The following is a 72,089-nucleotide window of genomic DNA, read 5'->3' as shown; positions in this document are numbered from 1 at the left end:
TGACCAAGTATCTATTGTTTGTGCATCATTAATGGGATTTTCTGCAAAGAATTCGGCAACGGCGCGCCCTTTTATAACTTTCAGAGGCACGTATTTGAGATCGAACTCTGAGAGCATCAAAGTCCATCTTGCTAGGCGTTCGTTGAGGACGGGTTTCTCGAAGAGGTATTTGACTGGATCCATTTTGGAGTATATTTTGACGGAGTAGCTAAGCATGTAGTGACGTAGCTTCTTCGTTGCCCACACAAGAGCGAGGCATGTCTTTTCGAGTTGTGAGTATTTGCACTCGTACTCCAAGAACTTCTTACTAAGGTAGTAAATAGCCCTTTCTTCCTTTCCTACGGTTTGAGTTAGCATGGCGCCCATGGTTGTTTCGGTTACTGTGAGATATAAACCAAGAGGTTGATCTCGTTAAGGTGGCATGAGCACTGGTGGTTTAGCTAATATCTCCTTGATTCGGTCAAACTCCTTCTGACAGACATCATCCCAGATGGTGTGATCTGTTTTCTTGAGCTTCTTGGAGATAGGTTCACAGATCATGGTGAGTTTCGATATGAATCGACTTATATATTGTACTTTTTCCAGGAATCCTCTGACTTCTTTTTCCGTTTGAGGTTGTGGAATTTCGATCAGAGCCTTGATCTTAGAAGGGTCTATTTCTATACCACGTTGGCTGACGACATATCCCAGGAGTTTGCCAGATGTTACTCCGAATGCGCACTTATGAGGATTGAGCCTCATGTTGTACTTTCGTAGCCTTGAGAAAAATTTGTGAAGGTTCGTAATATGCCCCTCTCTATCCTTGGAATTGACAATCATATCGTCTACATATACCTCAACTTCTTTGTGCATCATGTCGTGTAGGAGTGTGGTTGCGGTGCATTGATATGTAGCTCCGGCGTTGATTAACCCAAACGGGATGACCGTATAGCAATAGGTTCCCCATTGAGTGACAAAGGCGGTCTTATGCATGTCTTCTATGGCCATCTTGATTTGGTTATAACCCGCGTACCCATCCATGAAGGATAGTAACGCGTGGTCTGCAGTATTGTCCACCAATATGTCGATATGTGGTAGAGGAAAGTCATATTTAGGGCTTGCCTTGTTTAAGTCCCTAAAATCAACACAAACACGGATTCTCCCATCCTTTTTGGGTACGGGTACTATGTTGGCTACCCAGTCAGAGTACTCGGAAACTTTGATGAACCCGGCTTTGAATTGTTTATCGACTTCTTCTTTAATCTTGAGAGCCCATTCTGTTCTCATTCGACGAAGCTTCTGTTTCACGGGCTTGAAACCTGGCTTGATTGAGATTCTATGTTCGGCGATATCCCTGGCAAGTCTTTATAGGACCAAGCGAAAACGTCTTTGAACTCGTGTAGGAGGTCTATGAAACTGGCCCTTTCGGTGGGGCTCAGGGTAGTCCATATCCTAAGTTCTTGGGGTTCTAGTTCGGTTCCTACATTGATGGGTTCGGTGTTCTCTATTACTGGTCCCCCTTCCCCCTCTTGTATATTTCCTTGGCTATATAGGGAGGTATCTCAATTGAGTCTGGGTCTGGGTCATCCTCAGTATCATCGTAAACAAATTGCATTCAAGATAACACAAAGAGTAAGCAGAACCTGATTTATTCATATTAAAGTTTGAGAAAGGTTGAAACAAAGAAGCCATATGATCTGTGGTCAGCGGCGGTAAAGGGACAGTTGTTGGGACATTTCCCAAGCTAATGTTACTATTTGAGGCTAAGCTAGGAGAAACAAAGAGAGTGGGGGTGACGACAGGAGGAGACTCCCTAGTGACTTCTCTAGACTCCGACTCTGACTCCGACTCTGACTCTGACTCGAATTCATCGTCTTCTGGTTCTCTTTTGAACATCTCTCCTTCTCCAGTGGTGAGCTTGAAGAGTCTTCCTTGATTGTTGGTCCACTTGATTGATTTTCTCCATCCTTTCTACTGGTTCGCGTTTGTTTCTATATTTAACGCGGTAGGGTTGAAGTGGTTGTCTTAAAGTATCATGGTAATGATCTCATCCTGCGCGGCTCTAACGAATCGATCTTCTCCAAATAGTAGACTAACAGCTTGTTCGTCTAAGCAAGGTGCTTGACGGGCTTTGACGGTAGGAACCGTTTCTGGAGGAATGAAGTAGCAATCGTGAAAGATCTCGACTCCGGCTAGCTTCCTTCCGAGGTAGTGCCAAGGTTCGGGAAATCCGTGAAAGAGTTCTTGACTTCCTTCCCTAACAAAGTATCCGTTTAGGGTAGGGAAATATAGTCGCATTTGGACTCCTATGTGCTTACGGCTTTGAACTTGAGTAAGCATCTCGAGAACTTCCTCTTTAGTGGGTTTGTACCCTAGTCCAAGTGGTATTCTTTTTTAGTTGCCTTCCTTGTAGGGTGCGAAGGTGTTTCTTCGGGCAGGATTCAAAGGCATTCCCGGGAAGTATCCCTGGGATTTGAGTATGTGGTTGACCACCAAGTTGGAGTAGGGATCGTAGTATAAGGGTGTCAACTCACTTTCTATGACATTTATGCTTTGAAAGCCCCCAAGTTCGTATACTGGATCCGCAAGGACTTTATTATTTGACTTCTTTTCGATTATCGCCTTGATGGGCGATGAAGTGATCGTCACCACCTTTCCATTTAGTGGGATCTTGATCTTTTGGTGAAGGGTGGATGTTACCGCTTTGGAAGCGTGAATCCAAGGTCTTCCCAGAAGTATGTTGAAGGAAGCTTCAATGTCCACTATTTGGAAGTTAACCTTTCGCTCAATTGGCCATGTGGCTATGGTTAGGTTAATGAGTCCTACTACCTTTCGTCGCGTACCATTATATGCGCGAACACCTTGATTGGTAGGGGTCCAATCTGAATCTTTCATGCCTAGTTTGTATGCCGTTTTGAGGGGTATGACGTTGACCGCGGAGCCATCATCTACCAAGGTCATTGGCACATTCTTCTTTTAGCAAATGACAGTGATGTAAAGAGCCAAGTTATGACTAGCGCCAAAGGGCGGCAAATCTTCGTCTGAGAAAGTAAAAGGATTACTTAACTTCGGTGATTTTTGGAAGACCAAGTTGACTACATCGTCGGGTGTGGAGTTATGTGCTACATTTAGTTTGGCCAAAGCTTGCATTAAAGCTTGGCGATGTGGGAATGAGCTTGCTACTAGTTGCCAGACTGAAAGATCAGCCTTTGTTTTCTGTAATTGCTTGAGCAAATGATCAGTAGAGTCATCTTCGTTATCATTTGGTGTGATAATGTTAGTTGGACCATTTTGAGTAGTATTTTGATATGGATGCCCCGAACGAGTTAGGTGATCCACATCTTGGTCTTCACCATTTTGGACTATTTCTTTGACTAGGGAGTGTTCAATGAGATACTCGTCTTCATCATCATCGGCCCATACTCCATTGATTGTAGCTAGTTCCCTCATTCTCATGATTTCGTCCTCTAATTGTGTGATTTGGTCGACTAGTTTATCAACCACGGCGACTATTTCTTGCATAGTAGCATTTTGAGAAAAGATTAGTGGCGCATGTTCTTTAGGTGTCGCATTGAGGTCATGTAAAGTCGTCACCATATTTTCCAATTCCCAAACTTGCCTATCCACACTCCTTGCCCATGCGATGAAGTCGGAAAGGGTCGGGGAAATAGTAGAGTAGAACCCTTCAGTCTCGATCGCATGGATCCCATCTTTGACTGGAGAAATGAGGTGTGAACAATATAAGGTAGATTCTTCACTTGTGATCACTAGAATTCCAAGAGGATTCTGAGTGTAGTTAGGCTTACCTCCCGGTAGTATTGGTAGTCGACCATCCTCAATCATGTCTTGAACCACATTTTTCAATTTGTAGCATTTTTCTGTGTCATGCCCCTTACGCCTATGATATTCACAGTACGAGTTCTCGTCCCAGAACTTGGATTTCTTTTCTGGTTCGGGCGTAGGTCATATGGGTTGGAGTTTACCTTGCTTCATTAACCTTTTTAGAGCATTGGAGTAAGTGTCCCCAAGATTTGTAAATTTCCTTGGTGGGGTACTCTTCTTGGATGGCTCGAGGAGGTTAACTTCATCGGTTTTGCTAGTGGAGCCGTAAGAACGACTTGTTGAGCCTTGATATCCTCAACCTACCGTTTTGGACAAGAGCCCTTTACGGATGTCATCTTCGATCCTCGTTACTAGTACGGTTAAGTCCTTGAAAGTTTTAATGTTTTGGTACCTCAAATGATTGGCATAGATGGGCTTTAAGTTGTCCACGAATTTCTCCACAAGGGTAGCCTCATCCGGGCGTTCAACTAGTTGGGTACTAGTCTTCCTTCACCTACTTAGGAAGTCGGTGAAACCTTCTTTGTCATTTTGGGTAAGAACCTCTAGAGTGTGCATGTTAACTTGGATCTCAGCATTATCCGCATATTGCTTAGCAAACTCGATCGCGGCGTCTTCCCAAGTAGCGATCTTCTTGTGTTCTAGAGAATAGAACCATTGCTTTGGGATGGTGTCAAGAGATGAAGGAAAGATCCTTAAGAACATCTCGGGTTTAATGCCTTTGATAGATATATAATCTTTGAAAGCACGGATGTGGTTCAAAGGGTTTTCATGCCCCTTGAATTTAGGGATATCCGTCATGTTGAAGTTGGTTGGCAACTTGGAACTCACGGCCTCATACTTGCGATTATTCTCCCTATAAATGTCATCCCCTTTTAGATACCTCAATTGCTCTTCTAAGTATTGGAGTCGTTTCTCAGCTGCAGTCATGCCCATGGGAGGGTTTTCGTCCCTGAAGTCATTCACGAAGTCATCAACGATTTCAATTTCTCGAGGAGGCAACCTCGTTTCTACGGCATAGATCCGACCCTCGATGGTGTCAAGGCGATCATACACTTGGTCTTGAGTAACTTGGAGTTGAGTTAGCGCGGTTAGGATTCGATCATTACCATCTTGGAGTTGATTGAAGTTCACGTCGCTTGTTTCAGGCATCTTGGAAACTGGATAAGAGATCGACGACGAATCAAAACACGATCGACCATTCTAACACACTTACTAAGAAAGAAATGTTTTGACTCTTGAAGTGGGTGTGTGCCACTTGTGTTGAGTGAGTTTTGAAGAAATGACAAAGATTTGAAAATGTGTGTCCTAGTCAACTATAGTGTAGTTGTAGGAGTGGACTCGAAGTGAGGTTTTGAAATGGGGTTGGGCCCGAAATTTGACTCAACAAATGGATAGAGTTTTGACTCGGTTTTGCGCTAATCATTGGCCTTTTCGAAATTTACATTTTAAAGGGATTTTGATTTTACAAAAATTGTCATGGTTTCGTTTAGAAATGGTGATCACGTATGGTACAAACATTTATACAAGCATTATAACGGGATGCTGAATGCATTTAAAAGGGTTTTGGTTTAAAGGGTGGGTTTCCATACCGAACAATCAAACCCGAGGTCTGTAGAGAGGCTCGTACCAAACAAGAGTAAGGCCGATTCCTAGTCCATTTCCTCAGGTAGTGAAGGTCCTTGATACAAACAAGAGTAAGCATCATGGTATGGATGACGTCAATCTCTATCCATCCTTAGGCCCAAATAAGAATTAGGACCGTTTAGACGGGACGATTGGTCGAATGGGTTGGGTTGGGCCTAGGAAGGCCGAATAAAACGATCTAGGAAGACCGAGTTATGAAAACCGACAATTGTCTTGTACAAACTATTCCCAAACCTTGTTCAAGTTTCACCCTTGGCTACACGTAAGGGTATTTTCCCCAGCGGAGTCGCCAAACTGTGGACGCGGGCCCACGGGGGCGCTTGGGAGGAAGAGAACAAGCGTTTGCATTTGTGGAGTCGCCACCAATTTATTGTGGAAAATTGGAAACCGTTCGAATACTTCGTATCATGTCAAGACACAAAGTAGTGACATGAACACCAAGAACTCGTTACCATTAGCATTCTATGTCTAGAATGACTCTCGTGGATGTCAATGAACACGGATATTCACAGAGATCTGGAGTAAGGGGTGAGGGTACGTATTAGGAAGCTCTTTTGATCGAACACCTAATCCCGCCCGCCTCGATAGCGGCCTCTACTAATGATTATGTAAGTTATTCATACTCGATATATCATCGATTATATGCATGCAATGCAACATCCAACGTTTTAATCCTAGCATGTGAAGAATTAGACTAAGTCGGTTAACACGTAATTTAATCATACAATTGGGTCGAATTGGGATTTAAGTTCAATTACATGTCAAGCATACAAGTGATACAATAAAAGAAATATAATAAAGAAAATTACAATAATGAAAATTACAATAATTACATCGGATTAATTGATTGATGTCGAAAATACTTTTAAAACGGATAATTTGAGAAAGAATGAATAAATAAATTAACGAACAAGAATTAGGCGATAATACGATTAATAGTTAATTAAATACGTAAACTAATTAAACTAGGTCAAGGCAGAACGGAAGTTCAGAGACAGAAATCAACCTGGAACAGGCGCAGCAGGACTGCGCCCTCTGGAAGAAGTGCAGCAGTTGCTGCGTCTGTTCCAAGGGTGAGTTCTGACTGTGAAGCCGGAACTACAAATCGTTAATATTAATTGGTGAATTTAAGGATTGATTATGATATATAACTCCGATGAAAGTGATTTAATACATTAATTACATATGAATAGGTCATAAAAGCGATAAACATGGATGAAACGAATGCAAACGAATTAATTACATGAATGGAAGATCGATTAATGATATGGGTGAACTAAATAGGTTAAGCATAACGAATTAAAGAAGAACTAATGATGAATATGACAATAGACAGATGGAAATATATCAAAGATCGAATTCCAGAAACCCAATACGAAAGAATCGAATCTCTACAACCCGGATTGATTTAAATGACGAAAACCCGCAAATATTGGTTATAAGGGATTTTAGTCGGAATTTATGATGAATTAAATGCTAATGAATGATAAATTATTATGTTGAATTATTAGAATTATCATGCTCAAGTCGTCATATGAACAATGAACAATAAACAAAAGAAAACAACAAAACAAACGAATTGACAGGAGACGAAAGAAGAAGAAAGGAAGCAGGAATTGCGGCAGCCTCGCGAAGAGGCGCAACAGTTGCTGCGTCCTTTCTCGACGTCTGTCCTCTGATAATCCGTAAAAAAGGGTTTTAAACATGGTTTTATAAATCGGTTTTTAGAAGTATTTTCGACATAAATCTTACATTAATGATACAAAAAGTAAATAACAATAAATAAAGAAGGATTTACACCCTCAGACTTACATGTTTGACGAAACGAGATGAACTAAGTTTATGTTTTAGCGATGTTCGACTCGAATGTAACGAAAGTGTCCTCGTAAGAGAAAAACGATTAAGATTAATTAAGTTGATTGATTGTGGAGTTGGTCAAATAGGCCGGTCATGCAAACAAGGCTGGTACTCAGAAGGATCTGAGCTTACGTGGTCGAAAGTTCAAGCACGTAGGCGCCAAAAAGTAGGAACGTGGTCTTAGAATGCAAAGGGAGAAGAGAAGGGCGGACACTCGCGTGAGAAATATGAGGAGCGAAGGCTCCTATTTATACTAATCACGTGAAGGAATAGGGTTTTCGGAGAAACTTTGGAAGTGAATCTCGAAAAGATATGAAAAGATACGCAAAATACGCAGAAAAGGACTTAGGAAGAGGCGCAGCAAGCACTGCGTCTCTTGGAAGAGGCGCAACACCTGCTGCGTCTGTTCCCAGGTGGTTTCCTCCTGCGGAAGAAAGATTTTCGTGTTTAATTTGTGGAATAACGGGATAATCTTATTTTCCTTAATATTTTGTATGAATATTACGGGAAAATCTTTACCAAAGATTAAAAGATTTACAAAAAATTTATAAAATATGGAATAGAAATATCCGGAACATTCCAGAACATTCTGGCTCGGGATTTAGCGGTTATCAGAAAATGAAGACGGTTTTAGGCCCGGACTCCAAATGTACTCTAATTATTGTCAAAACGACCGTATGGGCGCGTAGATGACAACTAAGAGGTAGACATTAGTGTTTGAGCAATCACTTGACGATAAACTTACGAACTGTCACAAATCGTTCCGCGTACCAAACATGCGGCCCAATCATCACCGGGTGGTTTGCGAGAGATGCAGAAATGAGGTATCTACAAAATGTGTGATAATAACTTATTAAAATCACAAATCAATACTTAAATCAAATGTAAGCTCAAGTTAATTATCCTAACACTCTTAGGGCTCAAAAATTAGTCATCACTCAATTTTTGACAATAATTCGACTTGATTTAATTTTATGCTCACATTTGACCTTAAAATCATAACATTTATGAAATAAATCCAAATCAAATTACAATAATTTCAAAATTTAAATTTTAAATTTTTTAACATTATGTAATATATCCATGACACTCATAATGTCAAAAATCATGGTTAAAATTTTCGAATTTATTTTGAGAAAATATAGTTGCGATTTATCGGTTTTATCAAATAAAACATCCAAAGTATACAAAATTAATCCAATCAATTTTAAAACTTTAGATCTGATAAGTGGGATATTAATGCATCCTAAAATAATTTTCTCATGCCATGTAATTCGTTTTAGCCATTTATGCTAAAATAGTCACTATTTATGTCATTTTTACACTAAAAATTCATACATCATGCTAAATGAAACCATTTCATCTCAAAATTTACATACAGTGTGTAAATCATGCATGTGACAATAGATTAAAATCTCATGACCCATTTTGAAATTTAACTATATTTAACCATTTTACCTCCTTTTAATCCATTTTTATCCCATAAAAATCATAAATCAAGCAATATTAATCGAACTAATATAAAATTTTACATACAATAAGTAAAATATTCATGTGAGGTCATATAAAATTTTCAAGGTCAGAGACTAAGTTTAACCATTTTTAGTCATTTAACCTCCATTTATACCATTTTTATCACATAAAAATCATAAATCATGAAATATTAATCACATTAATACGAAATTTTACATACAATACATAAAATGTTCATGTGAGGTCATACTAAAGAATCAAGACCAGTAGTAAAATTTAACTATTTTTAGTGAATAAAAGTTCATTTTACTCATAAAAATGTAATTATTTCACTAAAATTCATTTAAATGAGCAATAAAATACCATAAATCATAAAAATGACCTAAAAATATTTTAGGACCAGAATATATAACATGCATCAATATTTCGTGGCTTTATCTAATAAATCACAAATTTTTAGTTTTATATGTTAACATTTTAACTCGGAAAAACATTAACCGATTATGTATGCAACATCCTATGATGTGATACCAATTGTTAGGTTCATATACCTATTATTAGACTCTTCTAATAGTGAACTGATTAACTTCTTAATATGTGTTCTTTAGATCTAGTGCATACATAACAAAATAAAAGAATAATAAGGAAAAACAATGTTCCTTACATTGCTGAGTGGCTCAAAAATAAGTGCACAAATAAGGTCACCTTTCTTATTTATTCTTGAGCTATAATGTGTTGGATGATCCTCCAAAATCCCAATGTAGAGATCCTCCTTTGATTGCACCCAAGACTAATCCCTTAAAATAGTATATTAATTAACTAGATTAATATAGTAGTACCCTTAAAATAATTCTAATAATATACTTATTACTGCACTAGTAATCTTATATTGTGATTTAGAATTTATGATGAACAATTTCTTATTTTTAAAACAAGTTTAGAGAGATTTTGAGAGAAATGAGAGAAAATGAAGCATGAATGAATAATGCATGCAAGTGAATGATAATTTAGTAAAATAAGAAACAACACTCCTCTTAAAAGAGGAGTGTGGCCGGGTAGCAAGAGGCCAAGGAGGGCATCTTACTTTTCCTTTTACTCTTATCAAAATGTAGGTTGTGTAAGAATAGGTAGAGTAGGTATGATTACATCTATTTTATCTCATAAAATAAATCAACCACAATCCACCACAACTCCCTCCATTTCGGTCCACTTACATAAAATGGACTACCATTTTATTTTGTCATTTGTCACACAATATGTCACATGTAGTATGTTACATGTTATTAATTAATTTAATGCATACTTATCAAAAAAAACATCATTATATACATTAATTAAATTACATATAACAAATTGACTAGTGATACTTGATCACATAAATAAAATGGGTCATATAATTATAATTCACAACATATTGTAATTATAATTAACCATTCATTCTTATCTTAATTGTTTCACAAACAATAATCAATTTTAGTAATAAAGTATTTTAATTACTAAAATAAATCTTATTTAATCCAATTACAATAAGATATAAATATTCTTTCTCACAATTGAATTGTTCAATTTTAAGGAATTGATTAACTTGTATCGTCATACAATTAATCAATTTGTCTATTAAGGGAATTGTCCTCTAGGTGTGACCTTAAGAGATCAACTGATCACCACCGTCAAACGACAGTAACGTCTAACTCTAGTTAGCTGATCATTACTGATTAATGTTGATCAGTTGACTATATAAATGAATCATCCCTTACGTATTCTTAATGTGAGATTTAAACATGTGATCGCACTATTGTTGAGGACACATATTTCAACATCAACACCTTGATAAAACCAAAACCCTAAAAACATAATTATAATACAAAAAAATTGGATCACAAACACTAGTTTCATGTATAATCTCTAATTAACGAATAAAAATGTGTTTTGGATTGGAATTATAACTCATAATTGAACAAATAAGATTAATTTAGGAGGGTGTATGGTTAGAATTTGAGAGGATTTGTGAGAATTGGGGTTTGTAGTAGAAGGGTATGCTAATGGAAACAATTGTGAAAACTGTACTGAGATGAGTAAGATACGTACTGCGAAAATAAATTACGTTTTTTTAATTTTAATTAGTGATATACTATTCATTTACACCAACTTCCTTCCTTATTTTCATACTTTCCGACTCAATTCGAGTCGGTTTTATGCGTCTTGTCTTGCATTTTGTACCCCGATTCCCTAGTCTATGATATTATGTCGGTCTTGCAGGTTTTGAGGCGGAAATGGAGGAATTGGAGCAAGAGAGACGGTTTGATAGGCTAAGTATGAAGATAGGAGGAAGGAATGCTGAGAGGAGCTCCCAGCCGGCAGCCGGTCAGCCGGCTGGGACTCACCCAAAACTTAGAATTGCATATTAGGATGGAAGTTACAGAGAACTCCCAGCCGGTCAGGCCACCGACAGCCGGTCATCGACAGCCGGCCACCCGGCTGGGAGAACAAGAAGAAGGAAGAAATTGAAGAAGTTCTAGAGAACTCCCAGCCGGGCGGGGCATTGGCAGCCGGCCGGCCGGCTGGGAGCGCAAGATGAAGAACAAAGTCAACAAAACAAGAGGGAAAGTCAAATGAGCTCCCAGCTGGTGGACCACCGGCCAAAAGCACCTGATGATTTTTTCCAGCTTGATTGTTACAGGGAACTCCCAGCCGGTCAGACCACCGGCAGCCGGTCGACCGGCTGGGACCCCTCTTCCGCATTTTACCCTCCTTTGTAATTTCCAACCTAATTCGTGTGTAACCTATAAATACCCCCTCCCTTAATCATTTTTACACACAACCCTAGATCTACATCATTCTCATTCCCATGTTTGAACCCTTTGCTAATTACTTTGTTAATCTTTCCCTAATTAGATTCAATCCTTCAATAATTAACACATTATTAGTTCTAGTAATTGGGTTTTAATAAGATTGAAGATTTTCTCCATTCTTATTTCAATTCAAGTTCCTTCCTTTTGCTATTAAGTTGGTACAATTCTCTCCCTAACTTTCATTTGTTTATATTTGCTCTCTTTCAAGTTTTGTTTAATTGTTTGTGCTTGAATTCTTCTCTTTGTTGTTGGATTATAATTTTCTCTCTCTTGTTCATCTTGTTCATGTTCACCATTGTTGTTTCTCCTCCAAAGAATGAATCTTTGGGTATTTGTGTCAAAGTTTGTGTCTTTTTGCTTTAATCTTTTTTCATTTTAGTTTAATTAGTCTTTCCTCTTAGATTTGTTGGTTTATTGCATGATTAATTGTAGAATTCAATTTCACATCATGTTCATAGTTAAAGAATCCATCTTTATTAATGATTTTGTCTTGATAACCATGATTAGTGAGTAGCCCTTTTGCTAGGACTCGATTTAACCCCAACATGAGTAGTTTATTTGATTGATTCCTATAAAATAGTTGTTGGGGAGGATTAGTAAGGGTAGGCTAGAGGATTGATTTGTTGATTTGGTCAATTGTGGGTATTGATTGGTTTGTGACCCTTGTCCACCTACGAGAGTTGGTTTGGTTGGGATCCGAGTACCCAATGGTTAGACCTATTGCTAACCTAGGTTGAGACCGAAAGGGAGAACCTTGGGAGGGCGCCCCTAGTCTAGTGTTTGAATTCGAGCTTTGAGAGAAGGAGTTGGATGACCCGGAAAATGGTGAGGGCATTTGGACTTAGGAGAAACTAGGTTGCCTTAGAGAAGTGCACATTTCTAGGGTAGTCGGGTTTCTACTTTAGGATTCCGACCTCCGAGACCGAAAGGGAGGGGGTTGGGAGGACTAGTGTCCTAATACGAACCCGAGGGGGGGCTATTAGGCGAATTAGAGGCATCTCCCCCTTTGTATCACCCCCAATGGCTAGTCTAATGGAATCATGATAGTAGACCCGAATTGTTGGTGGGAAGATCGGGTCCTAGGCTTTTCTCATCCTTGATTCACAACTCCTTAATCTCACTTGTTCATTTTTCGTCTTTTTAGTTTATTTAATTTTCATTAGTGTAGTTGTTTAGTCTATAACATCAACTCAATTTGTGACGACTTAGCTAAACACAAGACTAAAAATGATTGGTAATCTCCCACGCTCCTTGTAGATTCGACTCTCTTATTCTGCAATGACAACCGTTCGCTTGCGAGGTTAAACTTTGAACCATCAATTAGACAAATACACAATATAATTTAGAGTTTATAAAATATTATACTTACTAGTTGAAAAACCCGTGTGATGTACGGGGCTCCAATTAGTATCATCTATAACAATATATATTTAAATTGATAAAAAAGTCCAACTATTCTGAAGCCGAGATGAAACAAAATTTTGGAGTTGATATAGTTGTAGAGTGATGTTAATTATGAGTACTTCTTAGCATAAAACTTGTCTCTTTCGGTACTAATAATCTTATGTTAAATAACATCAAGTAACATAGCTGCAATATGGTCGTATTCATTATTATATACACCACCGGTTTTAAATTATTGTAAAACACTATTCTCATAAATTTGGTGTAGTTCCTCAAAATGAATCCTTAATAACTGAAACATAACCTTATGAGATTCTGAAATTAGATTAACCTACACCAATTACTAATATATCCTAATCTCGTTCTAATCATACGACGGTGGAAAAGCTTAATAATGGCACTACGTAAAATACTTCATTTATGAAATTGAGGGTCCATTTCTTCGATCTCAACGATCAAGATTTCATCGATTAAACGGTTCAAATTTTGAACCGAAAAATAAAGGAAAATGCATTGGAAAGAGAAGTATATTATTATATTATCTTGTGAGAGGAAATGGACCCTTCATTTCTTTCAGGAAATGGGGAGGATCCAAACTCCTTATTTATATATTTAACGGGTCTGTAAAAAATGTTAGACCTCTAAACAAACCATTTTTCTTTGATCTACAATTAAGATTAAATGTCACTATAAACCTCATGCAAACAATATTTCTCGTGCGATCCTGGTACATTTATTCTCTACCATCAATGTAGAACTTTAATTCATCAAGTGATGTTTTTTCTTGACGCGAGTACGTAAAGCTGACCGTGACTAAAAACTGGCTTCGATAGATAAATTCCAACATGATTAAGTGATTGTCCCTAACTCTTATTTATGGCAATTGCTTTTTCGGCCTTAATGGATACTGTCTCCGCGCTTAGGCATAAAAGGATCTTTGTATCTGAGGATGCCATTATTATCATCTGGATTATTATCTTTTGGCCGACTTTGGATTCCTAATTATTTTCCCTTCTGTTGCTCATTATTGTCTCGAGTTTTAGCTCTCTTAGACTTCCGATATATTCCCCATGTATCTTAATCCATGTCGGTCCTTCCTCGTTATCCTCTGCCTTTGCTTAAAAATGGTCTTCGTGCGGGTCTTTTTCCTTCACCGCTCCGCATGCTATTTCTCAATGTATAAATGTTTTATTCATTTTATAGATATAATCTTCTTATTATTAATGCTTTCAACAATGTCTTGTCGTGATCCTTTAGAGATTACCGGAAGGAATTAGCGGAAATCGCTCCCAAGCAGTACAACTTTCCCTCCAATGACTCTGCTTGTGTATCCATGAATGTCATTATATCCTTCATCGTTCAATCTAACGGTTCAAAAGCAAATCTATTATCCATAAGAGCTCAGTCCTATATAATTAATGATGTTACATATGTGTATGTCGTATGAGTTCTCAAGTTGCTTTTTTTTTTTTTTTTTTTTTTGAAATGTTATATGTTGAGTTCTCAAATAAGTCAATAGGTATCTCAAACCTACTTTGAGCAATCCTTCTTCAAATAAAAGCAGCTTTGCAAATCTGCAATACCTGAGATTTCAGAGTTCCAAACAATATGGTATGTATTTAATTATCGTATGTTGAATAAATTACGTGAACCAAAATAACTTATAGATTAAAGTCTCTCTCTCTCTCTCTCTCTCTCTCTCTCTCTCTCTCTCTCTCTCTCTCTCTCTCTCTCTCTCTCTCTCTCTCTCTCTCTCTCTCTCTCTCTCTCTCTCTCTCTCTCTCTCTCTCTCTCTCTCTCATTATAATTGTAGGATACCTACACTTACTCAACAATGAACCTCAATCTATCTATAATCCAATTAGTACATTTTGTCATAATTAATCACTTATTTTTTTTGGGAAATATATTTCTGTGTAGTTCTTCACAATGAACTAATATAACCCAAACATGTAGAAAAAGTCAAGACACTCTACCAAAACCTTAAATTAAGTACACATAGAATACCACTTTTGCTACTTGTTTCTAATTTATGTACCGCCTTATAAAGAAGGAAGACTTGAATTGTTCATTTGACGTTGCATGACCATGATCTGGATCTAAGAATGTGAAGGTCATCACAACTTTCTACCTCATATGTTAATTAACTGTTTTACGCAGTTAGTTTTGTGGCCTTAACGTTTACATTTGGAACGATATTATTTCAAATAACAAATTATCACTTTCGCACATTGTAAAATTATATAAGGAAAGACCTTAATACCTTATTATGAAAAGTGTTGTTTGGTAGAAGTTATTTTAATGAGGGTTTTTAGGTAAATAATTAATTTGTTTTACAAAAAAGCTTATGTAAAACGTTTTTATATAAAAATTATTGAAACAAATAAACACAGTAACCAACTACATGGGAAAAAAATTAGTACAAAGAGAAAGGTCTTTAGGATTATTATATTCGTAATTTACTACAATACGATTATACTCCTTCAATTTTGTTTTATCATCCTATTTTTTTTATTTTGGAAAGTATTTAAGAAATAAGATCTGTGTAAATTACAATTCTACCACACAATTAAGAAGAATGAGGCTAATGTCATTTTGATAGAGTGAGTGATAGTTAAAAGATTACGAGTAACAGTGCTAATCTTGGTGGTACACTGGTACTCCATCCATTTACCATATTATAATTAGAAGTAGGACTATTAATTTGAATTTTTTTTAAAAAAATAAAAGGAGAATAAAAGTGGGATGGAGGGGTAACAAACAAAATTGTGTTTGGCCCGTCCCCGTTCCGGTCAATTGTTTCCAAATCCATTTTTGTATCTCGCAGTCATTTGTTTACCTTTTCATGTTTGGATTGTTTCCATTGGGTAATTTGATCTTCCTAGCTTATTATTGTCCACTTGTCATCCAATAACAACCACCATAAATGATTCCCTCCTTTCTTTTGGTATTTGTGTCAAAATGAAAGATAAACAAATGATAGGAATAGAGAAAACTAGGTTGAACGTCCGTGCGTTGCAACGGGATAATTAATTTAGGTTGGTAATCATTATTGTAGGAATAATAATACAAACTCTTACTTCTAATTATAAGCATCAGATCACCCCCACCTTATGGTAATCCGATGTGGGTCGATTATACTATTTATAGGTAGTATACACCACACCTACATTAATTTTCAATGTGGGACAAATAACATATTCTAAGAAAAGTAATAGTACAAATAAATTTTTTACCAACCATTTATAGATTATTAGGCGATGAGAACAAACTTTTACAAACTTTTAAGAGCTCTGTATAAGACAATACTTAAGAGACTTAAAAGATTTTGGGTTGATACCTAAGTTTCAAGGATGACTCCTATTTATATATAGTATATTCACCGCAGCAAAATTTTGAGAGTTCATCTTCAAATTGGTTATACTCAAATCATTGTTGAAGTTAGAAATATATATGAGTATATGATATTGTGTTTGTATCTTTTAATCCTTTTGGAATTCTATTGAATCTGGATTATTTTTTGGTTGAGATCTCTTTGTTCCTCCTCTAGAATTGTTTGTGATTACAATTCTAGAAGACAATTTCTAAGTTTATTTGTTTAGGTTTATTCTTCAATTCTTTTGTGGGTGCTCTTTTGTGTCTTTCTTTTCTATGAGAGTTTCCGGTTTGATGCCTTTTTTTCTTAATTCTTGGTAATTTGAAAATCTTTGATTTTCTTTTACCATTTTCATCCTTACGGATGGTATAGGTTGATTTTCAATCAACCTAGTTTACTTACCTTACTAAAAAAAAATAGTATATTCACCGCACTTACATTACTTTTCAATGTGGGACATATAACATACTAAGAAGTACATATCTTTTATATCAAAAAATTTTAGGTTAATACCTAAGTTTCAAGGATGTCTCCTATTTATATTTATAGAATCACCCTACTATTCTTTCGATGTGAGATATATAATTTAATTATTTAGACGTAGTATGTTAACCATGCCTACATTATTTTTCAATGTGAAAGATATAACATACCAAGAACTAAATGTCTCTTCTTTAAAAAATCACTATTGTATACATATTATTTTTCTTTGAAGGTAAAACCACTTAGTCTCGATCATTAGATAGGGATCTCTTCATCGTGCATATAACGACTAAGTAACGCTCTATTAGAGCACAGGAGACAACTATTAGTAAAATCTTTAGTTTTGTACTGTGTTAGGAGACTACCATTAGTAAAACCCTTTGTTTTGTACTGTGCTTTAACTTTGTATATGTTGTAATGTTGTTCATTATAGGTTGCCTATGTGACACCAATATTAAGTGATTTTTGCTTCTCTTGTTCATGTTCTTAACTCTTTCCCGGGTAGTTACATCAATCTCCAATTTATTTTTTATATCATAACTTAGAGATAATGATAGAAAATCTTAAGAGAGCTCTTTAAAATAATATTTATGAGACTCAAAAAAATTTGGGTTGATACATAAGTTCCAAATATGTCTCCTATTTATAATCATAGGATCACACTACTTTATACTAATCTTTCGATGTGGGACAATTTTACAATTTATATGTAATATATTCACCACACCTACTTATTTTCCAATGTGGGACAAAACATACTAAAAAGTACACAATTTTACATATTAAAAAGTACATCATCTTTAATATGTGCAAATAATATGAAATCTATACTCTAGTGATAGCATTTTTTTACCACAAAGCTAATTATATTATTTTTACAATTTTTTTAACGATATTTTTTTGCCAAATAAAATGTAAAAGTTTGATATAAAAATTGGAAATATCACTTGAATATAATTTAAGAAATATACATATTATAATAATTAAAAGATTCTCCACTTTATTTTTTACATCAAAAATTATACTTTCCTAAATTGATTTTTTGATGATGTGGACGCTCTCAGATCGCTCGAAAAAACTCTCTTTTATATATATATATATAAAAAAACTCTGGATACATACCTCTTTTATATATATAAGAAATATACATATTATAACAATTTATATACCACAAAGCATACCAATTTATAGGAGAAAATGTCTTTAACCATTTGCTTGTTTAGTTCAGTAATGTCTGTTTTACTAGCATTCTGATTATGCCTCTAAGTTCGTAGATACATACCTCTAGTTAGCTATACATTTCTTTAGGTTGCTAGATACATACCTCTAGATAGCTAGATACATGCCTCTAAATTGCTAGATACTTACCGTTAACTAGCTAGATGCATCCTTTAAGTTTGTAGATACATTTCTCCAGCTAACTAGATACACTCTTTTAACTTGCTAGACACATACATCTAGCTAGCTAGATACACTTCGTTATGTTGCTAGATACTTACCTTTAACTAGCTAGATACATTCTTTTAAGTTGCTAGATACATACCTCTAACTAACTAGATAAATACACTCTTTTAAATGTCATACAAGGGTAATGTTGTTATACAAGAAATAAGGATAAGACGTTTGTGCAGGAGAGTAAATAACATGCCGTTTCAATTGTGTCATAAAATTGTGCCAAGAAGAGGGTACTTGGTCAGCTAATAGATGATGCGACTACATAAACAAGTCGAATTTTACTGGAGGGGAGGTAGGCCTAGCAGTTTTCCGTTAATAAGGGAGTAATGATCCGATCCAACAGTTTCCTACTGATAGGATACCCCACTAAAAATGCATAATCACATGCTATAAACAAGTAACAACCACAACCAAGAAGAGCACTACGGAGTTAATTTAATGACCCTTCTGGCACTTCCCTTGAAGCACCAAAAAGGGAGGCATATACGACAAAAGTTAAGGATGACATTCTGTTGGAGAAATTTAGTGTTATAATTAATGATTTTAAGACTCATTTCTGAAGCATTTGTCTATTTTGCTTTAAAACCCATATATTTTCAAATTTGAGGTATATTTGATTTAAACATGTCACTACATCCCCATCTTTATTTGAGGACAAGGTTTTCGATAATATATGCCAAGTCTGACTTGGATGCATAATAATCTCTAACACCCCTACCTGAGTCCAAATAACACAGGTTCACAAAGTACAACTTGCATCAGCTAGAAACCACTGTGGGTAGAGAAAAGGAGCAAAGATGGTTTAACAACGAACCTGATGTACTTCCTTTAATGTAGCAGTTAAACGTTTCTGCCTTTTACCGAGGTCAACATTTCCTCTTTCCATCATTGCAACAAACTCATTATATAATCTATACGCCCGTCCTGCAATTTTTGAGATGAACAATCAGAATGCTAGTAAAACAGACATTACTGAACTAAACAAGCAAATGGTTAAAGACATTTTCTCCTATGAAGATTTTAACATATTGGAAAGTGACAAAATGTGGTGTATTTGTATACTAAACTGAGAATTCTTACATTAGGATAGATACACTTCTTTAAGTTACTAGATACATATCATTAGTTAGCTATATACACTCCTTTAAGTTATTAGATACATACCTTTAGATTGCTAGATACACTTCTTTAAGTTGCTAGATACATACCTTTAGCTAAATAGATACATTCCTTTAAATTGTTAGATACATACCTCTAACTAGCTAGATACACTTATTGGCTGGTTCTTATTTCAAAAATCTACACATCCGTTAAATTTGTTAGGTACATAACTCTAGCTAGTTAGATACACTTCTTTAAGTTTCTAGATACATACCTTTGTTTAACTAGATACACTCCTTTAAGTTTCTAGATACATATATCTACCTAGTTAGTTGCACTCCTTTTTCACGATTACTCATTGCCATCCCTAATCTTTGTGTTTTTATAGAAACATTTTCTCACAATATCAGTATCAGATGTCAGGTGTATATTATGCCTACTCTTTCATGATGACCAATACTAACTATCATATTCGGGTATAGGCTTACAATCCCAAACTTGCTGGCTATCTAAACTTTCTCTCTTGGCAGATACTTCAATGCCTACATTACAGGAGTTGTCACTGCTGTGTCCGACACTTGCAGCTGAGTCGGAGTAACATAGCATGATAGTAGATGTTAGAGTACAACCTTGCCAACAATAACTTCATTTGTATAATTCACAATATCAGTATCAGATGGCAGATCAAATTGAGGAATACAGTGAGGTATGTAACTCAATGTAAGTGATGGCACTCGGGCTACTTATACAAATATGGGCAGAGGGAACGGTTGAGCAAGGGAGGCACATAGTAGCAAAAAAAAGTTGTTAATTTATGTTAACATGAAACAAGTAATCATATAAATTGTTAACATTGAAACAAGTAATCATATAAATTTATGTCCATTAAAACCTTGACAAAGAAATCATAGAAATGGAGCCTAAGCAAAGAAGCAGCTATCCTCGGTTCTTTAGCAACCGCATTAGCGACTACAGACCAAACAATCTCTTCAAGTCTAGGACATGAATGGTCATAGAAAGACGGATAAAGGGGACCGCCATTGTTCTCCATGGAGAAGCATGGAGGAGCTAATGTGAGAAGAGAAAGAAAAACACCATTAAAATACCAAAAATTCAAAGTAATACCAGAATACATAGCATAAGACATTATCTTGAAGATACATTCCATTACATATAACTTGCTTTTGTGAAGCAACAACTCAAACACATAGTATTTACTTTTAAGTTGCAAATTCATTTACAAAAATCAATTATGCACCTAACGAAGATGAAAAAATTCAGATTTTACAAATCCTAATTTTTTCGATTATAACCTAATTTTTCGCTTACAACAGAATGATTTATCAAAAAATTAAACAGATCTAAAAATCGTAATTGAATCTTAACTTTCTAATTGCTTGAAGATTAAGATATGTTTGAAGAGTAAGAATCGAAACTAACCTTTTTTCTATAATAGACTGAAATTCGTTCTTGGGAAGGTGGTAGAAGCGGCGGTAGAAGTGACAGCCGATGGTGGAAGTGGCGCCGGCGGTGGAAGTGTGAGAGACGATGGAAGTTGAGTGTTTGTGGTGGGAGGGTGTCGTATGGTTTCAGTTAGGAAGAGAAATAAGAAGGCGAGCTTGAATATGACTTTAATTGGTTAGTTCGTACGATTCGTACATCGTAACTCGATTCGTACACAACCCGCCCTATATATATATATATATATATATATATATATATATATATATATATATATATATATATATATATATATATATATATATATATATAGAGGTGGGATCCGGTGAGAACGACTATTCGGTGAGAACGGTGAGAACGCACTAGATACATTAGAATATATATAAAAGGTGCACTTTTTTTTTTTTTTACCAAATCTCATATACACTTTTAACTAAAGTAGGTACACTTTTTTACCAAAATTCTATATACGCATTTTAAGAATGTAGATACACTTTTTTTTTTTTTTAACCAAATCTCATATACACTTTTAACTAAAGTAGGTACACTTTTTTTACCAAAATTCTATATACGCATTTTAAGAATGTAGATACACTTTTTTTTTTTTTTTTTTTTTTTACAAAATCTCATATACACTTTTAACTAAAGTAGGTACACTTTTTACCAAAATTGTATATACACATTTTAAGAATGTAGATACACTTTTTATTCTAGGTACAATTTTTAAGTGAATTCTATACACTTATTTTTTTATCCTAGGTGCACTTTCGAATTTCATTCTATGTACATTTTTTAAAGAATGTAGATGCACTTTTTGCTAGCACAGGTACAATTTTTTGATAGATTTTTTTTAACCAAATGTCATATACGCTTTTTTTTTTCAAAATGAAATAGATACATTTTTTCACATAAATTTTAGATACACTTTACAATAATGTAGTTACACTTTTTTCCGATCCTAGGTACACTTTCCCCAATCTTCACCGTGGTAACCGCCAGTGATCGGAGACGTAAACTACAACGCTAATATTTATCACCTTTTATTTCACTCCACTACCCACAATTTGAATTAAAAACACTAATATTAGTACTAGTCACTTTCCTTGCCTATTAATTATGATTTACAAGTCAAAATTCAACTAACAAACAAAACAATTTTTACATAAAATGTGCCTAGAATTTATGGGTATGGTACAGTTAGCGGTTTCCTACAATCAGTCACCGTTGTATAATCTTGTCCTGTACGCCTTTAGTGCAGCCGGTATCAAACATGGAGCTCATGTCAATCCTCTTGTGAACCAAATTACAAATGGATCAAATTTGTGAATTGTCCATGCCACAAATTCAAGACAACACACTAGAGCAGCACCTTTTCCTATACAGATCCAAGATGTTTCAGCCTCGCACCTCTTCCTATATCAATCCAGGATATCTGGTTTAAAGCCATGTTTGTAAGATTTGCTTTGCCCGAATTGCAGTATCTTTCAAAATAACCCACAATAATAAACATGTAGAAAATTTTGGACCTGATTGTCGAAATTGCAGTACCTTAACCAACTGTAGTTACACTTATTACTATTGTAGATACATCTTTTATAAAATTAGTATCCAAAATAAACACACCCTTAATGACACAGTTAATGCTCTCTAACCACCAACACCTGTAACTGCAACCACCCCAAACACTGACTAACACCACGCCACCACGACCCCGTCGCTAACATCACCACTACCACCCAACCCATAAACCATATTAAGCACCCTCCTTCCAACCTACCAGCAAAACCATCCTACTCCCACCACACAATAATTATCTCGGTGAGACAACCAAACGTAACCTCATCTCCATCACTGGCAGCAGCCACCCAGACCCACGCCGCAAGCATCACCTGCCACCACAAACAACGCCATGGAAATCACCGGTCATCCAGAATAGCGCATATCCGTCGCCGTCTTTGTCTGCACCACGCGTCATCAATAACAAACGCAAATCTACCAGCGGCGCCTTCTCCACCACTGCAGACAATTATCCCATTGCACCTCCGATACATTTTTTCAACATAAATTCTACATATGATTATAGATACTTTTTTTTAACAAAAATTCTATATAAACTTTATAACAAAGGAAGAGTAACTTTTATATACCTAAAATGGAAACGTAAAAGAATGATTGGAACAGCCAAAAAAGGGAAAAACTAAAGAATTGACCAAGACAAAGAGAGTAACTATCAACTTTGAGTTGCTACCTAGAGACAAAGATTATGTTTGAGCTTTCCAACATGATGAATTTAAGTGCACCGGAATTACTGGATAACATACTTGGGAAGAAATATAGATGCTCGAATGGCCTAATACTTCGTGTATCAAACCTTCTAAGGTCGTTCAAGTCACTTCCTTTCTCAAATTGGCATTGGACCGACAATTTGCAATCTGTTCTACAAAGGTCAAACGAGTGACTTGAAGAGATTCAGATCAATTAAATCACTTGGTGTAGAATGAAAATGAAGATTATCCGCAATTGATCGATACAAAAATTAAGCAAACAGTGTCATCGATCATAATAATTCTAGAACAGCCATATTGGAACTATGATTTAAGAAAGCGCAAACTGAAACTCATTTAATATTTGTTTGAATCATAATTTGGGGTATCCAAAGACTTTATACAAAAAGCGAATGTGCGGTGATCGCAACAGAGCTGCATAGACCTATGAGTAATGGCAGTAATTGATTAAACAAGAACCAATTTATACACTTAGTGAAAAGATCTCGTTTAGTAATAAAATAAATAAAGGAACCTGGAGTGACACAATGGGTGAGTAGCCAAGTCGATCTATTGCTTTTGAGCAACAGAAAGTCCTATCGCACGAAAGAAGTCTTATTCTTGAAGGTGTCAGCTGTGAAACTACGGCGAACCTCTGCGAAATTTCTGTCCCTCCTCACATCCTAAACCTCGCTCGATCATCTTCCCCATCACCACGCCACACCATTGAGCATCATCAACCCCGACTTTCCAGTTTTGTGAACCTCAGATTCTCGATTCTCCTTCCTCCAATTTAAGTACCACATCCTTAACCACCCTATATTCACCATCTTCCTGATTTCGGCACAACTCCATGAACTCCATTCAACAATGGAACCTACAACATTCGAACTCCAGATCTCGATTATTTTCATCAAATCATGTATCTGGTTTCTATTATGATGTACCTCAAACCAATTATAATGTACCTAGTAAGTAATTTTATGTATCTATGTTTAGATACATTAAAATAGATCTGAGATACATTAATATGTAAAACACATACACAAATTTCGTTTTGCTTCAACAATGATGAATTTGATGATGGTGACGGATAAAGCAAAGGTGATGACGAGGAGATTTTATGTGATGTGACATAGACTGAGCCGCTGAAGGTCGTCACATCGGTTGACGATGGAGAGAACGGTGAGTTTAGCTCCAACAACTGATAAAGTTGAGCAGTTTCATCGATTAATTGTTCGACAAATTGACAAATCGAATTTCGATTGAAATTAGGCTAACAATTCCAATGTTGATGTTAATAAAAAAAATTTATTCGGCACCTAATTTCGCAAACCCAGCAACCAACTCGGAGACTCGCGCATCGGATTCAGAGTTGTGTTTTTCCAACTCGAAGGTTTTGGTGTGGAGTGAGCGATGTCGATGTCGGTGAGTTCAAAGAATTCGGATGGTGTTTCGCCATTGCGGGTTGTTATTGTCGGCCATTAATGGTGATTTGCGGGTTGTTGTAGTTAGATTTGGGAATTTTTTTCTTTTTACGGAAATGGTATGAGGGAAGTACTGTAGAGAGTAATGTGTGCAGCGTCTTTTTTTGGTGTTCATAAAGTTGAGTGGGAAGTGTGTTCTCACCGTTCTCACCGAATGATCATTCTCACCGGATCCTAAATCTATATATATATATATATATATATATATATATATATATATATATATATAGAGGAAGGATCAAGTGAGTCCACCTTAAGTCATTAAGTCCATAAGTCCCATTTATAGCCCTTAGATTGTGAGGATGAATGGCTAAGATTACACCAAAAAGCAACTTATAACATTAAAATAATATGTAGACTAATTACCTCTCTCCTTAGGCTATTAGACTTACTTCATTCTGCATGTATGTTTCCCCTCGATCACTTGCACGTTATTCAACTTTCCTCCACTTGATCATACAACCTCCTCATAATTTCAAAAAACCGTCCTTCCTTATTCCTGTCTTTCATTTCACATTTCTTCATTTCTTTTCTATTCCTTACTGTTCCATTCTCTTGCTTACCAAATACAACAAATCCATTTCTTTTCTGTATTCTATCGCATTCAAACCTTTGTAGTTCCTATCTTTGTTTCTTTATCTCAGTTTGAAGGTAATTTATTGATCATCCTTTATTCTTTTCTTTGTTTAAATTTTTTATTTTGCAATTTATGCTTGATCGTAATTGTTTTATTGCGTGTTTCAATTTTATTGTGTGTTTCAATTTCTGTGATTTTATTGTGTGTTTGAATATTTAATTAAATTCACAAAGTGTAAATCAATTGATGGGTAGTGACAATGTATTTGTTAGGGTTTTAATCGAGCCTGTTTTTGGGGATTGTAAATGTGATGTAATTGGGACTGTGAATGTGAGGACAGCCGAAGTGTAAATGTGAGGATAGGAGAAGTGTAAATGTGAACAATCAGAAAGTGTAAATGTGAGGATAGGAGAAGTGTAAATGTTATCAAATAAAGCGTAAATCTGACTCAATTGGAAGTGTAAATGTGAAGATATTCAAAGTGTAAATGTGATGATAGAGTAAGTGTAAACGTGAACACTAAAACTGTAAATCTGACTAAATTGGAAGTGTAAATGTGAAGATACTGGAAGTGTAAATGTGAGGATAGAGTAAGTGTAAATGTGAATAAATAAAGGGTAAATCTGACTAAATTGGAAGTGTAAATGTGAAGATACTGGAAGTGTAAATGTGAGGATAGAGTAAGTGTAAATGTGAATAAATAAAGGGTAAATCTGACTAAATTGGAAGTGTAAATGTGAAGATACTGGAAGTGTAAATGTGAGGATAGAGTAAGTGTAAATGTGAACAAATAAAGGGTAAATCTGACTAAAGTGGAAGTGTAAATGTGAAGATAATGGAAGTGTAAATGTGAGGATAGAGTAAGTGTAAATGTGAATAAATAAAGGGTAAATCTGACTAAATTGGAAGTGTAAATGTGAAGATACTGGAAGTGTAAATGTGAGGATAGAGTAAGTGTAAATGTGAACAAATAAAGGGTAAATCTGACTAAAGTGGAAGTGTAAATGTGAAGATAATGGAAGTGTAAATGTGAGGATAGAGTAAGTGTAAATGTGAACAAATAAAGGGTAAATCTGACTAAAGTGGAAGTGTAAATGTGAAGATAATGGAAGTGTAAATGTGAGGATAGAGTAAGTGTAAATGTGAACAAATAAAGGGTAAATCTGACTAAAGTGGAAGTGTAAATGTGAAGATAATGAAAGTGTAAATGTGAGTGTAGGAGAAGTGTAAATGTGAATAAATAAAGGGTAAATCTGACTAAAGTGGAAGTGTAAATGTGAAGATACTGGAAGTGTAAATGTGAGGATAGAGTAAGTGTAAATGTGAACAAATAAAGGGTAAATCTGACTAAAGTGGAAGTGTAAATGTGAAGATAATGGAAGTGTAAATGTGAGGATAGAGTAAGTGTAAATGTGAACAAATAAAGGGTAAATCTGACTAAAGTGGAAGTGTAAATGTGAAGATAATGAAAGTGTAAATGTGAGTGTAGGAGAAGTGTAAATGTGAATAAATAAAGGGTAAATCTGACTAAAGTGGAAGTGTAAATGTGAAGATACTGGAAGTGTAAATGTGAGGATAGAGTAAGTGTAAATGTAAATGTGTAGACTGTTATAGGTTGACTGATACTGTGCATTTCTTATGTAGTTTTGTTCTGATTCGGATGGTATCGATGGAGAAGTACCGGAGGTGAACAACAACCGGAAGTTACCCCTCTTTTTTCCGTCAAGTGTCGCCCCAACCGGCTTCACAAGCTTATTGGTAAGCTTAACATTGCCCAACGAGCTGCTGTACAGAGGATTGGATTTGGGGGTCGCTTCATCTTAAACTCAGAAGTTTCCCGCTTTCACATGTTCCTGAATTTCTTGAGGCTTTTAGCGATGGTTCTCATGTTTTCAGGGCGTCGGAGTTGAAGGAGTTTATGGTTACTAAGTACGATGTCTATGATGTTTCATGTTACTGTTGGTGAGAGAGAGATGGAAATAGTACCTCTTTGGACACATGCCTGTGCTAAAGATGAAAAATATGTGCGCATAAAACAAGCGTGGCGCAAAAAGTTCAAAGTGAAATCAAATTCCGATTCTATTCCTTTAGGAGACGTCTTCAATTATATTGAGTCGAGCAATTCAAAGATGGAGGCGATGAATTACGCGCTTTGTTTGTGCTTCTTAGCATTTCATCATTCCTTGCGCCGACATTGAACAACGGCATTGAAATCAAACTTTTGAAAGTGGTTGAAGATGTGAGTGCCATACTAGGAGTATGACCGGGTGCTCGTATGTATTGGAATGTCTAGCTAATGCTGCGGCCTTAGAGGCTCGCAATGTGCGATCACATCCGCTTGGTTGTATCCCTTTCCTTATGATTACTTATTTTCAATTTGGTATGATTACCGTGGCAAGAGTTGCCCGATGGCCTTCCACTTATTCAAATTGGGATCGAAAACTCTATCGAAGAGGTTAAAGGATGAGTTGGACGTGGGTCCACTGGGTCGCCTAACTTTGTCGAAGGTGATGTACCCGCGATGTCAAAACAAGACCCAAGATGAGAAGGACACTGGTAATACGATGTTGGCTATAGCTGGCGTGCCCAAGGCGCCATTGGCAAGCCCCACGCCTCTTCTGATTTCAACGTCGGGTACATCACCCGATAAGAAGTTTATTCAGATTGAACTCCCTCCCGGTGTTGAAGATGACGATGAGTTGAAAGCTAGGGCTGTAGATGTAAGATTTATGTTATGAATGTTTAATTAATCGCATATTTTTATTTAATATATATATATATATTGAGCAGGTATATTTTGTGTATCTAGAGTCTTAAATCTTTTTTTGTTACCAATTGTAGGGTGTACACGAGCTGTACTTGAAGATTCAAAGGAACGTGTGTGGCCTTCTATTCCTGGTATACGGATGCAAAAGCTTGAAATGCTTAAGAAATTAACAACAGGTGCTACTTCTTCAACTGATCTTGTTCCTTCACAAGCGACGCAAGCTTTTTTTGAAGGAGCAAAGGTGAAGGAATATGTTGAAGAAGTTGGAAATTTAGCTTCCCAAATGAAAAAGTATAATGATAACGCTCCCTCATTGTCGGATGTTGGGAAGGTGGCCAAGAAAAAAAAGGCAAGCAAGAAAAAAAAGACGAAGGCTCCTAAGTTCGAGTTTACGCCTACTGTAGAGCCTGTATCACTTGCAGAAGATTCTGATTTACATGATAAAGCAGGTGATGCGGCGATGTCAGAGGTAATGGAGACCGCTGATTTCTACAACACCGCTGAACTTAACGAAGCCTGTCGACGAGAGGAAGAGGAATGCGGGCTAGATTTAACCGACGACTTGACTCAATACACTGATCGGCAGATTCTAGAGAAAATTTATAGCCCGGATGAAGTTGAAGAAGCGTACACAAAGTCCTCATTGAACGAGGAGCAGGAAAGTTTGGGAGGGGAAGTGCCTGACACTAGTGGTGGCCCAGAGAAAACTGAAGATGTTGTCCAGAAGTGTAAGTCAGAAGCAACGAATAAGGGTGATGCGGATGTGGTAGGTCGATCAACAAGATGGTTCATCTTGATTCAACTAAAATTTATTTTGACCACGATATTGATAATGCGCTGCAAGGTTTGGCGAATGTTGGGGATGGTGGCGGTGAAGTGGCGGAGGGTCACGTCGAGATAGGTGAGGATGAGATTGTGCGGGGTATGGATATGGAGTCGCTCAAGAACAGGGGCCTTTTTTGGCGAAGAAGGGGAGCCGTCTTCTTCAAAAGTAGTAAACAAGGTGGGTGTGGATGTGGTAGTCCGTCAATTGAAGATGGATCATCTTCATTTGAGTTGAAATTTATAGCGGCAAATGATATCGATAATGCGTTGAAAAAGTTGTCGAGGGCAATGTGACATTGAAGTGGCACAGGGTGGTGCACTGACAGTCCAGGATGAGGCTGTGCAGGGCATGGACATGGAGCCGTCCCAAGAGCAGGGGCCCTGCCGCGGGCCCGAACCACTCGGGGTTGGACTAGTGCCTGGTGAGGTGGGAAGCTAGCGGTGCACCGGGAGTGGAGTGGAATCGTTGGCCGACACACCAAGTCGGTGGTACGAAAGCACCGGATGGTGAGCCTGGCGTTGTTTCGACCACAGTGCGTGAAGATGCATCGCAAGAAGGTTTAGAGATTGGTAGTGGCATGGTCAACGAGGAAGGTGAGGGCCTCTTGAACAACCTGGTTGCCCTGGTTCATTTGAGAATGATGACAAGCCCATGGATGTTGCGGAGGGTTCGAGATAAGGTTATTGTTGAAGCACCATCCTCCGAGTTTAAGTTGCCGGAATTTCATGTACGTTTATATCTACTGCGAGCTAGCCGAGGCGTTTAAGGGGTTCCGGGTGAGGATTTTGGAAAGACGATGTGGCGAGCCCTTCTCAACCACCGTTCCGCGGATGGTCGGGAAATTTATGTCCCCCGTAGTAATATGGATCACCACCCTTTCCTATTTCATTCACCCGAGCCCTTACAAAGTGCATGGAAGTGGTCCCCGAGAATCGACTTGCACCATGGATTGTGGGAACCCATGCCCGAGGGGCTTTATTCTGTAGACCTGCAAATTTGAATAAGAATTTATTTAGGGGTGTTTTTAAGGAAAGGAAATATGTCCTGGACTACGTATTTAACAAATCAGAAGCTTGGTTGAAAGGGTGAGTCGATTAATTTCTATGTTAAACATATTAATACTTATATGTTGTCGTAACCATGTTTGCCTTATATAAATCAAACTTTTTTTGTAGGGAAGAATTGGCAGTTTTTTCAGACTTTTTCTTCGTGTCACGGGAAGACATGTTAACCCTTGAACCTGGACAAGAAGTTATGAATTCTGTAATCGATTGTTGGTGCCTACTAATCAATAAGATGATGTACGACCAAACCGCACTGATTGCATCCTCTCGTTGTTTCTTCGGGCTTAGTCACACTGTACTTGCCCTATCCTCACTCAATGCAATTTTTATAGTTCCAATTTAATTGATTAGTAAGTGTCTAAATTTAATAGCGCGCTTTTGTTTGAACAGAGCCACACACCGAAATTTGGAAAGCCAAGAAGAAAGGAATTGTTCTTGACAAAAAGGACGAAATCTGGGCTGGGTGGGATGCTTGGATTCAATCCTGTTTGTCTCCATTTCAACTTGGATCTGATATGGTAAGTGTAAATGTGACCTATTGTGAAGTGTAAATGTCATCACACCGAAAGTGTATATGTGATTTTCACAGAAAGTGTAAATGCCTGGATGTGATTAAGAAGAAAGTGTAAATGTCATGGAACATGAAGTGTAAATGTGATACGTAGTGAAGTGTAAATGTTATGATGTATAGTGTAAATGTGATTATATAGAAAGTGTAAATATATTGACATAGCGAGTGTAAAGGTGACTAAATAGAAAGTGTAAATGTCAAGACACATAAAATGTAAATGTGAAAATATGTAAAGTGTAAATGTCATGACATATGAAGTGTAAACGTGAGACACAGTGAACTGTAAATGCCATGATGTATGTATTGTGGAAATGTGAACATATAGAAAGTGTAAATGTGATGACATAGGGAGTGTAAAGGTGACTAAACAGGAAGTGTAAATGTGATCGCATTTAAAGTGTAAATGTGAATATGGAAAGTGTAAATGTCAGCACTTTGGAAGTGTAAATGTGAGATATAGTGAAGTGTAAAAGCTATGAGACGGGTAGTGTAAAGGTGACTAAATACGAAGTGTAAATGTCATGACATATGTAGTGTAAATGTGAATATGGAAAGTGTAAATGTCAGCACTTTGGAAGTGTAAATGTGAGATATAGTGAAGTGTAAAAGCTATGAGACGGGTAGTGTAAAGGTGACTAAATACGAAGTGTAAATGTCATGACATATGTAGTGTAAATGTGAATATATGGAAAGTGTAAATGTCATGACACAGGGACTGTAAATGTGACGAATTATTGAAAAAGTAAATCTGAATTTTTTACTGAGTGTATCTTTTATGTCTTTGTTGTCACACCCGCCAGGTCTTCATCCCGATCTTATCTGGCAATAATGATCATTACAGCTGTGCATGCATAAACTTCGTTTCCGAGCAGATAGAGTATTTGGACAACCGTCGATACGACGATGATTTTGAGAAGCTTCCATATTTTGGAATTTCCCGCATTGCGGTAATAATTATAAATAGCATTCCGTAATTTGTTCTTCAGTGTTGATGTATTCTGGAATTGTAAACACTGTTCTTCAATTGACTTTTTTTTTAATTCCTTTTACAGTGTGATTTAATGGGTGCGTATCCGAGTCTAAAGGGTTTGTCGAGGATCAAAGGTTCTTTGGGTTCAAATTTGTGAATGTCGAATTTAAATGGCAAGGCACGGGTTATTCTGCGTTTGATTGCGGGGTGTACATGATGATACACATGTCGCTTTTCAATGGGAAGCTATTTGATCGCGCCTTAGGTGAGATGGACGTTCTGAACCTCGTCCGGGCTGAAGTGGTGTCGATTCTTATCCTGAGTGACCATAACAAAGTGAGGGAGAGCGTTCGCTCAAGGATAACCCAATTCAGAGATAAGTATGGTCAAGGTCTGAACCCGCTGGAAAACCTGGTCTCCAATGTTACACGAAGCGGAGTCCGGACGATGAGGAAGAGATTACGTACGAAACGACCTCGTGTTGCGATCCCACCCCTAAACGCGTAGAAGGAAGCCCTGGTCAATCCCGTAGCCATACAGCGGAAAGCGCCCATTTGTTGTTCAAGCGTCGTTGCGCGATCGTCGGGTAGCCAACCGTTGTCACCGTACGGAGGCCGTCCCCGGGCGGGGGATGGCTTGGTTGCTCAATTGATCAGGGGGTCAGCTGCACGCAAACTCTTGTTGTCTCGACCTTCTTACGGAACAATCAAAGTCTGGTCAGGGGTATTCGATCACGTCGAAAGCATGCGGTGGACTATTGCCTGTTAGACGACTACAACTTTGAAAATTCGTTAGTTCCTGCCTGTCTCTTATAACAGGGCCAATTCGTTACGATATTTAATTTGTAACTACTTCTCAATTTCTTACTATTATACGTGTGTTTTATTGCAGTGAATCAATCTCTTGGTACAAAGAGGCATGCGACGCCATTTGCATACGGTCCGACATCATGACCATGCTTCCTGAGGTTGTAATGTCGCCTGTTGTCATTGAGTCGTGGGCTGTTTTGCTGAACCATTTGGAGTCTGCTGAACACTTACTTCCTAGGATGGCCTTCTTTGGGATACGTCATATGGTACACCGTCCCCCCCTCCTCCCAGCGCACAAAGCCTCAAAGTTATACATTAGTTCTTTCTTTTATTATGAAGTCTCACTCACTCCCCTGAACAGGAATGTATCATGCAGCTTATGGATATACGTGAAGCAGGCTCACAGTCTAATGACATCACTGATCGGCTGTATCACATTTGGGATACCTTCATCCAGGACTGTGATAAAACTTTCAACCTGAATGCCGAGTTTATCTTCGTACCTGTCAACATTGGTGGTCACTTTGCATGCGTGTGTATAAATTTTGGACAACAAACTGTGGATCTCCTTGACTACCAACATCATGCCAACTGGGATCAGTCTGAGATGTGCAATGTTACTCGCCAAGTGGCATCAGCTGTTAGCGATTATTTGGACGTCAGAACGGACAGGGGATATGAGATTACTAGCTTTGAGCATCGGCAAATCCCGTTCAGGCGCCAAACACCCCTTCCTAACATAACAGAATCGGGGTTTTCTTCGTATGATGTATATCTTGATGTACGAGGGTCTACCTTTTGAGCATCCAGACTTGGAGAGGAAGAGGAATCGACGGTACTTGGTAGTCGAGTTGGTGGCGACGCTTGTTCTAGCTGACATAAATGTCAACAGAGACATTTTTGAAGCAAAGTTGAATGGGTTTATCGCTGGAAAAGAAGATTTATGGGCCAAGTTACAAAAGAAGCGCAAAATTAAGGCTGTGTTGTCGAAAAAGTGAACAATTTGTGGACATTTTTTTTTTAAAATGTATTTTGTTTGGCACTCTTGAACTTAGTAAATAATGTTTTGCAAGTGTAAGCTTTACAGTAATGAAGTGTAATTGTAAATTACACTAATGAAGCTTTACAGTAATGAAGTGTAATTGTTGGCATTTATAGTCATAGTTTATTCAAAGTGTAAATGTGACTAAATTGCAAGTGTAACTGTTATCACACTTGTAATTTAGTCACATTTACACTTTAAGTGTAAATGTTAACACACTTAAAGTGTAAATGTTAACATCATCGGTGTCAACTTTAACATACTGAAAGTTTGAATATAAACACACTGAATTTAAATTGAATGCAGTGTAAATGTGGTGACATGGGAAGTGTAAATGTGGTGACAGCCCAAGTGTAAATGTGAACAAAAAAAGTGTAACTAACAACAAATAGGAAGTGTAAATTTGAATATAGGAGAAGTATAAATGTGAGGATATAGTATGTGTAAATGTGAAGTTCTTTGGAAGTGTAAATGTCTTGACATGGGAAGTGTAAATGTTAACACTGAGTAAATTGGAAGTGTAAATGTGAGGATATAGTATGTGTAAATGTGAAGATATTCAAAGTGTAAATGTGAGGATATAGTATGTGCAAATGTGAAGTTACTGGAAGTGTAAATGTGCTGACATGGGAAGTGTAAATGTTAACACTGAGTAAATTGGAAGTGTAAATGTGAAGATATTCAAAGTGTAAATGTGAGGATATAGTATGTGTAAATGTGAAGTTACTGGAAGTGTAAATGTGCTGACATGGGAAGTGTAAATGTTAACACTAGTTATTTGAAAATAAGTGTAACTGTTACTTGAAATAACATAAGTAATCCAAAATAAGTTCAAGTAACACAATGTTTGGCTATCTAATAAAACAGAGAGATTTTGGTCTTATGCCAGTGTAACTCTAATGTTGGTGTTACTAAAAGTTACACCAACTGCATTTCAAAGTTACTGTTGCCATGAGACCAATTCCTATCGCCGCTTGCTCCAGATTATAGCACATCAAAGTTTTAAGTTACACACTCAAAATATATAAAGCAACACTTGTCACCGATCCGACGTCTATTCTTCTCCTGACTCCAGCTCTTCCCTCCTCTCCTTCATCCTCTTAAGTTCGGACGACCCTTCGCACAATGGTGTGTGTCTTTGAGAAGGGGTTAGGCGATTTCTCTTGTCGTGATTTGCCATTCTCTTGCAATTCTTACACTTACGTTTGGGTTTCCTAGCCAACACCATTGCTTTTGTTTTGTCTGACAATCTTTCTTTTTCCTGGTCCCCTTGTTTTTCGAATTCTTTGGTGGCAATATCGTGACTACCTCACATGCCGTACAATTCAGAAATTTCTCCATTTGTTGATTTTTATTCAACACTTCCTCTAATGGTGAGAGGGACTGTCTAAATGATCTAATTACGAGTGGAAAAGTCACAACATCGGCTATTCCTTTGTCTCGAAGGAGTCCTACTGACTTCATGAACTTCTCGACCACATTATTGACATTGCAATTTGTTTTTCATCGATGACTTGCATGTTTTCTGTTCCTTCACCATTAGATGTGAAAATCCTTAATCGGAGATACTCTTTCATCCATCTATTCGAACATAATGTTCGGTATAGTCTTTATCCCACTTGCTGAAAAAATCCATATTATATGGCGGCATAGGATTCCTGTTCTTTCAAACATCGTACAACTGCAGCTTGCTCTACGTGTACCTTCGTCATCAGATAAAGCTATCATGTAAGTGTGAACGTTAAAAACAGTGAGACTTATGTAAAGTGTAAATGTATTGAATTGTAAAGTGTAAATGTGAATTCATTAGAAGTGTAAATGTAATGATCTAAAGTGTAAATGTCATGAATTGTAAAGTGTAAATGCTAAGTAATTAGAAGTGTAAATGTAATCTAATAGGAAGTGTAAATGTTAAGGTATCAGAAGTGTAAATGTTAAGTTATAGGGGATTTACATGTGTAAATGTCATATGATGTAAAGTGTAAATGTCATCAATTGTAAAGTGTAAATGTTAAGTTAATAGAAGTGTATATGCAAACTAATAGGAAGTGTAAATGTAAACTAATGGGAAGTGTAAATGTTAAGTTATTAGAAGTGTAAATGTTAAGTTATAGGAAGTGTAAATGTTAAGTTATAGGAATTTAAAAGAGGTAAAAACAGAAAGTGTAAATGTCATAGGAAGTGTAAACTACACCTGTCACGTACACAACTTCAAAATTCTTCTTTACGGTTGAATCTTTGACAATAGTTATCTCTATTTCGCCTCTCTCAGTGAAACCTCCTGTTCTACATGTATCAATTGAGAAGAAGGCTTCTTGTTTGAATGTGTTGAAAGCTGAATATGTGTACACCTTTGCAGCATGAATCTCTAATGCCGGATGTGTTGACGCTGCTGACGAGTGCTTATCCATGTTGTCAAGTCGCTTTTGTGTATGTCTTTGTTGGTCCATAGCGCTCTCAAAACGCATCCAAAACTCAACCAATGTTCCCGACTTGTGTTCAAACCTCTTGAAAAAGCTATTTTCGCTCTCTGATCTTTGAGTTGTCCTCATAATCGACGCCATCCTCAAGTCTCTGCAATGCGCCATCACCCATTGTCCCCTTATAGCATATGTATCTGCAAACCAATCATTTACGCCAACACCATGATCTTGAACTATTTGCTCCCGCAGACCATCAAATTCTGCTGCCTCAAGCTCATCGTCCCATATAATGTCATCAATTTTACAGATGAAGTCATTATAGTCGCTTCTCGATACGCCAAACTTATTTGGCATTTTGTTCATTATATGCCACATACGTAAGCGATGGCGCGCTGTCTTGAAAACAAGAGGGACAGATTTGATAATACCTGGGTCCTGATCTGTAATTATGTACTCGGGTTCCTTACCTCCCATTGCTATTAAAAACCTAATGAAAACCCAATTAAACGACTCATAATCTTCCCTTGCAATTAGAGCCCCACGAACGTCACGGATCGTTTATGGTGGTCAACACTGTGAATGGTGTGAATACCATAGAATACTTATTGGTGGAGTAAGTTGGGTCGAATGACACCGCATCACCAAAAATTTTGTAATTATCTCGGGCGTACCGTCCGCCCATACGGCCCTACGTGGTCGCCATCATCGTCAAGGTCATAGTCAAAGTAGAAACCTATTCTTGTTTCGGTCATTTCCTTGAAATGGTCAACAAACAACTGACCATCCCGTTCGTGAATGAAACATTTAACATCCCTATGGAAGTTCTTAAAATCATTTAAGCTTGCTCCAATGTTTTCGTATCCATTCACTTGTTCTTTGCGGATTCTGTATGTTTTTGTTGCTCCTATCTTGGTTTTGCCAATTAATCATTAATGACGTCGAGATAAAAATAACATGAATGGAATTATTTATTTAGTATAGAGACTGATTATGTATTACAAACCCTTGAGTTTGACACGATTATCATCTTGTGATAATCACATGTTGCTTGACAATTTCTGAACTGTCATCTGTCACGAAGTGAGATAAGCTCGTGATTGTGACCCTCGTGGAACCGGTCAATTACTAAAACACCATTCTTCATATATAGTCGTATCCTCGCTTTACACCCCACTCTAGTGACCCCGAATATCCTCTTTGAATTCTCCCCATCCAAATCCGCCATCCCGATCTTTTATGGGCTTCTTGTGAGCGAAACCTTCTCGATTGCAGACAACGAGCTTTGACTTGATCTCACCGCCACGCCATTTTTTTGTTGTGTACCTACGTACATCAAACCCACAAGCAATGGCGTATATCTTATAAAAAGTCACTGCATCATCAACACCCCCAAACTCCTGGCCGATGTACGGTGTAAACCTCTTCTCCACCTCCTTACACGACTCTTGCACTGTCGGGTTGAACCCCATTCTGTTTTACCAAGTCTCAGAAATGTGCACAGAGTGTAAGTGTAAATGTAAATGTTCTCAGATATGAAGTGTAAATTTTCTGTTGTAAAAGTGTAAATGTCATCAAAAGTGTAAATGTCAGAACTATAGTAAAAATAAACATCCAAAAGTGTAAGTGTAAATGTCAGTAGAAACAAAGTGAAAATGTGCTGTTCTGAAAGTGTAAATGTCATCAAAAGTGTAAATGTCAAAACTATAGTAAAAGTAAACATCCAAATGTGTAAGTGTAAATGTCGGTAGAAAACAAAGTGTAAATGTCTTTGTAATGTCATGTGTAAATGTCAGCAAAAGTGTAAATGTCAGCAGAAATGCAGTGTAAATGTGATTCTTTATAAGTGTAAAGTACACCAAAAGTGTAAATGTTTTCAGAATGCCAACACAAATTAAAACTATAATATTAACAGAAAGTGTAAATGTAAAACTATAGCAAAAAGAGTAAATGTGATTGTCTGAAAGTGTAAATGTCAACAAAAGTGTAAAAGTGTAAACGTGAGCAGCAATGCAGTGTAAATGTTATGCTTTAAAAGTGTAAATGTCAACAAAAGTGGAAATGTCAACATAAATATAACAATAAAAATGCAAATGTTATGAATTGTAAAGTGTAAATGCTAAGTAATTAGAAGTGTAATTGTTAAGTTATAGGGGATTCAAGTGAAAATGTATTATGATGTAAAGTGTGCCAGTGTACAGTACAGGAAAAGTGTAAACGTGAGCAGTAATGCAGTGTAAATGTGAGACTTTAAAAGTGTAAATGTCAATAAAAGTGCAAATGTTGTCAGAATGCTAACTCACATAAAAAATATACCAATTAAAATGCAAAGTTGACTATAACAATAAAAAAGTGTAAATTTAAAAGTACAGGGAAAGTGTAAACGTGAGCAATAATGCAGTGTAAATGTGAGGCTTTAAAAGTGTAAATGTCAATAAAAGTGTAAATGTTGTCAGAATGCTAACTCACATAAAAAATATACCAATTAAAATGCAAAGTTGACTATAACAGTAAAAAAGTGTAAATTTAAAAGTACAGGGAAAGTGTAAACGTGAGCAATAATGCAGTGTAAATGTGAGGCTTTAAAAGTGTAAATGTCAATAAAAGTGTAAATGTTGTCAGAATGCTAACTCACATAAAAAATATAACAGTTAAAATGCAAAGTTGACTATAACAGTAAAAAAGTGTAAATTTAAAAGTACAGGAAAAGTGTAAACGTGAGCAATAATGCAGTGTAAATGTGACGCTTTAAAAGTGTAAATGTCAATAAAAGTGTAAATGTTGTCAGAATGCTAACTCACATAAAAAATATAACAATAAAAAGTGTAAATGTAAAACTACAACTAAAATGTTCATGTAAATGTTGTCAGGATGCGTTCATGCAAATTTAAACCCAGCAGGAAGATTTAACTCTAACAATGTTCATTTCAAACCCAGTAACAAATAATCAAAACAAGAATGAACAAATTCAATGACATGCAAATATGCAAAACTGTAATGTTTACCTTCATCCTTCCTATTCAACTGAAAAATATGAAAATGTGACTGAAAACAATTAATAAAATGAAGAAATACCATTGATGCCATCTATTATTTGCATGTTTACGCTGATTTGGAGGATTTAGAGAGAACTTTATCTTCGTTTGGAGATGAAAGAACCCGATTTTAGAGAGAAGAAAGAAAGAAAAGACTTGAAATTAAGTGTGTTGAGGAAGGAAGAATGTGGGAAGTGGAAACATAGTACAAAGGATATATGTTTTTGTCCGCTGGAAATAATCATTGGTAAGAACAATTCGCAGGAATTGTTGTCCTCTCTCATAGCCATGCTTTTCCCTTTTTTTTTTTGGCCTACATTTTGTAAATAATCTCCACCATAGATGTTGTCCATCTAAGGGTCCTTATAAGGACTTAAGGACTTAAGTGAGGTAAGGGACTCATTAGATCTTACCTCTATATATATATATATATATATATATATATATATATATATATATATATAGAGAGAGAGAGAGAGAGAGAGAGAGAGTGAGGGGTGAGATCCAGTGAGAACGAACACTCGGTGAGAACGGTGAGAACGACTCACTTGTAAAAAAAAAATTAATCACAATACGCAATAAATTATTCCCGCCTCCAAAGTCCAATGTAACAGCCCCCGATAAATTACCATAAAAAAAAAACTCATTTGGATTCCCAATAACACAGCCTATCACAAAATCACATTCATCTATCGCCAGCAGTAACCACCGTCATCGACATCACCGGAAGACAACACCGTCGACATCACCCGGAACACTCCACTATCGCCATCTCTCTATCGACGTATCCACTACTACTCTTCACAAAAGGTTAGCTGATATCTCAGTGGTACCATCGCCGGTGGATCTCTGACGAGCTCGCCGTCTGTATCTCATTGTCTCTCTCTCGGTGGTTTCCTATCTATTTTAATGTATCTACACTAACTTTTGATGTATCTCACCACTAATTTGAGGTATCTTTAATATTCATACACAAAAATAGTTATTAGGTACATTAAAACTGGATTGAGATACATTAATATAGAAATCAGATACACTAAGTTTCATTCAAATCAAATTGAGTTGTAGTAAAGTTTAAAGAAGAGGAAGAGACGATCGCCACAAACTACCTATAGTTGTGGTCTTGTGAAAGGTCGATGCGCTTGGTATGGGTAGCAGGACCTTTGTCGACACTTCAACCATCTTCATCAGCACCATCAAACAACATACACACGACGCAAATTATGCTGGATATGAAAATTGAACCAGAAATTAGAGTATGATGGAGAATAAGAGAGGGAGTTTAACCTCATTTATTCCGCAAGTATCGCTATCCGTAACGCCAGTGGGGAAGATGGTGAAGGTAGGGTGGTCGAGGATGTTGTACTCAAAATCGGAGGTAGGAGAATCGAGAATTTGAGGTTTACAAAACTGGAATGTCGGGGTTATTGATGCTCAATGGTGTTGTCGGAGTTCTGCCGGCATCTGGGATGTACCTCGGTGGTTATCTGGCGTCGTTAGTGATTTCCGGCGGTGGCGACGGCAGGCACGGGTGGTGGTGGATGGGGATGACAAATGGGGGATGGGTGTGCTGAGTGAAAACAAGAGGAGCGAGATAAGGTTGGGTTTTGATTTTGGGGCAGTTAGCTTTACACGTGAGTTTGTTAATTAAGTTCACTCAGTTAGTTCGTTCTCACCGTTTTCACCGAGTGTTCGTTCTCACCGGATCCTAAATCTATATATATATATATATATATATATCTATATATATATATATATATCTATATATATATATATATATATATATATATATATATATATATATATATATATATATATATATATATATATATATATATATATATATATATATATAGAAATAGGATCTCGTGCGAACTAATAGTTCGGTGCGAACTTACGAACTAATTTTCAACCCTTGGATCAAATTAATCACAGGTTTAAATTAAACCTCTTATCACCTCTCCTCTTCCTTCAAACTTAATCCCAAACCTCTAACCTCGCTCACCTTTATCCACCATCACATGTCTTCACCATCGGCTACCAACTCCACCGTCGGCCACAAACTCCACCGTCGCCGGAGCTCTGTCATCATCTCACTTCAAATAACTGCATCTCCACCGTCGTCGATCTGCTTGTCATTGCACAACCACAATTAAACTGGAGTTCTTTGGATCTATTTGGCTCAAAATCTTACCAAAATGTCATTAGTTTGGTTAGTTTTTTTAAAAATTCTTTGTATTTTTTTTATAGATATATGATTTAGACCACAACATTTTTTTAAAAAAAATGAGATGAATGGTGGTTGAGGCACGTGATCGAGCCATTGGTGGTACAGGGCCAACTAGAATGGGATTTAAGGCAGTGCCGTTGATATTTGACGGAGTGTGAGGATGTGGTGGGGAAAGGATTAATCGGCCTCCATCGTCCTTTCTCAATTAACGGGCGTCAATTGCAATGGTACCAATTGCAATGGAAAATCAGAGGCTTAATCGGCCTCTAGTGTGAGTGACGATGGTAGTCGGCGCGCGTCATTTGATTTTTTATTGAGTGGTGGTCGTATGGTGGTGTGGTTTAGTGGTACAAGTCTGATGTGGTGTGAGTATGTTGGTGTTGTTTAGCGGTAAAAATCCGATATGCGGTCAGAGGTCAAAGAAGGGAGTATGATACTGGTTATTGACGATATCCTTGGGGTCGGCAGAATGGTGGTGGTGTTGAACGGCGTGGTGGTAGGGGTTGTCTGGTGGTGGGCTTGGTGGATCGTTGTAGAGCGGTAGATACACAAAATATCACCCGGGATGCACATGGTACTGTTACTGTATACACAAATCGATTTGTGTATCTAGTAGTAATACGATGTGTATTCAGAGGGAGTAACATTTGTATCTGAGTAGTTCGATACAGTTCATGTTCGTTGTAGGGGTTTTCCAAGGTGGAAGTCCGAGTTTTGGCGGTTTTGCAGTGGGTCGAGTAGCCTGCTCGTGGTCTTGGAGATGTTTGTCGTGGTGTATGGGGGTAACAGGTGATGTACCTAATGTTGAGTGTATGATCTAATGTTGACTAATTTAGTTTTGGATTGTTAAGAGTGTATCTAATGTTGAGTGTAGATAATGTTGGGACGTTGGGTCTGGTACTCTGGTATGGTAATGGTATTCCCAACTGAAAGCATGTTCTTAAACATACGAATTGTGTTCTTTGATGGGTTTTACTTCATCCAAAGAAAGAGTCCAAGTTGCTCACTAATTGTTGGCTCACTAATTGCCTCCTTATTTGTGTACGTCAATACATGTAAAATGTGGACGGTGGATCAATATCTGAGACAAATCCTTGCTAAATGAAGTGGGTGTTGCAAACCGGGTAAAGAAATCGAGACTCGATCATGCGTAAACATACGAATTGTGTACAAGACCAAGTTTTGAGGAGGCAATTTGTAGGCACGTAAAATTTGTAAAAGTGTCATGTTCGATAATAAGGCTGCTACTCCGTACATTTCTACGCATAGTTATTTCAGTTATAATGCGTGTACCTTTGAAATATTACAACCTAAATTAAATTGTGAACTGTTATGATGTATGTAGTTGGTACTCTATGCTTTTATAACATCCTATTTCCTATGAACTAACGTAGCGGACTGTCTAATCTAACTTTAAACCATTTAGGATACCCGTCTTAAGAAATTAGATAAACTCAAAATAAAAAATGTTAATGTTGACAAGTATTAAGTAGGTGAAGGCAAAGAAACAAATGAGGAAATTACGGCTTAAGAAACTATAAAACCTGTCATAAACAGTCTCATTTACACTCCACTCTCCCTTCCTTTTTATTATGGAGTACGCACATCAATACAATTTGAATCCACAAATGCACAAAGCACCTTTACCTCAATCCTTCATTGTGTTCCCAAGCTTCATTTAACATTTATACGTACTACTTTAAGTTGCTAGATACATAAATTTAACTAGCTAAATACAGTCCTTTAAGTTGCTAGATACATAACTTTAACTAGCTAGATACTCTCCTTTAAGTTGCTAGATACATGTTTTTAGCTAGCCGGATACGCTCCTTTAGATTGTTAGATACACTTCTTTACCTTGCTAAATACACCTCTATGGCATGCTAAATACACTCCTTTAGATTGCTAGATACAAACTTTTACCTTACTAGATACACATCTATGACATGTAGATACACTCCTTTGCCTTGCTAGATACACACATTTACATTGCTAGATACACTTCTTTACTTGCCGAGATACACATTTATGACATGCAAGATATATTCCTTTATATTGCTAGAGACAACCTCAATGTGAAAGACCATTTCTATATTTTACGGAGTGTGGATCAAAATGTAGAGAAAATTAGCCTATTGCTAACGTTTTTCAATCAATTTATGCTAATGTAAAATTGAAAGTTCACAAATTGCAGGAAATGAAAAAAACTCAATAGTCACATCCAAACAAATAGCAGGTCAAAGGCATTTTCAACAAGAAACAAAACCTTCAATGCTACACTAAGAAACAAGAAAAGTCAATGAAAATTTGTCACTAAGCTTAAAAGGTCATTTGGTAATAGATGGGCAGGGGATATAACCCCGATCGGGTATGTACATGGGGACCTGTTCTTGCCTCTCTTCTTCACGCGACACCAATGCACCACGAGGCCACCACCGTGCTGGCCACCAGGCCGTGGAGAACCTCCTGCTATGGCCGTGGCTGCTCTTTACACTACCACGCACAACCACCAGGCTGGGCTGCTACATTCTTTCACGCACAAACGCAGCATCATTCAAGCACTGAGCTCGTCGTCGTTCGGTCATAAACTCGAGCATGGTTCCGCCATCTTTGCAGCACATTATAAGAGTATAATTCTATCTTAAATACAGCATTGAAACTCGCCTTTATTTTAGCTTAAAACACGCCATGGTTCCGTCAATATTTGGGCACGAAGACCGTCGCAAAACAGCATATAAGCCGTCTCAAATGAGCATAGAACTCTCATCATTATTAGAATAATTACACAATTGATGAGCCAAGAAATGCTGAATTTGATAGGTTTCTTTATGATGAGCCACATTACGCTAGGCAGAGCTGCAAGTTCATCAAACACGATGATTACAAGAAATAAGACAGATGTTTAATTGCATTGTTAGAAATGTGATGGATATTAAAAGAAATGGAGAGCTTACGAAGTACGAAGTTGGAGCGAAACCAAATCCTCCAAAAAACCCAAGAAGATATCCAAAGAAAGGGAAGGAACTCAATATGTTACCTGGCAAAGAAACATTGTTGATTTATATTGCTAGATATACCCCTTTATATTCCTAGATACACTCATTTACCTTGCTAGATACACTCCTTTACCCTCTTAGATACACTCCTTTACCTTGCTAGATACATGTCTTTACCTTGCTAGATACATGATATGTTTTTTTTAGTTTTCTGATATGTTTGCTACTATAACCTGACTAATTTATCTAGCCAACATCAAATATGACCATTTTACATGGAGAAAATTTGCCCAGGTTATGGTCCTAAGTGGATCCAATCTTAAGTAAATCAAACGGTTGACACCAACAGATAATAATTCAGGAGAGGTAGATTTAAAACAGCTCCGTTCTGTACTACCTGCATAAAAAAGAAGTCAGTAGAACAATATAACATAATGTAAGTACAACAAACTTACTTCAGGCACCACACTGCATACTACCTCGGCAGTTCTAGTATCCTCAGATGACCTCCTCGAAAATGTGTCATTATTGGCTTTAGGTTGATTCTCTGGCAAAAGTTCTTTAATGTACGCGTCAAGATAAACTGCAAATCGTAAAACACCAATTTGTAAAATTATAATCATGGGTCGTTAGACAATGTACAGTAATAGAAAGAAAATAAGTCCATCTGATTCCATTTCCTAGAGCTCGGGTGTTTGAAAGTCGTAATGTATTTTCAACGACACCACTGTGGCATTCTCAGCTTTTTTCGCTTCCAAGAAGTGAAACCATGTGGTTTTGGGGAGTGGCCGAGTTCCCTCTAGGCCTCTATTAGTATCTACTTGTTAATCGGCACTACAAAGATTAAAGATCTAGAAGTTGTCAATGACATTACCCTTATTTTCAGTTTTACATAAGTGAGAGATATCAATCGTAGCCCCACAACCACTCTAGATACACATGTTAGTATCTCAGATACACATATCAATACTCCTGGATACACAAATCGATTTGTGTATCGAAAGTATTGATATGTGTATCTAGGAGTATAGATTTTAAAAAATGGAAATCCAAAAAGCGCCGACAATAGCTTTAAAAAATGGAAATCCAAAAAAACAGATCTACAAAATAATGCTAGGATTTGAAAGATCACCATCGGAGCATCGTTGTGGGTGGCCGTAAAAGCGCCGACAATAGCTTCACATTAGGGGCTGGTGGTGCGGCTTCTAAGTTAGCGACGAGGAACGACGATGAGGAGAGAGATTTGGGCTGAGGAGGAGTTCGTAGACCGCCGCCGACGGAGGAATAAAGCTAATGCGACGACGATGATTACGCGGCGGTCTTGTGTCGGCATCATGGTGCTCATCGTCGGCTTCGACGGCAACAGATCGAGGTGTAAGTTTTAGAGGAGTGGTGAAAAGGGAAGAGAAGGAAAGGGGTAACTCCGTCCGATATGATATCCATCTGATGGTGGTAGCCGCGCGGGAGAATTCACGTCTGATGGTGGTGGCCGGCGGCAACTGGCAGTGGTGGAGGTGATGGAAGGTTAGGGACTGAGTAGGCTTGTTGAAAATGTGATTTAATTATGAACTTGGGCCGTAGGTGAGTATAAGAGGTTGGGCCTTTTGAGTGGGTATATAAAAGTCAGCCTTTAATAGGTAGTTCGTACGGTTCGCACCGTACTTTAGTTCGCACCTGACCCCGACCCTATATATATATATATATATATATATATATATATATATATATATATATATATATATATATATATATATATATATATAGAGAGATTGAATCATGTGAGGCACCCTTCTTAGGGTAAGGCGGCCGGACACCTTCTAAACCGTCGATCTAATAACTATAGACGCACCGAGATCTGCCACGTGTCCCTATTTAATCATACACTCAAAGCAAATGCCAGCCAACTACTTCATTTACGACATTTCACTCTCTCTCTCTACTCTCTCTCTCCCTGTCTCTGTCCTTCACGCATTACTCCACTCTCAACACTCAACTACCGTTTTTCGATTAACTTCGTTCATCATCGTCTGAATCACACGCAGTTCATCACCTGATATTTTGATCGCGATCGTCATCATCATCATCATCTCTGTTTGGATCTAGGTATGTGATATTCTCGTTCGTATCACTATTTTTCTTCATTTTCGATCAATTATTGTAGATCTACTTTTTTCGATATTGCTTTCAATCTACTATTTTTTTCGATAATGTATTACTAAATCATTTTCATTATAATGCAGGTTTTAATCATCCTCGAAGAATTATCCGGTCAGTACGAACGCAGCAAAATCAATTTCGGAGCATTTTTGATCTACTATTTGTATGTCCTGTTCGCTCTCTTCAATACTTACTTCGTCAATTTTTGTTTATTAGGTTTTTCTCATTGTTCATTGCTTAATATGTTTCGTTTTTGTTAATATTGTGCTTTTTTGTTGTTGTTGTTGTGGTGCTCTGTTGATTCTGCAATGTCGACATAGTTCTGTGTTTGTGTATCATGAAACTTGGTCTGATGTGTTGTTGTTAAACCTGAGTTAATTCTGTGAATTTTGGAGTCGTTTTTGTGAATCTGGTGGAATATTTTGTGAATCTGGTGGAATATTTTGTGAATCATTCTCATTATAATGCAGGAAGTTAAACCTGTGTTTGTGTATCATGAAACTTGGAGGTGATATTGTGAATATTGGACTGATGTGTCGTTGTTAAACCCGAGTTAATTTTGTGAATTTTGGAGTCGTTTTTGTGAATCTGGTGGAATATTTTGTGAATCTGGTGCAATATTTTGCGAATCATTCTCATTATAATGCAGGAAGTTAAACCCTGCCTCATGATTGTCATCTTTTTATGATGAGTTTATGTGAATGTTTGTCTGAAGCATAGACCTTATCTTGCAAAACCTATAGACCACTTTGTCCATAGTTGGTTATTTTTTCATCTGAATGCTTTGCCTTGTTTTGATATGGCTTTTAATCCTACTTATCTGGAATGTACTTATACGAAACATGACATTTTGTGTATGTGTATGAAATGTATTACTTATTATGTTTTAGTTATTTTCATTTATTTCTCGTTTAACTTTTTAGTTATTTATATGCCTAGGTCAATTGCTCCTGTCTACGTATACATTGCCAACTATGGACACTTGGTGTACGGGTCTGGTAATCGATATATTTGAAGAGGCGTTTTGAGCTCATTAAATGGATATGCTATATTGCCGGACAGCTTGCTGACTGTAGGGACTAGTACTGGTAATTTGAAATATAATTTAGTAGCTACATTCCCTATCACGCAAGGGTACACTTTTGAGTCTTACAAATGTGTTCTTAAGGTATTACTATGCTCAAACTCTGCCTCATCTGTACAATTCCTTGGGTTGTATTAAACGAATTTTAGGTTACCTTTCTTTCCATGTACTAGTAGAAAGAATATGTATCATAGATGAAGATGATAACGATGAAGATCGATCCCTACAAACAAGCCTTTCTCACGACCCTATTTTTTCGCCATATCCCAACATTTGTGTTGCTCATTTAGCCCGGCCTTCTAGTTGTGACGGTTTCCTGGCTAAATGAGCAACACCAAATGGTGGGATATGGCAGAACATATATGCCATGAGAAAGACTTGTTTTGGAGGGATCGATTATCTTCATCGTCCTCATCTTCATCTTTGATATATTTGCTTTCTTGTACATCTAAAGAAAGCTTGCCTACAATGCCCTTATAATACAACACAAGGAATTGTATCAAGTAGTTGTGCTGAATATGAGGACAAGAATACCTTATGAACACAGTTGTAGGACTTAAAGTTGTACCCTTGCGTGTTAGGGATGTAGCTACTAAATTATATTTCAAATGAACCTATTATGTTTAGTTGTCGGTCGGTGTACTTAGGTCTATCACCGTTAGTATTTAATCTTACGTTTGTATACTTTCTAAGGCACCCTTGTATAAATATGTAATCAGTAGTTTTCTATTTTGGATGTTGTATCAACATAATGTATGAATACTATGTTCTATTAATCAAGTTTATTTTCCTTTTATTTTGTCAATCCTCGAGCATCTATCTTTCATAATAACTTCAATACAACTTTCATAATAATTTAGCCGGCATGCACTTGATGAGATTCTGTTACTGTCTCTCTATCTTTGTAATGTTGATTCATAATTACGTGAATCGTATACTTGATTTTGTGAATCTTGGAGTAGTTGTTGTGAAACCTAGATCTGCCATTGTGAAACTTATTCATTTAGTTACTAACCTACTATGCGTTCCTATTATTATTTTTAGTGAATTATGGAGTCTTGGTGCAAAGGGTGTGTCGTTAATGCTTTTGAAGAAGACGAATCGTCATTTCGTGACTTATGTCATCAAAAACAAAACGCAATCGTGTGTCTTTTAAGGAAGTCGATTTGGCGTAGAAGTTAAATTATCTTCCCCTCGCTATCACTCACAACATTCTGTTTTCAATATTCAAGGAGTTATGCATAATATATTTTCTAAACTTGATGCCTTTGAAGACAAGGCAAATATGGCTATTGTGTGTCGGAATTGGTCTCGCTTATTTCTTATTCATCCCAATGCTCCCGGTGTAACCGCTGCATATTGGCTTTCTCTTGAAATCAACCATGTGGAGGGTATTCTAATTATTCATAGGGGTGCTAACCTAATATTCCAAACGTGCAAATGTTTGTTGATCGATAATATGTCACCTAAATTCATCCTTCATTTTCACCAATATAACCATCCAAGTGCCATGAACCTTCCGAATGCTATTGATCGCTTTAATTTATGAGAACTTACGTTCTTTACCTCCATGATGTCTACCGAACGAGCCACGCAATTGTTATTGCTTAATGGCATCAACTTATTACGCAATTGTATAGACGCATGTTCTATTGATTTACCTTCTATTATGGACCTATAGCCTACATTTGTATCCCTTTTCCTAAAATACTATCTTTGTAATTTTCGGCATTGAACGTTGCTATCTTGTTTGCCGTGTTCTATTGTCGATAGTTTATAAATATAATGTATGACTACTATGTTTTATTAATGAAGTTTGCTTTGTGTTCTTTGTTTTTTGTGAATCCTTGCGTTCCCTATTGTTTCATAATAACTTCAAATGACAATTTCAATAATAACTTCAATAATAACTTCATGCCCGTTGACATTTCCGGCCCCTATCGTTAACCCCGTCCCCCAAAAAAGGGTTCACCCGTCCCCTCCTAGGGTGTCTTTTGGTCTTGTCGTTGGTCGAATGACTATGTACAAGGGAAAGGGTTTAGGTTGGATTAGGCGGATCCGCGGTAGCGATCCGCCTAATCCAACCCTAAACCCTTTCCCGTCCCGTTTTAGGACACCCGGCCCCTACTGTTAACCCCGTCCCCCAAAAAAGGGTTCACCCGTCCCCTCCTAAGGGTGTCTTTTGGTCTTGTCGTTGGTCGAATGACTATGTACAAGGGAAAGGGTTTAGGGTTGGATTAGGCGGATCCGCGGAGCGATACGCCTAATCCAACCCTAAACCCTTTCCCGTCCCGTTTAGGACACCCGCCCCCTACCGTTAACCCCATCCCCCAAAAAGGGTTCACCCGTCCCCTCCTAGGGTGTCTTTTGGTCTTGTCGTTGGTCGAATGACTATGTACAAGGGAAAGGGTTTAGGGTTGGATTAGGCGGTTCCGCGGTGCGATCCGCCTAATCCAACCCTAAACCCTTTCCCGTCCCGTTTTAGGACACCGGGCCCCTACTCATTAACCCCGTCCCCCAAAAAAGGGTTCACCCGTCCCCTCCTAGGGTGTCTTTTGGTCTTGTCGTTGGTCGAATGACTATGTACAAGGGAAAGGGTTTAGGGTTGGATTAGGCGGTTCCGCGCAGCGATCCGCCTAATCCAACCCTAAACCCTTTCCCCGTCCCGCTTTAGGACACCCGGCCCCTACTTTGTAACCCCGTCCCCAAAAAAAGGGTTCACCCGTCCCCTCCTAGGGTGTCTTTTGGTCTTGTCGTTGGTCGAATGACTATGTACAAGGGAAAGGGTTTAGGGTTGGATTAGGCGGTTCCGCGGTGCGATCCGCCTAATCCAACCCTAAACCCTTTCCCGTCCCGTTTTAGGACACCCGGCCCCTACTGTTAACCCCGTCCCCAAAAAAGGGTTCACCCGTCCCCTCCTAGGGTGTATTTTGGTCTTGGCGTTGGTCGAATGACTATGTACAAGGGAAAGGGTTTAGGGTTGGGTTAGGCGGATCCGCGGTGCGGATCCGCCTAATCCAACCCTAAACCCTTTCCCGTCCCGTTTTAGGACACCGGCCCCTCTGTTAACCCCGTCCCCCAAAAAAGGGTTCACCCGTCCCCTCCTAGGGTGTCTTTTGGTCTTGGCGTTGGATCAAGAACAGTTTCAGACTATAAATCATATAGCTTATTTTTGAATCCTATAGCTTATTTTGTGAGACTGGGGTTTATTTTGTGCATCTCGTGTCTTATCCTGGATTCGAGACTATATAAATTTTATGCCTTATTTTGTGAATCATAGAGGTTAATTTGTGAAATCGGGAGTTATTTTGTGAATCTCAGGTCTTATCCTCACATTCAGACTATATAAATCTTATGTCTTATTGAAAAGAATCCTTGAGGTTATTTCGTGAAACTGGAGAGTTATTTTGTGAATCTCAGGTCCTATCCCCCCCCAAAATAGACTATATAAATATTAGTTCTTATTTTTGTGTATCCTTTCAGCTTATTTAAAGATGATTATTGTGAAACAGGCTACAAGATGAAGCGACCATCACGGGCGGTTGTTGAGCAAGCTGCCGCTCCTCCACCAAAGAAAAAAAAAAGCAGGAGGGTGCGTACGGAGGGGACCGCCTACAAGAGGACTCAAATGTCGCCAAAAGGGTTGTACAACTTTCTCAAAGATACGAAAAATCCACCGAGTGATCAATGATTCAAGCTATAAAAGACATGGGCTTTGGCGGTCTGTTAATGATTGAAACAGACAAGGTTCCTGGGGACCTTGCTTATTGGCTAGTGTCAAATTACAACCCAAAGAAAGGGATGGTTATTTGACAAAAACTCCCCTCGTATTAGAGGAGGACATCCATCTTTGCATGAGCATTCCAATGGGTTCAAGACCGTTGAGGAAGCGTCACATGTGGATAAGTGTCCCGCTTATTTAGCTACGTTGAAAACTTTCAAAGCAATATCCACACAAATATATCGATGATCACCACGTCTTGACCAAATTATCCATGCAGAAAGATGGTGGAGATGACTTTAAACGAAATTTCATCGTTTACATATTCTCGTCTCTGTTGGGTGGCGTGCAAGGGAATCGCGCAAGTTTGAGGATTTTAAAAGTTTAGGTGATACTTCACCGATTCCTAATTCAATTGGTGCAATTTCATCAAACAGTTGGTGACCAAGTTGAGTCTTGGCAAAAGGAGGAGTGGAGAGATGTCAAACGCTTGAAAGGAGATAATTTTTTTGGTGGACCCATTATGGTGCTCGTGTACATTTACTTGGACCGTTTCGTCTACAAATCAAGATTGGTCGTAAGAAAGTTTCCAACTTGTTGTAATTGGACGAAAGAAAAAATTGCAAAAAGAATTAAACCGAGTTGAAGGCAAAAAAAGGTTTCGGTCAAGGTTCTGTGGAGCCTCCCCTTGTCATGAGCTACCACACACTCGCACCCGCACCTCGGCCCACCGGCCACAAAGCTTGAGCATGTTCAAATCCAAATCAACCATTGAAGAAGGCATACCGATATAGGGTCCGACATTCCACATTGCGGTGACAAGGAAACCGATGGCCTTAGTGACAGAAGTGTGAGATTGTTCACAAACTTGCCGACGCCGCAAAGGTAGCGGCACAGACTTTCGCTAGGTACAGATCTCTTGCTATTCAAGCTACGAACAAGCTACCTTCCTCAATAGCGGTCTCTACTATGGTGGCGGTAGTTAATGGTATTGCGGACGGGTATATTTCATCCCAACAGGATGAGTTTGATGAGAATGTTGGGGATGAAGAAAATGCCGATGATGGGAATAAGGAGGAAAATATAGAGATGGGTAATAATGAGGATGCTAAGAAGGATGAGGATGGTGAACTGAATTTGGACAACGTGGTCAATAATATCGTTGGAAACACGTTATCCATTGCAGCGAATGTTGTGGAGAATGATCACGTTGTTAATGACGATGTGGACAAGATGGGTGGATGGTCCGACGCTGATTTACGTGCGGCATTGGAAATTATGGATGACACTTTTGTACCGATTCGTGCACCGGATCCCAAAGTGACAAGCAAACCCATTCGAAACGTCGAAACCAAGATTGCCAACCCCATCGATTGCCCACGGTGGAGGCCGCTGGCAGCGCACGACGACGATCATTTTTTGTCTTCTCAAGAAGACAGTCTATTGATCCTCGGGCCCCAACACCAACACCATTGTCGAACTAGCCGAAACCCCAATCATTATTGATTTACTGATACTCCAATGATTCCGATCGTCCGTCCACCATCTCCGAAATCGTGTGTGGAAGAATCGAGCAATTGCCTCAAAAAACCATTGGTCACTCACCTGTACATTCGTCGTCGTCATGGAAACCGTTTGTCGGGTGATGAAACCACCGTCCGTGCCGAAAGCGTTTAAGAGGGACCAGGTGAGGAAAGCATACAAGGTGAGGAAAGAATAGTTCGTGTCGGAGGGAAGAGGATGAGGGAACCAGATTTCCTACATTATCCTGTACCATCGCTTTATCGATCATGTTGATGTCACTAATGTTGATGTCAATAATGTTGATGTCAATACTCCCGCTGTTGTGCGTCCTAGAAGAGAGATAATTCCAGTGCCCTATCGATCTCCGTATCTCCAAAGAAACATCGGTGTTATTACTTTGCTTTTAATAGGAGGAGAAAATACTTTGTTGGATTTCGGGCTTTGCTCAACAAGAGAACAAAGGTATTTGACTATGACCTTGTTTTGTAAATCTCAGGTCTCATTTTGTGAATCGGACAATTTATAAATCGTAGGGCTTATATTGTGAATCCAATAGACTTTTTTGCCAATCGACGGCTTGTTTTGCGAATCGATTGTTTTGATTGTTGAGTGCGGTGATATTCTTTTTCAAAGTAACACTCGAGAGATTGACAAGGAGCATGTTGAGGACTATACCCGAAGGTGATCGAGTATGTTCGAAGTCAGTAAATATTTGGTGTGAGATCCTAAACAATAATGAGAAGTTGAAATCACCGGATTCTCCTGTTCGTTTATTTGTTCCATACTCCAATGACGGTGTTAGTTCCCCCCGGGTTGTCCGGAAAATATTGATGTTTCTTGATTCAATTAGTAAGTTTTGGTTTGGTGTTATTATGTTTTGTGAAACCTATTTTCATCTTTATGTCCTTCTTTTCATTTCATCTTGTCTTGTTTTCAGATTTGCACTCCAATCATGTCTACATCATGCCCACCGTTCTTCTTTTGTTTCGACCTTCGATGGAATAAATTGACAGTCATACACCCTATGAATGGAGTAGATGTTAACTATTCTGATTATGTGCAACCTACGGTGCGTCTTTTCCTCCATTTCTGGTTATGCAAAGTCCGTGGATTCACGATCAAAGTGTTTGACAAGCATGTAACACATCCACGTAATTAAGTGCTAATTTAGGTTGTGTCCGTGCGTAAAGACAGGCTCATTAATTGGGTTTCACCAAGATTCGCATCGATGGGCGACATGATGCCCGAGTTGTTTATCCCTCCTTCAATTTTGAAGTCCGGTGAAATGGATACCGGCGTCTATTTGTTTCACCTGTTGGAGCATTACAAAGGGAACAAAACTGACTGTCCTTTAATTATAACTTCAGTAAGATACCTTTACTTAACCTTGTGAACCCGAGAGTTAGATTTGTCGGACACGAGTTAATTTCCCAAACACAGGGGCCGCCTTCGTGAACTTTGGAATAATTAAAAGGACTTTTTGTTTTGCATTTATAGGTAAGTCAATCAAACGCTATGCATTGAAGTTATGCCTTCAATTATGACCTCCGGTGACAACATGTTGAAAGCTACCGCCGAACGAAGTGCGAAGAGTGGAATTGTGTGCCTATGTATGACCCATTCCCTTATTAATCATGTTTTGTGAATCTTAGATGTTATTTTTGGTTTTATCTGTTGTTCTTAATTTCTGAATCGTGGGTCTTATTATGTGAATCAAATATCTTGATTTGTGAATCACAGATCTTAAGCTGTCTTATTAATATTTGTCAGGGGCTACCGGCGTCTACCTTATTCTGAAGACCACCTTGTGAAGGTTATTTGGCACCGCAAAGGAAGAGATGTCATACAGCAAGTATTTTTCCCCTTTACTTTTATTTTTTTTTTGTGCTTTTCCCTTGCCCCTTTATTTAATTTTTATTTTTATTTTGGATAATTCTAGTAATGTTTCTTAATGTGCGTTACTACAGCGAGGCTATGGTGTGTACTGAGTGGATGGAAGTCACACGAGCGGGTTTATCTACGCTTAGACCGCGTCAGTGGGTTATGGATCAAGTAAGTAGACTACTAGCGTTCATTTCATTGTATTATCTGTAATCTTTTGTTTCATTCCTAATATTGTTTTTTTAGGTGATTGATATGTTTGGGATTAAGACGACACTTCATCGACCAGATCTTCTGTACTTGCCATCGACTGTCATCGTGGTTAGCTTTGAACTTGTTTTAATATTCAAGTATCTTGATTATCCCAAATTGATATGGTTTGTAAAATCACCTTTTGTGGTATGTAGAACTGTACAAAGAAGAAAAACCCTTGTATTTGGAATCAATACATCAGTGGGACATACAAACCGGTGAATGGTGCCACAATCCGAAAGGTCTGGTCCCTCCACAATATTTTTCTTATTTTTTTTTTTTTTTGTATGTGGCGGACATGTAGGGTCAGAATTGGAGACTAATCTTTATTATATCAGGTTTTTATACCGTTGATCAAAGACAAACATTGGTGGGCTTGTATATGCGATATGGAGAGTAAAACGAATTACATCCTCAACTCAAGCAACAAGACAATACGGCGTATGATGTACATAATACAACCATAGACACGGTATTAATTATTTGCCTAAACTAACCCTTGACAGGTTGTGAATCGAGTATATAAAACATTTTTATTGTACAATCGTATTAACTCGATACATTTTCAGTGGCCAAATTATCTCCTATTTTGGCAAGAAGTTCCCGTCATATTATCCCATGCGGTTTCGCACTCTCACAGGTTATAACTCTCAAAGTTCCTCAACAATCAAATAAGTAAGTTATTCCCTAATGTGTCCGCTTTACGGAAATTAAATATTGTTTACTAAACAATTGAACACTATACTACATTCGCTTTTGATTGTGGAGCTCACGTGTTGAGGTATTTGAGTATGTTGGACCGTGAGCTCGGTGATTGGCGAGAATCCAGGACAATTATCGGGTAAGAAACAAGTTAAACAAGATATCGTACATGAAATCTGTATTTGAAACTGTGTTGTTCATTAATTTCAACTATAATTTCTTACAATTGCGAGAATGCCAGAATTTCAAAGTCCTGTAATGATGCAACTACTTTCATGGGATGCAAATACTAGAACGGTACAGTCCCGGTTCTTTAATAACTTTTGCATATCAAATCCCCATTCATTCATAGTATGCGCGATATTTTGAATAGTAGCGAGCCATGCTTGTCCGTGTATATATTTTGAAATATTTTATGTGTTTTCTGATATAGGAGTATAAGTAGCAAGATGTGCTTGTCTATGGTGGTGATATGATGTGAAGCAGGGAGATCGTTCTTCAGTGTATGCAATCAAGTCGACAAAATGAGACCTGAGATTCACAACAGAATGTTATTAGTGAATATGGTATAAGCAGGGAGATTTAACTTGTGGTGGATACAATCAAGTATTAGTGAATATGGTTATAAGCAGGGAAATTTAACGTGGATGATTCATAAAGCGTCTGATTCGCAAAATTAGACCTGAGATTCACAAAAGAATGTCTGAGATTCAAAAAAAAAAGGACGATATTCACAAAAAGATGGATTCACAAAACAAGTCGATAAAATGAGACCTGAGATTTACAAAAGAATAAGAATGTCTGAGATTTAAAAAAAAAAAAAAAAGACGATATTCACAAAAGATGGATTCACAAAACAAGTCGATTCACAATATTAGACCTCGGATTTATATATTGTCATTCACACGGTAAGATTCATGAAATAATATTTAAATTGTGTCGTTCACAAAATGAGACCGTTTAGCCAGTTGACCGTTCCTTTCTAATAAGATTACGAATCTTCCTAATAATCGCGAAAATTAGACCCAGGATTCACAAATTAATACCAACAAATAAGATTTCCAGGTCTTTTGTACATATTAAGATTTAAGATTCATAAAAAAACCTCTTACATTCACAAAAGAATCTCTCAAATTCACAAAAATAAGATAAACAACGTTTCATCTGTGATTCACAAATAAAGATATGTGATTCACATAACAAGATATGTGATTCACATAACAAGATATGTGATTCACAAATAAAGATATGTGATTCACAAATAAAGATATGTGATTCACATAACAAGACCCCGGATTCACAAATTAAGACCTGGGATTAAACGAAGAATGAGTTTCAATTCTTTTTGGATTAAACCGTCATTTACATATTTCTAAACATTTCATCTGTGTTACTCATTTACCACACATACACATTTCTAGACATTTCTACACATCGTGGCAAGTGCCATGAATGTTGTTATTTACAACGTTTCACACAAAACATTCATTCATTCTCTTTATTTAAAACGTTTCACACCAAACACATTTCAACTCTATCCATTGCATCTGATGCATCTCTTTGTTTCATCAATCGGTTTGTTTCTATATAAATAGGTTTTGTTCCACATCTCTTTGTTTCATTCTCTTTAGTTACTCACATCTCTTTGTTTCACATCTATTTATTTAACCCTCCATACCCGTCTAAAACCCTCCATACCCGAAACTTCAAACTTAATCCATAGTGAATTCCCTCTAAAACCATTATGTCTAATTCATCCGATGCATCGTATGAATCTGATGGCTATGAATCGATGGCTATGAATCGATGGCTATGAATCGATGCATCCTTTGATTCAAGAGAAAGTTTCCAGACGCCGTTCCAAATATCGTGACGTCAAACCTGTGATGTGCATTCTTTATAATTTGCCAAGCACAAGAGATGGGTTTGGAAAGGAAACTCTCTCATATGATCTTGACAGATTAGTAGAAATTATTCGGTCTTTGGATTAAATTTAGTTCAAGCTATCCACCCTACTATTACGACAATGGGTCGTTCAAGGGACATGCAATGATCGAGTTTGGAGGGGGAGATGAGCGCAATTGCTTCTTTCAAGCGCGCAAACTGGAGCGCGCTTTTTCTAATAATGAAGCTTCGAGGTGGTGGTTTGAAAACGTTAAACCTCCGTCAGGACCATATTTATGGGTTGCTAATAGAGATGATTTGGGACTGGTCGCATATTTGTATGCGAAGGGGCCTTCCTTTGAGTTCGGGACAATTCCGCTTGCATGGGAGAACGACCCGGTGGATTGGGTTGAAGGTGATAATGATGTTTTCAAAGATATTCGTTTTGAAATCCGCAACTACTTTCCCTGGATTATTAATTTGTCTTGTACTTTTTATAATGTTGGTTATATTTTATTAACTTCAAAGATGGTGATTGGGTTGAAAGTGATAATGCTCATTTTACTTTTATTCTATGTATTCATATCCTATGTATTCAATTAGAAAAAGGTCATGACGAGTTGCGGATTTCAAAACAATCCGAAAAGGTAATATGAGGCACTTACAGAATAGAAGATGTACTTAGGCATTTTCTATTTAGAGTCCCTATCTTGTTTGAAGGTAATAAATGTGATTAAAAGATTAAAATAAGATTTGAATTGAATCTAACCTTCTTGCTATAATACAATGAAATTCGGTCGTAAGAAATAAGAAAGCGCGCTTGAGAATTGGTTTAATGCCAAAAATAAGATTTCCAGGTCTTTTGTACATATTAAGATTTAAGATTCATAAAAAAACCTCTTACATTCACAAAAGAATCTCTCAGATTCACAAAAATAAGATAAACAAATAAATATGTTGCCAAACTAAAAGACTACTCCTTTCAAAATTGTCAGTGTCTTCTTCAATCATCATATCTATTTCTCAAGGAAATAAGACTCTTTCCTTCATTCTTCATCCTCATCCCCTTCCTCTTCTACTTCTTCGTCCGCTAGCTCTCCCTACGTAAAAGACAGAGCTGGAATTAGAAAGATGTTTACAAACATTAGATGTACAATAATAAAAGTGAGGATCATGCAAAATTGGGTGACACGACGTGAATCACATTCATATAAGGCAACTGTTGTCATTTATGTTACAAAGTGAGGAATTATATCAGGTTACTACATACAATCAGTCACAAATAAAGATATGTGATTCACATAACAAGTCACAGGATTCACAAATTAAGACCTGGGATTCACAAAGCAACCTCTGGGATTCTCAAAGTAAGATAAACAGATAAATGAAATACTTGATTAATATCGATGTAGTTGCGTAGATGAATACAAACCTCGATTCACCGGAGGAAGGTCTGCAAAATCATATGGACAATTCCTTTTGTCGTGGTTGCCCTTACTTGCGCTTACGGTTAGCACACAACCTTTTTGCTTTTTCCGCCTTCTTGATTGCCTTATTTTTCTTGCTCACCAACCGTTTACCACAACCTTTGTTCCTAGACACATTAGGCGGTAAGATGTTGGTTTCTTCCGAACCTTGCATCCCAAAGAGAAGCTCAATCTGTTGTTATTTTGTCAACGGTTGAGTGTTTCCCTCTAGTTTTGTCCTGAATTCCTTGATTAACTTGGCAAACTCTCTCACATCCGACTCTTCTTTCCTTTTGAGCATACCAACAGCTTAATCAATCTCGAGACCACACCACGAGACATTCCAATCTGTTTTGTACTGGTATTGTTGTATTTCTCTATCAGATTCCCATTCCAATCATAAACGTCACTTTTGAGTGCATTCTTGCTCCACCTTTGCAAAATATATTTATCGTGGTATGTCCTTAAACTTACCCGAACAAATCCAAATGATGTGACTGCATAAAATACCTCTCCTTTCAAACAGTTTACATGTGCACCTTATATCATTCGTGCTTCTACTGCACTCAATCGTAAATTTTAGTCCTTTCTTTGCATCCTCAACTAACGACACTTCAAAGTTCGTCACGGGATCTCAAGGAGTGTATCCAACCAAACTGCAGGAATTTATTGAAAGCTTCACCTGGTTTTGGAACTCATAGAACATCGCACGGGTATAGCTTCTCACCGCTTGTGTCTCCCATTTTGACCCATACGAAGTGTTTCGGGATTGAATTCGCATTCTCCTCTTCACGGAGCTTCAAAGCGAGTGCATTTGGTGGTCAGTGGCGCTTTCATAGCGCACCAAGAACTCGGTTAATGTCCCGTATTTGTTTTCAAACCGCTTAAAGAAACTATTAGCACTCTCTGACCTTTGTGTAGTTCGTAGTAAACCGCCCATTGGCACATTTCTAAAATAAGCGGGTATCCATGTGTGTCTATCAGCGAACTTCCCATTCAACCACGTATTGTCTTCCAAGGAGAAATCTTTCATGACTTTAAGCCACTTCTCTTCAAATTCCCCGGGCTCCAGGTCATCGTCCCATACAACACCGTTCGGACGGGTTAAAAAGTCGGTATCTCTACAAATTTTACTCCCAACCTTGTCGGTTATTTTCTTCATGATGTGCCACATGCAAAACCGATGTTTATTGTTTTGAACTTAGCTGCAATGAACAAAATCAAATTATCGACCGTCACCATCATTTTATAATAACTAAATTCACGCAGTTTCACATAACAAAGTCATACGATGCACTATTATGTAAATCTCAAGTCTTATCCTCAGATTCGGACTATACATCATATAGCTTATTTTGTGAATCCTATAGCTTATTTTGTAAATCAGGGGTTTTTTTGTGAATCTCATGTCTTAGCCTCGGATTCAGACTATATAAATTTTGTGCCTTATTCGCGATATAAGTACGTGAAACATATTTTTACCCCAGTTTCACAAATTCATGATCTAGTTTCGCATAATAAGCACTACGATTCACATAAACAAAAAACCAAACAAATTATTACAACCATCCTATTTTCCATTGCCAACTAGAATCAACAAAACAACATAAACATACCTGAACCGCATTAATTATTCCTGGTCTTCGTCGGTGATTATGTAGTTGGGCTCTTTCCACCCATAGCCGCCAGAAACTCGGTCAAATACCCACATGAATGACTCATCGTTTTCATGTTCTATAAGAGCACATGCAAATGTGATTGACCTTTTATGATGGTCAATGCCCGTGAAAGGCGTGAACGTCATGTTGTACTTGTTTGTACCATAAGTTGGGTCGTATGAAACTCCATCCCCAAACAGAGCATACGCTCTTTGCATGTCACAATTCGTCCAGAAAATCCTTGTCAATGCATTCTTGGAATCTTTTTCATAAACAAAGTGGAGCCCTTTTGTTTCAGCTAGGGTGTCTAAGCGTGATTTGAACATTTCCCCATCATGACTGTTCATTAGACACTTCATTTCCCTCTAAAAATTTTTGAATTGCTTGATTTTTGCCCGACATTTTGAAAACCACCCAATTGTTGAGTGCATAGTTGGTGTGTTAAGCTAGGACCAACATTTGCTTTTGAATTGCTGACAATCATTTGCATATGAAATTCATTGATATTTTCAGCAAGTTTCTCAAATTCCTTATTTTTCACAACATCAAGCGGGTGATTGTGACCCTCAATAAACACGTCAACCATGTACTTGTTCTCATGGAACTTGAACTTTATCATTGCTGGACAGCCCCACCTTCTAATCTTTGTTATTCTTGTGGTTGACGCTTTGTTGGAACTCTCTGCCTCTCCTCCACCTTTTTTCACCCTACGTTTAGCAGTTGGTTTGTTCGGTTTGCTCTTTGTACTACCTATTTCGTTATTTCGATGCAACGGATTCATCCGCCTTTTCTCGCAACACCGCTTAGGGCGGTCGTCTTTTCTTCTTATTACAGCCTTCCCGATTGCAAACCATGCACTTTGTTCTGATAATATCATCACGAAACCTTTTGCTTGAAGATTTCCTTGATTTAAACCCACAAGCAACGCAGCGTACGTTTCATAAAACAAGATCGCCGAGTCTAAGTCAATAAATGTTTTCCCAATCGCTGGTGTAAACTTTTCATCAATCCTATTTATCCATTGTTGGATGCCACTCGGTGTGTAAGTTATAAGAGTAGTAGGTGTGGAAATAGTTGGTCTTGTAGGGCTTGTTAACACAAAAGAGAGGTAGAAGCTTCACCGCAATTAACATTGGAATCAACAACTGAAAATTGTAGATTCACAAAATAAGCCAAAAGTGCAAGATAGGAGATTAACAAATAAAGTTCCACAATATTAGCATATAAGGTTAATAATCTATGCCACAAACCAAGTTTCAGGATCTTATAGTCTATATTTCAATAGATAACCTACTAGATACAAATAATTAGCTCTTATATTTACAAAATAAGCACTCGATTCACAAAATAGACAATGTTAAACAATCTACCGCCACAAACCAAGCTTCATAATCTTATAGTCTATATTCACTAAATAACCTATCAAATTCACATAATTAGCTCTTATATTCACAAAATAAGCTGTCTGATTCACAAAATAAGGAGAATAGCAAAACAATCTCAACAAAATAACATCTCAAATTCATAAAAGATTGATGTTTCTTCGGTTCAATTAGTAAGTTTTGCCAAACAGAGCAACATAGGCGATTCACAAATCAAGTTTCACAATATTAGCATCTAAGTTCCTCTGTCACAAACCAAGTTTCGGGATATTAGTCTATATTTTTCAAAATAACCTCTCAGATGCACAAAATTAGATCCTAGATTCGCAAATAAACTTCTCAGATTCACAAAACCAGACCAAAATAACGTCTCAAATTCATAAAATAGGGACAAAACAGAATACCTGTTGCACTAGCACTCTTATCAGGAGTCGCTGTAGTATCAGGAGTTAGACCTGCAACATTAGCAGGAACACTATAATAAGTAGGACGAAATTGATAAATTTTGATCAAATTCAGGATATTATAGCATACATTCACGAAATAACTTATCAGATTTACAAAATTCACTCTTAGATTCAGAAAATAACCTCACATATTCACAAAATCAGGATAATAGCGAAAACAAAGGAGATTACCTGTTTCAACAAATAATATCATCGATTCTTTGTAATGTCTCAATCTCCATTGAAATTGAAGCTATGAACGTCAATTTGAGCCTTATTAGCTCTTATATTAACAAATACAGTTTCACGATAATAATGTTTCAAATTAACAAAATAGTAGGAACACCATAATAAGTATGAATACAAGGACAACCATAGATAATAAAGCATGCAATATTACTGATACAAGACAATTAAAGCATTAAATGGTGCGGACTTGTGCAAACCCTTGTTTGTGAATCTTACCCAGGTTGTATATATTAGTTATTTAGGTTTCACAAAATAACCTTCTAGTTTCACAAACTGGGGTCCAAGATTCACTAACTATAGGCTGAGATTCAGAAAATAAGGCCCAATATTCAGAAAATAAGGCCCAAGATTCACAAACAAGGGTCTGAGGTTCACAAACTAGGGTCCAAGATTCACAAACTAGGTTCCAAGATTCACTAACTATAAGAAATAAATAAATTGCATCAGTAACGTTTAACAACAGAGATTCAGAAAATAAGGCCCAAGATTCACTAACTATAGGCTGAGATTCACCAAATAAAATCCGAGATTCACTAAATAAAGTATCAGATTATTAGTTCAAATAATTAAAAAAAAAAAAAAAAAAAAAATTGGTGAAGATTATGAATTCACTTTTAAGAAAAGGTCGGGTTGTATGTATCTAGATATTTTGTTGATTTGTTAATAACGATTCCATTCAATCAAAAAATTTAATACATGGGTAATGTGAACAAGCACTTTTGACATTGAACAATCAAGCATTCAATCAAAAAATTTAATACATGGGTAATGTGAACAGGCACTTTTGACATTGTGCCAAATACCGTGCCTATAAATACCTAATTTCTGAAACATAATAGTATATACCAATAACCTCTCTTCTCTCTTCTGTAAAACATTTCAAAAATCCCTCTTGCACACAATGTCTCATTTATTTGTATTTCCCTATACTTGTGTTTTGGCGAATGTTCCAGGTTATATGAATCAAAAAGGGAAGTATGTTTGTCCTGACCTCTCTAAATTGGCAGATTGTTTAATGAGCCAAGGTTATGAGATAGAGTCTTTGGTGCCTGTTATCTGCAGACAGACTTGTCATTTTATGGGAATAGTACTAATACAATTTGGCACAAATGACAATGGCTGCAAACAGGCTTTTAAGTTGCAGGAGAAGTTCGAGCAATTTGGGCGTACTAGATCTGAATGGCTGGCTACCTATTCCCGAGTTCAGGGGCCCTTTCTATGGGTAGCATCAAGGCTTGATTCACAATATTTTAGCTACACTCCAAGTATGTAGAAGAGTCCCATATCCATTTAAACATGCGGGAAGATCACTCGGCGATGCGGATGAACGCCGCACCTATAGCTATATCAATATTGCTCTATGTGCATTGCCTCGAACAAATAGGGGTGATTGATAAACTAAACAAATATCATATCTTGTTTAATTTTTCAGCTTTTCAGTTTATTTTATTTTTGAATGTTGTTGTTTTAAGTTTATTTTATTTTTGAATGTTGCCTGCGAAATTTTATGTGATGAAAAATTACAAGATTTTTAAGTTTTCTGAATATTATATTTAGCTCTTATATTCACAAAATAAGCACTCTAATTCACAAAATAGACAATGTCAAACAATTTCTCTTACGATCCAAGTTTCGGGATGTTATAGATTCGCAAAATAACCTCTCGATTCACAAAACCGAATACGTCTATATTTACAAAATAACCTCTCTGATTCACAAAATTAGCTCCTAGATTTGCAAAATAACCTCTCGATTCACAAAACCGAACGGTTTATATTTTCAAAATATCCTCTCAGATGCACAAAATTAGCTCCTAGATTCGCAAAATAACCTCTCGATTCACAAAACCGAACAAAAAAACGTCTCAAATTCATAAAATAGGGACAAAACAGAATACTGTTGTAATAGCACTATTATCGAGTCGTTGCGATCGGAGTTAGACCTGCAACATCAGCAGTAATACCATAATAAGTAGGGCGAAATTGATTATTTTCGATCAAATTCAGGATATTATAGCCTACATTAACGGAATAACTTCTCAGATTTACGAAATAACTTATTAGATTCACAATATAACCTCACATATTCACAAAATCAGGAGAATAGCAAAACAGCTTCATAAAATAGCGAAAAAAACGGAGATTACCTGTTTCAACAAAGAGATTATCACCGATTATTGTAATGTCCGTAATCTCCATTGAAATTAAAGCTGCAACGTCAATTTGAGCCTTATTAATGAATGAATTATAATCAATTAATGAATTAATTAACAAAATCAACAAATTTTACACCGCGAATTCCGAAATTGCTCAATTGCTCAGTTTTGATCGACTTCAAACCCTAAACTAACGAAATACTTCAGTTTTGATCTTATAAATTTACAAAATGATTCGATTTTGTTCAAATTTGATCATTATATCATCAATTAATGAACGAAGTTAAGAAAATCAATTTTTCATCAAATAATATGAAATTACCTGGAAATTACCTCGAAATCTTCTTAGAAATCGATTAATTTGATGAATTCGCCTCTTTGATTGTCAGAATTTGATTAATATGATGAAATCGTCTCACAAATTTGATGATATTGTAGCTCTCTTTGAAATCGACGCCCAGTGTTTTTGTATACCGTGAAAGCTCATTAGTTTTGGAAGGAAAGAATTTGGGCCTTTTGTTTAGATTAGAGAGAATAAGGTATTTGGGCTTTTTTTTAGATTAGAGAGAGAAAGTGTTTTGGACCAAATGAAAAGTTTTGTGTTGACCCCTAATTTTCATCCTTGTTTTTTCAGTCCAACATTACAAAATCAGCCCATCCATGTATAATGCAAATGAGTCCAAGGTAGTAATTTGGTGAGACCGGCCGCCTCGCCATAATGAGGTGCCTCACCGGATCCGGCCTCTATATATATATATATATATATATATATATATATATATATATATATATAGAAGGGATCAACTAAGGTCCATAGAAATATAAAGTCCATAAGTTCTATTATGAGCCATTGGATGGAAGGAGATGGAGGGATGAGATCAACCCCAAAAAAGTGTGTTTATAAGCTAATCTCACCATCTCTCTCCTCATTCACTAATCCACTCTAATTAATCACTAATTTACTTTATATTTCTTTTCCACTCATCCATTTCTCTTTCATCTTACACATTTCATTTCTCTCTTCTCTCAAACTCTAAAAAAAAAACCCAAATAAATAAAAAAACCCAAAAATCCAAATAAATAAAAAACCCAAAAAATCCAAATAAATCAAAAAACTCAAATAAATCATTCATTCCTCTCTTCCTCATTCACCACCACCCACCACCACCCCACCCGACACCAAATAACCACCCACCACCCCCGCCGCCGCCACCCCACCGCCGCCGCCCACCGCCGCTGACTTTTTTTTTTTTTTTTTTTTTCAACTCGTTTTTTTTTTTTTCGTTTTGTATTAATTTGTATGTTTTTAGTTGTTTTTTCCATTTATTATTTTTTTTGTCTTTTATTTTATTTTGTTAGTTATCATTTTGTAGTCATTTTCTTAAATCTCTTCTTGTTATACTTTTTTTTTAAGATTTCGTGTTTTAAATCTCGTTTTTTTTTGTGAGATACTTTTTTTTCATCTAAGACAAAAATGGAGTAAAGTTATACAAAAATGAACCAAAGTTATATAAAAATATACCAAAGTTATACAAAAAATTGGACTAAAGTTTTAAAAAAATGAACCAAAGTTATACAAAAATGAACCAAAGTTATACAAAAATGGACCAAAGTTATACAAAAATGGATTAAAGTTATACAAATATGGATTAAAGTTATACAAAAATGGACCAAAGTTATACAAAAATGAACCAGAGTTATACAAAAATGCACCAGAGTTATACAAAAAATGCACCAAAGTTATACAAAAAATGGACTAAAGTTATACAAAAATGCACCAGAGTTATACAAAAATGCACCAGAGTTATACAAAAATGGACCAAAGTTATACAAAAAATGGACTAAAGTTATACAAAAATGGACTTTGGTGCATGTTTGTATAACTCTGGTGCATTTTTGTACAACTTTGGTGCATGTTTGTATAACTCTGGTGCATTTTTGTATAACTTTAGTCCAATTTTTTGTAGAACTTTAGTCCAATTTTTGTATAACTTTAGTCCAATTTTTTTTATAACTTTGGTGCATTTTTGTATAACTCTGGTCTATTTTTGTATAACTTTGGTTCATTTTTGTATAACTTTGGTTCATTTTTGTATAACTTTAGTCCAATTTTTGTATAACTTTAGTCCAATTTTTTTTATAACTTTAGTCCATTTTTTGTATAACTTTGGTGCATTTTTGTATAACTCTGTCTATTTTTGTATAACTTTGTTCATTTTTGTATAACTTTGGTTCATTTTTGTATAACTTTAGTCCAATTTTTGTATAACTTTAGTCCAATTTTTTTATAACTTTAGTCCATTTTTTGTATAACTTTGGTGCATTTTTGTATAACTCGGTCTATTTTTGTATAACTTCAAATCAAAATTGTATAACTTTAGTCCAAATTTGTGTAATTTTAGTCCAAAATTGTATAACTTTATTCCATAAGAGTATAACTTCAGTCATAAAATGTATAACTTTAGTCATAAAATGTATAACTTTAGTCGTAAATAGTAAAAAAACCAAACAATTAAAAAAATAAAATCAAAACATACGTATAACTCTAGTCATACAATGTATAACTCTAGTCACAGTTTGTATAACTCTAGTCATACAATGTATAACTCTAGTCACAGTTTGTATAACTCTAGTCATACAATGTATAACTCTAGTCACAGTTTGTATAACTCTAGTCATACAATGTATAACTCTAGTCACGGTTTGTATAACTCTAGTGATTCAACGTATAATTCTAGTCACACTTTATAACTCTAGTCACGGTTTGTATAACTCTAGTCAATTTTTGTATAACTTTAGTCCAATTTTTGTATAACTTTAGTCTTTTTTGTATAACTTTGGTCATAAAATGTATAACTTTAGTCATAAAATGTATAACTTTAGTCATAAAATGTATAACTTTAGTCATAAAATGTATAACTTTAATCGTAAATAGTAAAAAAATCAAACAATAAATATGAAAAATATGAAAAAAAAAATAATAACAAAAACAAAAAAAAACTCATAATAACAAAAACAAAAAACCAAATAAGAATAATAAAACCAAAAAACCAACAACCCAACCAAACCCGAAAAATCAAATAAACCAAATAACAATAAAAAAAAAACCAAATTTAAATATGGTGTGTATAACTCTAATGCACGCAGCAGTATAACTTTAATAGACAAGATGTATAACTTTAATGTTTTAAGTGTATAACTTTAGTCATAAATAGTGTAACTTTTATAAAAATCAAGTAAATATGAAAAATCAAAACCAAACCAAACAAAAAAACCAACAAAACAAACTTGAATGGTTGTATAACTTCAACAAAACAAAAAATCAAAATAACAAAAACCAAAAAACAAAGAACAAAATAAAGTAAATCTGAAAAATTAAAAAAATGGACAATGAAAATAAAACAAAACCCATACAAAAACCCATACAAAATAAAACAAAACCCATATAAAACAAAACCCATATAAAATAAAAACAAAAAAAAAACAAAAAACCCAAATATTAGAAACAAAATGGAACGATTCAAGTGTTGCGGGGGAAGAAGAAAAAAAAAGAGAAAGGAAGAGGAAAAGGGGAGGAAGGAAGGACGGGAGGAGGAGGAAGGAAGGACGGGCGGCGGAGGAAGGAAGGACGGCGGGAGGAGGAGAAAGGAAGGACGGCGGAAGGGAGGTCGGGATCTGGGTGTGTCGGGTCGTGAAAGCGTGCGCGGCTGGTGGAGGGTTGTCGGTGTGTGGCGGCAGCAAGGAGGGCGTCGTCGGATCGAGGGAGGTCGGGATCCGGGTGTAGCGGGCTGTGGTGTCGGCAGGTGTGTGGTGTCGGGGGTTGGAGAGGAGGCCGGCAGGTGTGTGGTGTCGGCGTCTTGTTGTTGTTGTCGGGTGCTAGGGGGTGGTGCGGGGTTGTGTGTGGTGGTGCGGGGTTGTGCGGGGGTGGTGTGGGGGTTTTTGGGGGAAGTTTTTTTGGTTTTTTTTTGTTTTGTTTTAGTTTGGGTTTTTTTGTATAGCTTGGTTTTTTTTTTTTTGTTTAGAGAGGGTGAGAGAAAATGAGAGAGAAAGAGTGAATGTGAGAAATGAGAAAGGATGAGTGAATGAGGAAGTGAGTTGGGAGATTAGAATGGTGGAAGAGTTGTACACAATTAGGTAGAGTTATACACAATTAGGGAAGAAGATTAGGGAGGGAGAATTGTAGCCCTCCATTGAGATGTAATCTCATCCCTCCATCCCTTCCATCCAAAGGCCCTTATAAGGACTTAGGGACTCAATGGATGTAAGGACCTTAGAAGAACCACTCTCTCTCTCTCTCTCTCTCTCTCTCTCTCTCTCTCTCTCTCTCTCTCTCTCTCTCTCTCTCTCTCTCTCTCTCTCTCTCTCTCTCTCTCTCTATATATATATATATATATATATATATATATATATATATATATATATATATATATATATATATATATATATATATATATATATATATATATATAGAGAGAGAGAGAAAGAGAAGAGAAGAGATCATGTAAGGCCATGATATATATTGAGTCCATAAGGTCTTTTGTGAGCCATTGGATGGAGGGAGATGGAGGGATGAGATGAACCCATCAAAAGTCATTATACAAGCAAATTAACACACTTTACTAATCCACCCTAATTAACCACTAATTTACTATATATTTGTTTTCTACCCACCCATTTCTCTCTCATCTCACACATTTCACTCTTCTCTTCTCTCAAAACCTCAAAAAAAAAACCCAAAAAATTCAAATAAATAAAAAACCCAAAAAATCCAAATAAATAAAAAAAACCCAAAAAATCCAAATAAATAAAAAAACCCAAAAAATCCAAATAAATCAAAAAATCCAAATAAATCAAAAAACCAAATAAATCATTCATTTCTCTCTTCCTCATTCACCACCACCCACCACTATCCCAACCGACACCACCCACCGCCCACATCCACCGCCACCACCGCCGTCGGTAATTATATAAACTCGTTTTTTTTTTTTTTTTTTTTTTTTTTTTTTTTTTCCAGATTTTGCGTCTCGGTTTATTTCGTCACTTTTTTTTTTTTTTTTTCGTGTTTTAAATCTCGTTTTTTTTTTGTGAGATATTTTTTTCATCTAAGACAATAATGGACTAAAGTTATACAAAAATGAACCAAAGTTGTACAAAAATGAACCAAAGTTATACAAAAATGGACCAGAGTTATACAAAAATGCACCAGAGTTATACAAAAAATTGGACTAAAGTTATACAAAAAATGAACCAAAGTTATACAAAAATGAACCAAAGTTATACAAAAATGGACCAGAGTTATACAAAAATGCACCAGAGTTATACAAAAATGCACCAGAGTTATACAAAAATGCAACAAAGTTATACAAAAATGAACCAAAGTTATACAAAAATGCACCAGAGTTATACAAAAATGAACCAAAGTTATACAAAAATAGACCAAAGTTATACAAAAAAAGACTAAAGTTATACAAAAAATTGGACTAAAGTTATACAAAAAATGAACCAAAGTTATACAAAAATGAACCAAAGTTATACAAAAATGAACCAAAGTTATACAAAAAATGAACAAAAGTTATACAAAAATCGACCAGAGTTATACAAAAATGCACCAAAGTTATACAAAAAATGGACTAAAGTTATACAAAAATGAACTAAAGTTATACAAAAATGAACCAGAGTTATACAAAAATGGACTAAAGTTATACAAAAATGGACTAAAGTTATACAAAAATGAACCAAAGTTATACAAAAATGGACCAGAGTTATACAAAAATGCACCAGAGTTATACAAAAAATTGGACTAAAGTTATACAAAAAATGAACCAAAGTTATACAAAAATGAACCAAAGTTATACAAAAATGGACCAGAGTTATACAAAAATGCACCAGAGTTATACAAAAATGCAACAAAGTTATACAAAAATGAACCAAAGTTATACAAAAATGCACCAGAGTTATACAAAAATGAACCAAAGTTATACAAAAATAGACCAAAGTTATAAAAAAAAAGACTAAAGTTATACAAAAAATTGGACTAAAGTTATACAAAAAATGAACCAAAGTTATACAAAAATGAACCAAAGTTATACAAAAATGAACCAAAGTTATACAAAAAATGAACAAAAGTTATACAAAAATCGACCAGAGTTATACAAAAATGCACCAAAGTTATACAAAAAATGGACTAAAGTTATACAAAAATGAACCAAAGTTATACAAAAATGAACCAAAGTTATACAAAAAATTGGACTAAAGTTATACAAAAAATGAACCAAAGTTATACAAAAATGAACCAAAGTTATACAAAAATGGACCAGAGTTATACAAAAATGCACCAGAGTTATACAAAAATGCACCAGAGTTATACAAAAATGCAACAAAGTTATACAAAAATGAACCAAAGTTATACAAAAATGCACCAGAGTTATACAAAAATGAACCAAAGTTATACAAAAATAGACCAAATTTATACAAAAAAAGACTAAAGTTATACAAAAAATTGGACTAAAGTTATACAAAAAATGAACCAAAGTTATACAAAAATGAACCAAAGTTATACAAAAATGAACCAAAGTTATACAAAAAATGAACAAAAGTTATACAAAAATCGACCAGAGTTATACAAAAATGCACCAAAGTTATACAAAAATGGACTAAAGTTATACAAAAATGAACTAAAGTTATACAAAAATGAACCAGAGTTATACAAAAATGGACTAAAGTTATACAAAAATGGACTAAAGATATACAAAAATGAACCAAAGTTATACAAAAATGGACCAGAGTTATACAAAAATGCACCAGAGTTATACAAAAAATTGGACTAAAGTTATACAAAAAATGAACCAAAGTTATACAAAAATGAACCAAAGTTATACAAAAATGGACCAGAGTTATACAAAAATGCACCAGAGTTATACAAAAATGCAACAAAGTTATACAAAAATGAACCAAAGTTATACAAAAATGCACCAGAGTTATACAAAAATGAACCAAAGTTATACAAAAATAGACCAAAGTTATACAAAAAAAGACTAAAGTTATACAAAAAATTGGACTAAAGTTATACAAAAAATGAACCAAAGTTATACAAAAATGAACCAAAGTTATACAAAAATGAACCAAAGTTATACAAAAAATGAACAAAAGTTATACAAAAATCGACCAGAGTTATACAAAAATGCACCAAAGTTATACAAAAAATGGACTAAAGTTATACAAAAATGAACTAAAGTTATACAAAAATGAACCAGAGTTATACAAAAATGGACTAAAGTTATACAAAAATGGACTAAAGTTATACAAAAATGAACCAAAGTTATACAAAAATGGACCAGAGTTATACAAAAATGCACCAGAGTTATACAAAAATTGGACTAAAGTTATACAAAAAATGAACCAAAGTTATACAAAAATGAACCAAAGTTATACAAAAATGGACCAGAGTTATACAAAAATGCACCAGAGTTATACAAAAATGCAACAAAGTTATACAAAAATGAACCAAAGTTATACAAAAATGCACCAGAGTTATACAAAAAT

At 36.5% G+C, this 72,089-nt stretch overlaps 4 long non-coding RNA genes across 4 annotated transcripts; 2 read left to right on the top strand and 2 right to left on the bottom strand.

Annotated features, from left to right (window-relative positions):
- Window positions 1–23,387: 23,387 nt before the first annotated feature.
- Window positions 23,388–24,833, bottom strand: LOC141587152 (uncharacterized). The gene is made up of 2 exons (XR_012519711.1): window positions 24,238–24,833; window positions 23,388–24,069 (listed from the first exon to the last, which is right to left on the bottom strand). It is a non-coding gene; the product is annotated as an uncharacterized LOC141587152 (long non-coding RNA).
- A 5,516-nt stretch (window positions 24,834–30,349) lies between these two features.
- Window positions 30,350–31,560, top strand: LOC141658928 (uncharacterized). The gene is made up of 3 exons (XR_012549530.1): window positions 30,350–30,431; window positions 31,285–31,431; window positions 31,537–31,560. It is a non-coding gene; the product is annotated as an uncharacterized LOC141658928 (long non-coding RNA).
- An 11,548-nt stretch (window positions 31,561–43,108) lies between these two features.
- Window positions 43,109–44,908, bottom strand: LOC141587151 (uncharacterized). Its single transcript, XR_012519710.1, has 4 exons — window positions 44,861–44,908; window positions 44,466–44,569; window positions 43,945–44,383; window positions 43,109–43,846 (listed from the first exon to the last, which is right to left on the bottom strand). It is a non-coding gene; the product is annotated as an uncharacterized LOC141587151 (long non-coding RNA).
- Window positions 44,909–54,439: 9,531 nt separating this feature from the next.
- LOC141658927 (uncharacterized) lies at window positions 54,440–54,847 on the top strand. The gene is made up of 3 exons (XR_012549529.1): window positions 54,440–54,524; window positions 54,600–54,674; window positions 54,761–54,847. It is a non-coding gene; the product is annotated as an uncharacterized LOC141658927 (long non-coding RNA).
- Window positions 54,848–72,089: the final 17,242 nt, after the last annotated feature.

This window comes from Silene latifolia, chromosome 6, assembly GCF_048544455.1.
Source record: "Silene latifolia isolate original U9 population chromosome 6, ASM4854445v1, whole genome shotgun sequence".
Taxonomy (NCBI): Eukaryota; Viridiplantae; Streptophyta; class Magnoliopsida; order Caryophyllales; family Caryophyllaceae; genus Silene; species Silene latifolia.
Note: the sequence above shows the minus strand (reverse complement) of the source record. Positions and strands in the feature narration are given on the sequence as shown.